Source organism: Nicotiana sylvestris, chromosome 9 (genome assembly GCF_000393655.2).
Source record: "Nicotiana sylvestris chromosome 9, ASM39365v2, whole genome shotgun sequence".
Lineage (NCBI taxonomy): Eukaryota > Viridiplantae > Streptophyta > Magnoliopsida > Solanales > Solanaceae > Nicotiana > Nicotiana sylvestris.
Window position 1 is genome coordinate 162040378 of NC_091065.1, and position 72089 is coordinate 162112466.

Here is a 72089-nt window from a genome sequence, read left to right on the forward strand (position 1 = left end):
TAATTGTAGAATCAAATCCTAAATGCAAATGCGATATATTTTTGTATTTTTTATTAATTTAACAAATAAACATGCACGGACAAATACAAATAATTATCCAAAAATGCCACGAAAATTCTCAAAATTGCACACAAAGGAAAATTGTTTTATTTTGAATTTTTTGGGAGTAATTCTCGTATAGGGCAAAAATCATGTGCTTACACCTTTCATTTCGAATAGTAAATTTTTAGTAATATAACGTAATTTTGCTATTTTTTAATCTGATATATAATCTTACTATGTTTTATGTGGCTTTTCATTAACTTGTAACTTTATTTAATATCATTATCAACTACTGTTCTATAATATAATATAGATACATATATAATTTTTTAATCATAAAATAAATAATTATTTTGATTTAAAAATATTGCTTGAATATTTTAAATTTTTTAAATTTTAATAATATTTTTAAGTATTATATATTTACTTTATTTTATTTTCTAAACTCATGATTTATAAATATCCTCACATTATCTCTAATTTATTTTTATTATTCAATATTTTTAGTTTTTGATTTTGTATATTAGACTTGAATTACGTGGACTTACCCATATTATGACTTTTCTTATCACAATATAAAAGACTTTCTTATCTCAAATTTAAATTAGTTTTACCCCTTTTCTCTGTGATAAAAAATCTGAATTTTTATTTTTTCTCTATTTAGTGTTTATTTTTGATATTCTATTATTAAATTCCTAATATTATTACATTGTCATGTGGATTTTTATTAGCTTGTTCGAATTTAATATATATTTCTATCACACTCATTCTAATATAATATAGATAAAAATTAAATAACTTTCTCATCTCAAATTCAAATATTTCTTTATCATTCTATTTTCTAAATTGGACCGCATTTTCAAAAATTTATGTTATGCTTTCAAACTTAAACTAACTGCACTCAATTCAAATATTAATCATACAAAAATATTTTCTTTATTATCTAAATATTGTAGTAATATTTACATATAAGATATTTGTTTGCCCGATTTACCAATATTAATGTGACTTTATTATTATTGTTATTAAAATATTTTTTTACTGATTCTTTAGTTTTTTTTCTTACCTTATAAATAATTTGTATACTTTAATAAGATCTTATTTTGCTGCTTGAATTTATTAAATTTTTAACTCAATAAATCTTTAATATCTTAAGTAAATTTTAGTTTTATTTATATTTTAACTTACTCCAAAATATAAATAGTCATAGGTTATCTCAATTTACATATCTCTATATTTTTATTTTTTTCTATTATAGTTTTTTTAATTAATTTTTTACCTCCATATTTCTAGCTAATATAGAAGAAAATCTATGAGTTGATCAATATATAGATACATATATATATATATATATATATATATATATATATATATATATATATAGATTAAATTTGTCTAAGATCTATTTAGATTATGTATAACATTCATTAAACTACTTCCACTAATTATGTTTCCATTTATAATTTCTAATTATTAATGTTGTCCTAAAATTGCCAAGTGGCTTCATTTTAGCTTGCCACTTGGCTTAACCACAATGCATACTACTCTCCTTTTAATGTAATACTAGTACTAGTTTTAGTACCCGCGTGGATATATCATATCAAATTATGATTTGGATTATTTGAATTATGTGCAAATAATCTTAAAATTAAACCTTCTATATGAAAATTATAAATAATTATTAGATATTAATTAAGAAGAAGGACATGAAAATATTTCTCAAATCTCATGATGGATAACTTGTTTTCTTTTTTTATACCATAATAACCCAACCCCTCGATGTTGGCACTTGTATTTTGTTTTACGATCAATATTAAAGAATACTCAACATATAACATTGTGATATGTCTTGTTTGAGCATATTAAATAATATTATTTTGGCAAAATTCTTACTACCACTTTATTTTTCATCTCAATTTTAAATAAGTCTTATCCTTCTACATTTTTAGACACAATTTTTCTCTTTTTTTGTTCTTTGCTTATAGTTATTGTATTATTTATTACTTAATATTGTTATATTGTAAGATAAACATTTATTAGCATATAAATAACTTAATGTCTTACTTATTACCCTATTAATAATCATCGATAAATGTAAATTTTATTCTTAAAATTTAATGTATTTGTACTATCATCCTCTTACTCATAACTCTTTCATCATTCAAATCTATCAATAATATTTTTTTCTATTATTTAATAATTTAATTTATATATTTTTTAAATAAATTTATAATATAATTATCATTGCACTATCTCTATTTTCCTCTTTATACATTCTCTTCCCTACTAAGAAATTTTAATTAGTTTTTACACAAATATTTGACCCAAACTCAAAATAATATCACATCTTATTTAAAATATTACTTTGAATTAGTCTAAAAATTAATACATAAGTTCCTTTATAATGTTTCAAATCTATTGAATTTTTTATAACTATTTTTGTATTACGTGCAATTAAATTTTCTTTCTCTTTAAGTTTCGAGGTACACATTTAGCTTTTAATTTTTATTAATAAAATTACCTACATAAGATATTTATTTAATATGTTTAAATATTTAATTTGGTATCAAATTTTTATTTTTCTTTATCTAGCAAGACTTCAATTTTGTGGTCATATCCATATTTTAAGTGTTCTTATCATAACTTTAAGAACTTTCTAATCTCAAATTTAAATAGTTTTCTCTTTTTATTTTTAATATATTTTTTAAATTTTTAATTATTTTCTTATCTCTGCTATAATGTTATCTAATATGTAATATTATCACATTTCATGTAATGTTTTTATTAACTTTACACTTTATTTAATATTCTTATCCACTACTATTTTTAATATAATATAGATATATATGTAAATTTTTATATTAAATTAAATATTTATTTTATTTTTAAACTATTGTTTGAAATTTTTAATTTATTTAAATTTATTAATAATATTTTTGAGTTTGTCTAAGTGCCTTTTTTTTATTTTTTAAAGTAATTCTTAGTATAAATATCCTCACATGATCTCTAATTCATTTATATTATTTATTATTTAAATTTTTTTAATCTATAGACTTTAGTTATGTAGCCTTATCCACATGCATACTATTTCTTATTATACTTAAGCAAAATTTTCTCATCTCAAATTTAAATAATATTCTTTTTCTTTTGTATGATGAAATTTTTGATTTTTTCTCTATTTATTCCACAATTTTTATATTATATTATTCAATACTTGATATTATTATATTGTCACGTGACTCAATTTCTTATCATATTTTTTTATAAGCAAAATCTTATCTCAAATATTTACAACAATGGTTCCCACTATCATTTATATCTACATAATATTTATAAAAAAAAATATGAAATGGAAGAAAAGGGACCATGTTGTTAGTAATTCTAAAATAGAAATTCTTGTTTTTAGAAAGTTTTGGAATCTATTTACAATGAAAATAGAAGTCAATATTAGTTGATTTATACCTTTAAGTTAAATTTGATCAAATTTGTTTTGCCTTAATTCTTATTAGATTTTGTCCGAGTGCTTAATATTTGTTCTTCTTAAGTTAAATTTATTTAATTATATAATACATATTTATTTACGTATAAAATATTCATTTGCCCGATTTGTCAATATTAATATGACTTTATTATTCTTGTTGTTAAAATATACTTTACTGATTATTTAATTTTTTTACATTGTATATAATTTATATATTTTACGTAAGATCTTATTTTGTTGCTTGAATTTTTTTTAATTTTTAAAGTTAATAAATATTTAATATTTTAAATAAATTTTAGTTTTATTTTATATTTTAACTTACTCCAAAGTATAAATAGTCCTATGTTATCTCAATTTACGTCTTTCTATATTTTTTATTTTTTTCTACTATAGTTTTTAAATAAACTTTTTACCTCCATATTTGTAGCTAATATAAAAGAAAATCTATGAGTAGATCATTATATGATCTAAATGTAATAGATATGGATATAAATATACATATAAATATAAATATAGATAATAGATTAAATTTGTCTATGATCTATCTAGATTATGTATAAGATTCATTCAACTACTTCCATTAATTATGTTTCCATTTATACTTTATAATTATAGATATTGTCTTAAAATTGCCAAGTGACTTCATTTTAGCTTGTCACTTGGCTTAACCACAATGCATACTACTCTCATTTTAATATAATATAGATAGATATAGATATAAATATAAATGTAGATATGGATATATAGAAATAAATATAGATGACTTAATGGCTAATTGTTACTAAAAGGTAAGTTTTATAGAGCAGTAGTTAGACCTGCCATGTTGTACGGTACCGAGTGTTGGCCGGTTAAGAACTTACACATCCAGAAGATGCAAGTAGCAGAGATGAGGATGTTGAGGTGGATGTGCGGGCATACAAGGATGGATAAGATTAGGAATGAAGATATTCGAGAGAGGGTGAGCGTGGGCCCCATAGAGGACAAGATGCGGGAATCACGACTTAGATGGTTCGGGCACATTCAGAGGAGGAGCACTGATGCACCTGTGAGGAGGTGTGAGCGATTGGCGATGGTGGGTACGAGAAGAGGTAGAGGGAGACCTAAGAAGTATTGGGGAGAGGTGATCAAGCGGGACATGACGCGACTTAGGATTACTGAGGACATGACCCTAGACAGGGAATTGTAGAGGTCGAACATTAAGATTGAAGGTTAGAGGGAAGTTGTGAATATTTCTACAACGTACTAAAGTGAGCCTAACCAGTTAGGAGTTAGGCTTAGGATGCTACTGGTCAGCTACTGATGCAGGGTTTTATGCGCTGGGTATTAGTTTACCTTCCATCTCGCTCGTATTTACTATATTCTTTTATATTGCTGTTATTTTGCTATTTTAGGTTCCTTTATGTTATGTTATGTATTTTATGTTATTTTATTATGAGTCTATCGATGGTACTTATATATCGTCACTTGGTGCTTTCTTGAGCTGAGGGTCTCCTGGAACCAACCTCTCTACCCCTCGGGGTAGGGGTAAAGTCTGCGTACATACTACCCTCCCCAGACCCCACTTGTGGGATTATACTGGGTTGTTGTTGTTGTTGGTAAGTTCACCTATTTGTGACTTTTCTGGTAGTTTTTCGTTTAAAAAAAGAAAAACAATTATTCTATTGGAGAGTGGAGACCAATCAAAATGCAGGACAAAAAACAGAGAATAGGGGGGCCGCCCAATGATTTTGGTAATTCACCCACCAATCGAAATTAACCTCTAATTAGCCAGTTGGATTGTCCCACACCTACAGCGAAATACATTTAACAATCATAATGGCTGTCCCGTAAATTCATGTTCATTCAGAGGGCAAATCCGTGACTCTCGCTTTATCTTCTATCATAATCATCTGATTCCATCGCCTATGTACAATTCTCATATTTAGTTAGTAATAATGTCCCAAAGGTTCAATTGAACAAAGACAAATCGACAGAAACATTGTTTCTTTTTTGAGAAAGAGAGAGAGAGAGAGAGAGAGAGAGAGAGAGAGATCTCAGCTATATTGACATTTTAACAGATCTCTCTCGCTCTCGTTTTTGACCCCTCGCGTTAGCCATGGGTCTTTGGGAAGCTTTGCTCAATTGGCTTCGAAGGTATATTTCCAATCTAATTCTTCGTTTTTCCTTTTTCATTTGATTGGGTACCGAGTTTAAAAAAGAAATAAAACCTTTTAAAAGTTGTCGTCTAAAACGAACAGCTATAAATCTCATTAAGGTAAAATTGAAAATTTGAAAGTTAAAAAATTGTTTTCAAATATAAAAATGTGTTATTCTTTTTGACAGACTAAAAAGGAGAGTGGAATGAAATGTAAAAGATTCATAATATAGTGAACTTCAACTCAAGTAGTTTAGGATTGAGAGTTAAGTGATTGATGTAATATCTCCAACTCCTTCCTCGCTCTTCATATGCATTTACAATATAAAGGATTTTGGGAGCTCTTTGTTGTTGATTTTAAATCATTTAGAAACGATTCCGCTGAACGGAATGTTTCGTGTTCTGGTAATTCGGAATTTTATCAGTTTTATGAGTTGAATGTTGATTTATGATTGCTGGTGCTTGTATTGTCCATTTTTTCGGGAATTTGATTGAGATGAGGAATATAACTCTTCGTGATTAGCATTAATTGTTATTGACTTTGTTGAGATATAATATGATGGGAGTAATTAAAAGCACGTACTCTCTCTGTCAGCTCAAGCTTTTAGATTAAATGGTCACGCACTTCACAAGACTCATTTTAGGTGGCAAGAGGCATTGATTTACCGAGGTTTTACTATGAATTTTATCTAGAAACCTTGATAACTTTGGCGACCACATGCCCTCATATTTTAGAAATTTATGTTGCTGAATTTAATGACATGCAAAACACAAAGACAGAGCCAAACCTGTGGAAGTGGGGATTAAGAGCAGTATAGTTAGACAACTTCCCATGTATTCTCATTATCCAGAGTCCAGACTCTTCCCCCGTGCACGGAGGACATATAAGAAGTGTCATTTATTTCTATGACAAGATCTTGTGTGAGGCTTCTCTATTTTTTGGCACACTTCATGTATAAGGGTATTTATCCCCTTCACTAACGAAATTTTATTACCTTAAAAAAAAAATTCTATGACAAGAAATTTTGATCCGTGGTTCAACTGAGTACTCTTTAACCTTTCAGACTTAAATAGACTCTAATTCTAGTTGCAATATTCATTCAGATGTCACGTAGTGAACTATTGAAAATTTGTTAATTCGTTGTTCTAATCAAGCTTGGGACTTCCTGTCTTGCACACACCAATTTTTTTTGTAACTTGCCAGTAACATTTTCGTCCGCCTAAGTTCTTGTGTTCTTATTACTTTTAGGCTTTCTTTTTTAAATTCATGTATTTTCATGGAGGTTTATTGCTGTAGACAGATTGGTTGCGTGGTCTTCGAGGCCTCCTCTCTCTCTCACAAGAAGCATAATTTATCTGTGTGACTGAGATGATCTGTCAAGTGTCAGTGTCATCTGATCCCAATGATTGGACACCTGTCCTAGTTTTTCAAAGAACTAGATGACGAAAGGTGAAAATGTGAAATCAATTTATTAAATAAATGGTGGCCCCTTCTCCTTTTATACATTTTTGGCAGTTGAGGGTGCGCTATGTGCTTCTATCTTATTCTTGAACTTTCACTGGAGCTCAAGAGGGCTGGTTTGGGAGATGAACTAGATCAACAGACTAATTATTGGTAGATCTGCAGTATTTTCCATCCTTCCTGTGTTAGTAGTTTCATGCCGTGTTGTGCAACTTGGACCTCTTACTTGCTACATTTGTTTTTGGTCCCTCAACTTAGCCTTTGTGTGTAATTGTTACTTCAGCTTTTGGACCGTGGCTTAAAGTTTGAGTACTGTAAGTTATTGTATCTTTATTTTCAGAGGGCTTTATACACACGTCGGAGTTGCCATTTTGCATATGCACTTGTATTTGATTGCTTTGCCTCTCCTTTTATTATATATGGATTCCTCATATCAGCTCATTAAACTTGTTTTTCCTTCAGCCTCTTCTTTCAGCAGGAAATGGAGCTTTCTTTGATAGGGCTGCAAAATGCAGGAAAAACATCACTTGTAAATGTCATAGCTGTAAGTAGATAAGTAGTGATTGTTCTTCTATGCTTATTTTTCGTATCCTTTTGCTTCCATGTACCCTGATGGAATTTGGTGCCTTATTAATAATTGTTCGACCTGTTACTCTTAGACTGGCGGATACAGTGAAGACATGATACCAACGGTAAGTTATCTCCTAGCTCCTAGTTATAAGCCAATTTCAATGCGTCATATTTATTAGTGATAATACTACAAATTCTACTGGATGTTTAGGTGGGATTTAACATGCGGAAAGTGACTAAAGGAAATGTGACTATAAAATTGTGGGACCTTGGAGGTCAACCCAGATTTCGCAGTATGTGGGAAAGATACTGTCGTGCAGTTTCTGCTATAGTGTATGCATCCATCTTCAGCTTATTTAATTACATTGTGTGGATGTTAATATTCCTTCCTCATTGATCTTTTATATATGGAAGTAAATGAATCCAGTTACATGCTTAGTATTACTTTCACTTATACAAGCATATTCACTGCTACTTGAGTTTTTTGAGTGCTCGTCATTTTGCATAATCATAATACTTTTGGGTTGCATAGTTTTCTCCAACCATGGTTTGTCAAAAGAACAGCCGCTAGTTCAAATTACCTGATCAGGCTTTTGACAGATTCATTTCTAATATACCTCACGGGTGGTAGAATTCCTTTCTTTTAGCCGGTTTTTCTTTTTTCTTTTTTTAAATTATGAAGGAATTTTACTAATGATCCTGGTAGCCATTGTCATATCTTGTTTTTGATTTTTTTCCCCAATGTCCTTCCCTGCAGTTATGTTGTTGATGCTGCTGATCATGATAATGTTAGTATTTCAAGAAGTGAAATTCATGACCTGCTGAGCAAACCATCATTGAATGGTATTCCGTTGCTGGTATTGGGTAATAAGATTGACAAGCCTGAAGCTCTTTCCAAGCAGGCTTTGACTGATCAGATGTAAGCAGATAAAATTCCACGAGCGAAAAATATTGTCTTCTTTCATTTTGGCTAAATGGTTGGAAAAGCTTGTGGTAGGAAGCAAATTCCACTGCATTTCCTTCTGTTCCTGTTTTTTGAACAGGACGAGACTTATCCCTCGTGCTACCCCTCCTTTTTTTTCCTTCCTATTTTTACCTCAATGAAACGTTGCATTACATGTTTTCTTCATTTGGAGTCTTTCTGAATGATCTGTTATATTGCAGGGATTTGAAATCTGTAACTGATAGAGAGGTATGTTGCTATATGATCTCATGCAAGAATTCCACCAATATTGATTCAGTCCTTGATTGGCTTGTTAAGCACTCAAAATCAAAGAGTTGAGCGTAATATTCCTTTCTCGTACTACTGATCAGTTTGTTGAATTTGTGAGGCTATTCCTGCTGCTGCGTTTTCCAGAGTTCTCTTGTATGTAAATTATTTTTCTTTTCCCAATTGAAGGAGTTGGTATTGTATTTTAGTTTGTGTTGTCTCCGCCTGCAGTTGTGTATGCCTCTTCCCTCTTATGGAGATATGATTCGCTAATGTGTTTTGAGAGGTACTTTCACTGATTAATTGAAGGAACTAAATTGATTTGATTTTCCTGCTTATGTACAATAGTCGCAGCAGTTGATGCCAAATTGTATGTATATCCACCTATGAGAGCTTGAAATGATCAGAGTAAATTGCCCTTAGGCCTTTGTAATACAGAAGCATGATGTGTGGATGAAACACACATCATAGTTCGAAAAATTTGGTATTTAAGTGGTAAAGGATAAAGGGGTGAGCACATTATCTCCGGAGTTTTAAACCGTGTATGATTGGCTTTCAAGGATTTTTCAGTCCGGTAATTCCTTGCCCCCTTGGAATGACAGGGGTTCGTTTCTTCTGCTTGAAAAAATGAGCTCTAGAATTATGTGGCAGTAATGAAAGTAAGACAAATAAATATACTTAGCCTGTCCTTTCTTTTGTTAAATCTTCGGTATCTTCTAACAAAAATCACTAATTTTTTTTTCCTCTACAAATTCCAGAGATAGTTGAATGCAAAAGATCACAGTACCGCTTCAAAAACTTTTAAAGAAACAGTTTTGGATTTAGCAATTAATTTAACAGAGTGCACGATTATAAGCTAAAATAAAATATTATTCCACACGTTCCGCCATAAAAGTGTAATCTCTGCCTAGGTAGAAACCTTAACAAATGTGTTAATGTTGAATTAGACAATTAATTTGAAGTATAGTAGCAGTCTTGCTACTTAGGAGTTGGGATGATCAATATACGTGGTTTTGATCGAATTTTGACCTTAAAGAATGGAAAAAACCTCATTTCAGAATTAAAACTCCATGCATATTTGGACTTGAATCAAACAGAGACAAGCATGAATTATAAAGCAGATAATGTTACATACCTGGGAAAGTAAAATTTTATCTTTATAATTATTTTACAGGCACTATTTTACACTTCTTTGCTATGATTCTTAAACTTAAACTGTCACAGAATAACAAGGATCGACCATTAAATCCAGATTATTGCAGCGGCACTACATATACAATCAGAAACCTCTTATGTTCTTATGAAAAAGGGCTATCAAAACGTATACCACTCCTATCAGGTAGCAGCTTCTTCATGTAATACTTTGACCTACGAGAAAGATTGATCTTTTTCCTTCTTTGCGCTGGTATATGGTCGATGGAACATTCAGAAAAGCCACGCCTCACAAACCTGTGGAGAGAAACACATACATGGACATCAAATACAGACCGACTGTCAATAATATTTTTCTTGTTCAAGGACCAAATTCAATCTCAACATTGAACATTTTGTTAATCAAACTTCAATAGAAATGCGTGAGGTTTTTTTGTATAAGTCTATCAAGAATTGGGACTTATCAAAAGTTTTTTTTTTTTTTTTTTAAATTTTAAAAGGTCTACTAAGCACTGGGAATTGTAAAATAGTTTAAAAAATTAGAGGGGTGGTTTTGCTCTTAATCACAAACTGGATGTAAGGTCAATATAATTCAGCAAATTTGCACATATTGACTAAAAATGGACAATAGAAGAAAATTTGATCAATGACATATATGGCAAAAGAGAAGAAAAAGAAAAGAAAAGAAAAGAAAAGCATGCTATTAGATAAGTATTTGTTAGAAGGTAGTACACTAAAGTGCTAACTTTTAACATAGAAGTGTAGCTCATCTGAATACAATACCTCGGTGAGAATTCATCTTATCGCTACTTTGGGTAATTGAGTACTTTCACTTGAGCACAGACGAATAAGATTGAGGGCATTCGGCACCACTTTATAATTAAATAACTTGATAATAACAAGGTAAAGTATTGGCCAATAAAGAATTTATCGTGGATCATCCCTAAGTGATCACCTGCTCTTGACTCTAGAATAATTTTTTTGTTAAAAGAAAGAATCATTTAAAAGAGAATAAACTGTGTGATAGAGTAGATATGTAGTTTCTCTTTTTGGATCAGCCGGAGTGGATGATCATTTTTCATTATTATTTGACTAGTGAAGTGCTATAACTCTACTTAAAACAATACAAACTACACATTCTTTTATCTTCTACAAAAATTCCAACTTCAAATTCTCTTTATAAAATGCATAGTAAATAAATAATGTTTGAGCAGATCATATTAATGCGACTTTGAACCATAATCTAACAGGTATTAAACAAGTGCCCATCAAGGAGCCAACATATCCAATTTTAGTATTTATTTCTGGGCAAGAGTTGCAGGTACTTGACATATACCTAAGACATACATGTTGCTTCTTGAGAGTGTTCATGAATCCTAAATAGTAATAATAACAGTCAATCAAAAGAAGCACTTTTTTTCCTTTTTTGATTCTCTGTACCTAAAATAGCATCTTAGCTTATCTCCTTGTTGAGATGACTAAGGACCTACATTCTCAAATTCAGTTTAATTATCGCTGCCTTTGTCCATTGCATTTTAGTTCAGCAATCAATCTTCACTCGCCCAATAGGACGAACAATGTATATATTGGCCAGGGTACAGGAAAGTGGAAAGGAATGTACCAATCAGCTGTGCGAGTTGTAAGGAGAAACAACATTTGCAATCCAAGGGCAGATGCCTTCTTCTCAATGTAATCTGCAAGTGTTTTTTTTGGAATAGACAGTTATTGGCTATTGCAATAAAAAGCCCAGAATGTTAATTCAGACCAAAAAGTACAAGGACGCCAACTGTGTTTAGGTAGATATCAGAAGTAAACATATAACTACTTGTCTCAACTAGAACTCAAATTCTTCAATAAAAAGCCAGATCAAAAAAGCACGACTATGAGAAATTAGTTCTCAACATGTTTCCGAGTAAATCAATTAATAGGCACAAGCAGACACATTCAGCATATGGATGTTGGTAGTAATACTATGAACATGACCGTATGCAAATTGTTTGTCTTTATCACTAGATTTTTAAGCTCCATCATTATCTTCTTACAATTTGTGGACCAATTTTATAAAAGTTACAAACTTCTAGTTTGAACTTAGACAAAAATAAGGATCATGGGTCGGAAGGGCAGATGGTATCTATCTTTGGACTGACTGCTATGTTTCTTGACAACTCAAAAAAGAAAAATGCTTAGACCCATCATGCTGTTATTTGAAAGTGCTTATTCCGAGCATTAAGCCGCTTGATGGATACATAAACTACCAAAAGTACACAAAACTAAAGTGACTTCTTTTACTACATGCTTATTCAAGTGCCTAGAGGCTTAAACTTCATAAGGACTAAAGCAACTTCGTAAAGACTGAAGCAATTGTTGTAACTTCTCTTGTTAATGCATTTCTAACTTCATAAGGACTAAAGCAAATAATCACAGCGTCCTGAAACTGCTTACATGCATCATATATTGTGAAGAAAAATGGTTTTACAATGAGGAAAGAGTTACTATACCAAGTAACTTGTCTCCCTGTCCTTGGCCACGACAATCAGGAGAAACGGCAATAGCAGCAACCTCTCCACATTTTTCTTCAAAGTGAGGAAAGAGAGCAGCACAAGCTATAACATGGCCTTCTCTCTCCACAACAATGAATGAGCGCAACGACTCCACCAGCTAGAACAGGTTAAAAACACCCAATTATGAAAAAAGAAAAATGATATACAAACATTAACCAAATATAAGCTGATTTAATAACTATTAAAATATAATAGAAAGCATCAACTGTAACCTCTTCTTCACTCCTTCTGATCAATGTTCCAGAGTCTTCTAGAGGTTGTAATAATTGTTTGATCCCGGGAATATCTGACGACCTAGCCATTCGTGTTCCTTCATAAAGATCACTGAGGAAGAGAGATTCATGCACATCTTAGTTGAAGGATAAGTCATAAAAGGTATAGCAAATATCAACTAACTATGTTCCAACATATTTATAAAACTGAGAATACAGCTGTTAATTCTATAGATAGGGCAATCATGAACTTCATTAGTTAGAAATATAATGTCAATTGGGAGGGATCAGAAACATGCAGATTCTCACTGCTCGTGGAGTTCTATACATTAATGTAAAAGGAGGTTCGGTTTATTTTAGCAACATAAGTAGCTGGCTAAACATCTCAAGAAATTCTGGAAATGACTTCTAATGATCATACACCAAATCATGGGGATTGACGGTTCAAAAACTCAAAGAAAAGTGAATCCATTGATCAGCTTAAAGAGGAAACAATGAAAATGTGGAAAATTGAATAAACATGCCTTGACTGAAATTACAATCAATATTCATCAAGATTTGCATACCTAGCTACCATTGTCCCAACTCCATCTCTTTGGAACAATTCCTTTAGTAAAACTCCACCAATAGTACCATCCAGCAGGTGAACTCTTTGAACACCTCCCTGATGGCAAATGGAGTACATAATTGGCAAAAGTTTTAACCAATAAGCCAATATAGATATCATATTGATAAACGAGGTGTCAATTTATAAGATACATCACAATTTCCTCAAGTGAAGAACTGAGATGAAAGATCACAGTGATAGTTGATATCTACTAGATACCACAAACCATATAGCCATAGCATGTAGTGGGGACATGAAACCAGTTAAATATTCTGTAAATATTACATAATCTCAACTGCACAAGCTATTAAATAAGTTTTACAGCAAAGAGAAGATGTCTTCCAAAATCTACCCCTTTTGCCATCAAGGATCAAGTTTAGAGAATATGCAATTTTCTGTTGTATAATTAGGGTTTGGGTAAATAACAAGACAATTATTGTCCAGGTTAGACAATTTTATGAATCTGCAGATATAGTGATTAGACAGCCAGGATCTTACCCTGCACACAAAAGCAGCTGCAGCTAACTCTGAAAGATAACCATTTAATCGGCTTAGCCTCTCTTGTCCTCCAATGGCAAAACCCTGTTCACTAGACCAAAGCCCATTCCCATTGTCAAAACCAACACCGTTCTGAAATGTGACACTGTATTGTTGGCTAAAACCATTCATATTGTAGGAGATTGATCCATTGGAACCATTGTGACCTAAACAATTGAAGTCCTCTTGACTGACAGCTTTTACATAATTAGCTGCTGTCTCACTTTGCTCTGCTCGTTTGCGAACCAGCATGTCAGCATCTTGAAGAGTTAAGAAACGAATAAGACGGCCAGACTCATCCAGAATCGGACCATCTATAATACAAATCAGTTTTTCTGCTCCTAGAGCCAATGCACAAGCTGTAGCAACTTCATATGTGCTTCAATAAAATAGAACACGTTATCAGTCTTAAAACTCGAGGAAAAATAAAGAAGGAAAGAGAAAACATATCGACAAAACATTGGCTCTTGATTGAAGTGTCAGTAATGTTGTATATTGAGAGTTAAGAAACGAATAAGACGGCCAGACTCATCCAGAATCGGACCATCTATAATACAAATCAGTTTTTGTGCTCCTAGAGCCAATGCACAAGCTGTAGCAACTTCATATGTGCTTCAATAAAATAGAACACGTTATCAGTCTTAAAACTCGAGGAAAAATAAAGAAGGAAAGAGAAAACATATCGACAAAACATTGGCTCTTGATTGAAGTGTCAGTAATGTTGTATATTGAGCATCTAAGTTTAATCAATCAGAAATTGCTTATAGAAAAAACATAACTTGTTACACATTACGAACAGTAAGATGAAGTAACTCGGCATGGCATCATGAAACAGATGACCACTGTGTAATACAAGTCGAGTTCCCAAGAATAGTAGATTGATATAAAAGACAGGCATTCACACCGAGGGCTGTGACGCACAAACATATCCACAAAAAGCTGACTCAGGATTGTAGTCCCAGAAAAATGTTGTGTACTGAGCATCTAGCTTAATTGACACTTTATAGAAAAATGCAAAAATAGTACATATTTAAGAACTAAAATGACGTAATCTCTGCAAACAGATGACCACTGTGTAAAACAAGCTAAGTTCCCAAGAATAAAAGATTGATACAAAGAATAGCATTCCAACATAAAATCGTAAAATTATTGGCTTCTATTTGTAATGAGGAATAAAGATGTGTTCATAGTCCAGTGCTAAGCTAATTTTAACTCAACAAGCCCATCCATATCACCCGTCCAACAGAGTGGAGTTTTTTTTGTTCCACATATGTGTGTGCGCACACAATATTATTTATAAGAAAACCGTACTATCTTGTAACCAAAAGAAGGACAAGCATAGAAAGTTGTTGGTGTACTTCCTAATCACTCAGTTGAGAGTCTTTGAACTTCTATCTAAATGTACATGTATCCTGAAAAAGTTGATTGATAGGTAAATAAACATTACTATAAGAAAACACACAATTTGAGTGTAACACTTATTCAATCAAGTAACCAGAAACACAAATGTGTGACCTGAATGAGATCAACCCGAAGTAACATTTCTTTTCCAATACTTAATTTTACACTTCTTTCTGATAACACTTGACGACGTGCACCCTAGGCATATATCACATTCTTGCTTGTTATTTCCCCTTTTTTCGTGTTAAGATATCACTAGAAGACTTTATTTTGATTTTTTGGATTGACTTCTGGATATTGATCCTATCACTGAGATTTAAGTATTGCAATCTTCCAAGTACACGAGTCTCACCAAAAAAAGAGAAAAGGAGCATTTTGTGCCCGTCAAACAGTTGAAGAATGAAAAAGGAGAATGTCACATAAGTTAAAGTAAGCATGAAAATGCCAACTACAAGTTTGATTGAAAGAGAGGGCAGAACAGGGAAATTAACTACACGAAGCTGTAGTCTTATGTATCACCACACTTTAGTATAACTCCGTTTATTCGCTGATTTTAATGACTTAAGTATAATGATGCATAACATCAACAAAGATACATATCAAAAGCCATAAAGCATACTTGCAGTTCAAAACTTCTCCAGAGCTGGAATAACCAAGATTGCTCAATAGCACGATGCTATCCTGATCAAGCCTCTCACGAATTCGAGAAACATCTATCTTCTTTACTTCACCCGTTGCTGCATAATCGATTCCTTCTACAACTCCTCTCTTCTGCATCAAAATTAAAATGAAAATCACAAGTCAATCTCATTGTCATATTTGATGCCAGAAAATTTAAAACCCAAAAAGAATGACAAATGCATTTCATATATTTACGTAATGCAATGAGGTCATATTCTCACCTTTGCTGCTAGAAAATTACCACTGGCAACACTAACACCATCATGCCAGCGACTATTTTCTCCATGTCGGCGGACACCAGTCAATGACGGCCCAGGAGACAATTTTGCCTCTATCATAAGACGAATTCTCCCAGCTGCATCCATTGCAGCCATCAGTGAATCAGGGTCTGTAACTCTGTAGCGGCCTACATACTTGGGCTCACTTCCTGTGAGAAAGAGTTATCAAATCACTTGCCTCTGAGAATATGCTTCATAGAATAGAGACAAATTGTAGTTAAGGGAAAATAAAATTAACATAATAGTGATAACTAAAAAGAGAAAAAGTAGAAGATTTGAATAGTAAGTAGCATACGCTGTTAAACTCCTTTGCATGCAACGATTGGTTATTTTGAAATGCATAAGGTGGTTGTTTTCTCTTTCTTCTATGAAAGAAAAGGAATAACCGTAGCTTTGGATTTCTCCATGTTAATTGTAGCAATATTTGGGAATGTATTATAGTCAATGTAATTGAAAATAGGATCTTGCATCTAAGCTATTTACTAGATTATGTGCTCCAGCTCATCATTAGCTAGCTGATCAAGCTTTAACCTGAATTCTTCACTGTTTAGAGCAAAACAAAAGCAGTTTCCCCCAAGCAACAGTCGAGCCAAATTGGACGGAAAATACCATTTTAGACTTTCCTGAGTTTCATTGGCTTAATGTCTTCGGAGTTTGTTATATAACATATTTAGATACTTCTCCTCATTTAATAGGAAAATAGATGTACCAATGCAGGAACACCATCTATAGGATGATAACACTAAGACAAGGAAAACCAACATTCTTCTGCAAAATAAACATTTGAGGTAAAGGGCAGCCTGTGCACGAAGCATCCCGCGTTTACGTAGGAACTGTGGAAGGGCTGCAACCCAAGGGAATGTGATATAGGCAGCCTAATCTAATGCAACCGTTAGTGGCTGATTCCACGGCTCGAATCCATGACCTATAGGTAACATGGAAAGATCTTTACCGTTGCTCCAAGGCTCCCGGCGAAGAAAAGATAGGTAGCAGCAAAAAATTAGCAATATGAAAATAAACAAGAAAAGAAAATAACAGCATTTTTCTGACCCCTTTCAGCCAGAAAGCTATCAATCTGGACATGAGTTCCAGGTACAAGAACAAACTTGATTCCCAATCCATGAAGTAGAGAAATATCCTGCAAGTTTTATGAGTAAATAGCATAAGCCCAGCTGTTCACCACACATTACTGAAAGTAAGGTAAAATCAATGAAATAAAGAACTTGCTATTACTAAATCACTACTCCATCTTAAACTAGTTCAAATAGACTATATGAATCTTCTACATCCATTCCGCTTTATTTTGAAAATCTTAAAATTTGTGTGAATTATAGTTCTTTTAAAATTAAAATTTCTCTATATCACACATTAAAAGAGGAAAAAAAAATCTTCATCCTCAATTTATGTGATGTGTTTGACTTGGCAAGAAGTTATAAACAATCTCATTGTTAAAATACTAAGTTTAATTTAAACTATTTCCAAATATAGAAAGTCATCATTTTTGTACAAAAGAAAGAATATTACTTAAATTAGGATAGATGGAGTAGAATAAAAGATTAGGAATAATAATAAAGTTTTAAGTTATATACATTGTAAGCATTGAAAAATTACACTATCCGATCACATTTACCTAATTACAAATTTCACTTAAATTTACTTTAGTAAGTGACCTAATAGTGCAAAACTCTTTTTTACAATATAACTTAAAACTCTAGGAATATAGATAAATGGAAAGACAAAGTTAAATTTAGGAACGTGCCATGAGAAGAGGATCCAAATGAGGGCTGCTATCAACAATTTCAGCTGAGATTAGAACAACAAAAGTGCTGCCCCTGTGCGCAAGAAAATAAGGCCAAGCTTCTCGAAAAAACCCCACGAATATATCATCCTTAATCGCATTACTCACGTCAAATAAACCGGCACTCTCCGTTTCACCAAAAACGTTGCACCTTATTGAAAATCTCTTTGACAAATTAACTCCAAATGATAACAGCTTTCGTCTCGATTGGAAATTATTACGAATTCGAGGTATCAAAATTGGTTGGTGGCATTGTTTTATTGAAACTGGAGAACAAGGGCTTGAAGCTGACATTGGGAATTTTGTGGTTTTAGCAAGAAAATGAAAATGCCCCTCCGATAAGTAATACTGCTGCTGATATTTTGCGGCTACTGAATGGATGGAGAATTGAAGGAGAAATGTTGTGGAAAGTCGGGAACGGACATGAACCGGCAACTGGTTAACCGTCGACCGGGTCTGTCCAGTCCGACCGGTCTTCTTCTTAATTAGAGGGAACTAAACGGTGCTGCAAAAATCATCTAATTTTATACACTATACATATTAGAAGTCTAAAATCGGATTACAAATATAATTTTCGAACATATTTAATAAATTTATAAATATAAAGTTTGGATTATAATTACTAAGCTGTACGCATATCTCGCCTTCTAGCTCCGCTCGATATATATTGATATGAGTGAAATATTTCCATAAAAAATATTTTTTGAAAAATAGGTAATTTTTTCCTTATTTTTCAATGTGTAGTAAATAGATCAAAAGATAGTTTTTTCCAAAGATACTTATTGTTTTTCGAGCAATAAGTCAAATAAGAGAAAATTAAAATATTTTCCTCACCTACCAATTACTAATCTAAATTGTTTTTGTTTGATTCTCCCTCTTTTTCAATTTAATCTCCTAATGAAGGGCCACGTTTAATTTGTGATCATTAACGACAAAGCTGACACACCAAGTGGTGCTATTAATTGGAAGCGAGCTCTTACGAGAATCTTATTTTGTTTTCAGACACGTGAATCACATGCACGCACATATTGGTCTAGCTGATTTATTCTATTGCCACTTTTCACATGGAAGTCCATGCCTTCTTGGAAAAATTAACTATGGTTAGAATAGTCAATTTAATAAGTATTCTGTTACTATTATTAATTGAGGTACTCATAAGCTAGTCCGGTACTATAATTATATTTAAAAAATTAGAGTTACTCACAACAGACCTTCACCCACTTATTCTTGGCTAATAAGTAGATTACCGTAATTGATTAAGAAAATCAATGACTGTATTTGATAACCCAGTGTTAACACTCCAAAATTTAGAAATTCTAACCATAAGTTTAATGATAACGGGTGGCGAAAGCAAACAAAAATAGTGGAGTTTCTATCGCTTAAATTTAGGGCGATAGAGCACACCACATACACGTTAAAGAAGTACGCCCTGATCGATGAAAAGAGAGAAATACTCCTTACCATTTTATATGATGGAAAAGATCACTACACGAGTTAATTTGAGAAAGAATAAGTAGGTTCTACATCAATCTATTGAAAATATGAAATTACGTATATAACTTCCGAGGAGATTGCCCTGATATATAGAATTTAATTTGAGCGTGGAATATTTACTGTTTTTACGTCAAACTCAAAATATATGTATACATAGTTTTAAAATTGCTATATTTATACTAAATTTACAGTCAAATAGTGGTTAACTAACTATTCAGCTATTCCATAAGAAAAAAGATTTGGTGTCCAAAATCTTCTTAATTCGAACTAGAATTCAAAAGATCAATTAGAGAAGCTAACACACCTGGAGTATAGAAGACAAATAAGGACTTTCAATGATCTCAGCAGATAGAACAAGGACAAATGTGCTACCCCTGTGTGCTAGAAAATATGGCTGGATTTCTCTCATCATCTTCACAAATTCCTCTCCCTCATCTTCTTCAACTTCAGCTGCTGCCATTGGCAAACCATAATAATTATCATTCAGAGTAATAACTCCGCCACTTTTTGTTATGCCACTGCAGCAGCTCAAACGAGTCCTCTGTTTTTCATTTGTTCTCTTCCCTTCAATTCTCAATAATTTGTCTCCTCCCCTTATGAAAAGATCAGATTTTTTCCCCATCCCCAAATTCCATCCATAATTTAGTTTTAACATTGCCATGATCTTGAAAAAAAATACCAAATAAGCGGCGAAAAGGCGGTGTTTATGATCAATTGAAGACCAAAAAAAGTAGTACTAAACGGTGGAAGTAAAGAGAAGACAACTTAGTTGGCAAATCTTGACGACGTGTTTATGTTTCCGAACTGCAGCTAGCTCCATTGCTTAACACTAATGAAAAAATTCAGAATGGAAAAATATAATTACGTAAAGAAGATGAAGTAGGGGTGGCGTGCTAAAGAGACATATTCTTTATTCGTGTATGTAATAATCATGTGTCCTTGGATAATAGCATGGAGATCAAATCAATGGCTTACAACCATGAATTTAGCAAGAAAGAAAGAGAGAATTAAGGATATGTGGTAAAAACACAAAGGGGAGACATAGACTTTAATTTGTGGGACTCTCTATATGGAGTGCAAGCATCAAGTCACAGAAACTAGCTAGATTCGTTTAGGGAAAGTATTCGAACATTTTTCACGTCATGTGTTTGTTGGGAATTGATTATTAAATGTTGTACAACTATGATAGTACTATACATTTTTGATTTTTCACACTACATACAACAAAACTCCAAGGTAGTGTAGGTCCATTGATTATTAAAGAGGTAATCAAAGAAACAAGGGAACTACCGGTTTTGTCCGCCCATAAGCAACTAATCACGGTCAATTCATAAAATATTTATCTGTTCCAGTTTATGTGAACCTATTTCCTTTTTGGTCCGTTCTAAAAAGAATGAATCATTTCTAAATTTGGTAACAATTTAGCTTAAAGTTACAACTTTACCCTTAATGAGAACGTTTATAACCCACAAATACTCTGGGCCCCATTTGAACTTGTTTAGGACCACAAATTCCAAAAGTCTTCATTTTTTTTCTTAAACTCTGTGCCCAGTCAAACAGATTCACATAAATTGGAACGGAGGGAGTATTAATATTAGTCAAATGCTACCACTATTAGTCAATTAGCAATTTCTAGCAAAAAAATATTAAAATTTTTGCTTTCTTTCGCGTGGTATTGTTGGAATAGAATGTGTACATCTTAACATGAACATGAAAAAAGATGATCAATATGCGTATCACACTCTGTATTATTTGTATATCACATATGTATCATATGTGTATCACATGCATATACATGTATATCTGTGTGTGAAATATATGTTTCACAAAAGAATTTTTTAAGCTCGATTTTAACTACGAATTTTGACACCAAACCATTCCAAATCACTTACAATCTTGCTCAAATTTTGTATATTGCCTCAACTATATGTTTTTAACGAATTTCAACCATACCCATTGAAAAAAAAATTGCCTACTTTTTTAAAATATTGTATATTATTGGGAATGAATTTTGACTCCAAACTAGTCTAATTTACCTTCAAACTTTCGCCAAAATTTGTATATTGCCTCATATATGTGTCTTCAACGAATCGCAACAATACCCATTGAATTTGTTTTTGTCTATATTTTTCGATAGGTGTATATCATTGATAATCTTTTTGGTTATTTTTTTAGCATGACTAAGATGACTAGTTATCGGTAAATAGTCTTTTTTGATACATTCCCATAAAATTCCCAAGAAATAATAGTGTACCTTATGTTATGTAACCGTTTGACCGTTTGATTAAAATAGACACACAATTAGACATTGTATCAAAATGGGCAGGATCAGCTTGGTCACACAACTCAACATCGGCAAAATTGTGGGTTCAAATCTCACTTGATCTCTGATCTATTATGAGAAAATGCATAACCACATGCTTAGGACCATGAAAAAAAATCAGATTGCACGTGAAGGGCGTATTGAAAACATAATTAATAGCTAAAAATGTACTTCTTTAACACTTTAAACGTTTAAATGAGATGATCATACAATTAAAAAAATATTTTTCGTTAATTAGTTATGAGGGTATTTGAGTAAATATTAGACAACTTCTCTGAAGAAACAGTCACGGTAGATATTGGACAACTTACGAGGGTTTGCATAGTTGTAGGTTTTTGAAAATTTTGTAAGTGTCCTGTCTTTTGCGATTGATAAAAGAGCTTTTCTTCGAAAAACACCTCCTAACTACTTCTTCATAAAACAGTGTTTTTTAAAAATATCTTGCAAATATTTTTGAAAAAAATACTTCTAACAACTTTTGCAAGATTTCAAAAACGATACACAAGCAATACAATAATAAATTCTTAAAAATTATATATACGAGGTGGTGCTAACAAATTTGAAACGTTTCAAGAAGGAAAAGGGTGCTATAATTTAAAAGGAGAAGAATATATTTAATGTAGTATCACACACGTTGTCTTTTTTAGTCTGAATCACACACATTATCAACACCACTTCCCATTCATTTATTCAGTAGGACGAATCAAATTAATGGTGGTCCCAGCTGTGTTATGTATGTCTATTCTCTAGCATTATTAAAATTTTAAGGCATCTTCAACCCTTGCACTATTTTTTTACACCAAAATGATATAAATGTCAAAATGCTGCAAAGTAACTCCAATCCATTGCACTATTTTTTACACTAAAAAAGAATATTCCTTTTATATTCTTCTCTCTTTTCTTCTTTTTTTCTTTTTACATATTTATCCCATATAATTCATATTTCTTTCTAATATAATCATTTATTATAAAATTATTTTATACCTTTAATTTTTAAATAATATAAGTTATAAGCAAATATTATATATTATACATATTAATGTATAATTCAAATAAAAATAAAATCATTGATAAGATATAATTAAATAAATATTACGTTATGGTAAAATTTAGTTTAATTTTTACATAAATATTCATCTTACAAGATTAGTATGTTGCTCCCATAAATGCTCTATTAATGCATTACGAAGTGCAAAATAAACATCTTTGTCCTTAATTTTTTTGTGTGTCTGTCACGACCTCGAGAGTCGTGATGGCGCCTGCTAGTATGAGCTAGGCAAGCCAATTATCGAACAAGTAACCTTTTGACCCTTTTTATACTCTTTAATAGTTATAAAGCAATAACGTGTAAACAACGAAAATTTATAATGAGCGAAAGAAAAGCAATAAAATATCTGAACATGTAACCAATACAACTGTTTAAGCCTTAATCACCCAGAACTGGTGTCATAATGTCATAGACGATCTAAGATTTACTACATACAAAGTCCGAAAAATAAACGATACACTGTTTCTGAATGAAAGAAATGAAACATGGATAAAGTGATAGAGGGAGACACCAGGGTTTGCGGACGCCTGTACGTCTACCTTGGATCACCGCGTGGACTGAAGGTAGCCACCCAATCTACGGTCCAAAAGCTGCTCTAGGATCTACACATAGTGCAGAGTGTAGTATCAGCACAACCGACCCCATGTGCTGGTAAGTGCGTAGCCTAACCTCGACGAAGTAGTGACGAGGCTAGGACCAGACTACCACATAAACCTGTGCAATTCAACTATATACAATGAAAAAGAAGAACATAAATAAACAGTCAAATATGGGAGGGGTAGCATGCTGCAGGGGAGATATCAATTCGGAATAGAAAGACAATAGGTAATTGAAGGAAACAGTAAATCTCGGATATCAACAAAGTACCAAAAATCAATGAGTGCACGACATCACCCTTCGTGATTTTACTCTCGTCCGCACCAAAGCAATCAAGTAATGAAAATGTGAACGACATCACCCTTCGTGCTTTTACTCTCGTCCTCACCATATAATCAATATAATCAGCACGGAATGGTACATCGTGCGGCACAGCTTCACCGTTCGTACTTTACACTCTTTCCTCATAAATCATACACGACATCACCCTTCGTGCTTTAACACTCTCTCACGAAAATAATACACGGCATCACCCTTCGTGCTTTAACACTCTTCCTCACCCAAACAACAATCACAAATAATAGGTCAAGGGAATAAATGAAATTACGATAAGAATCCCGATAAGGGAACAATAGTCCAACAATCAAGTCCCGACAAGGGAATAACATCAAAAGAAACCTCAACATCCCGACAAGGGAGATAACATGAAAAGCAACAATATCCCGGCAAGGGAGATAACATGAAAAGCAACAATATCCTAACAAGAGAGTTAATATAATGATTCTCGTCTCTTTACCACTTTTACTCTATAACTCACTTCACAACTTTGAGACAATGCTCTAAAAGATTCAATTTCCACTTATACTTTCACATTTCATTGTACAACTCGAGCCAGCGCTCCTCAATGTTCAAATGTCACAATTACTTCCATAAACTTTGCCCAACAATAGAAATCATCATCAAAGTATGAATAATACAACCAAGCCATAATAATCACAATATAAGACCCACATGCATGCTTGACACTAACATATAGATACTCGTCACCATGCCTATACGTCGTACTCGACAAATACCACAGAGGAAATAGGACTCGACTCTTAATCCCTCAAGCTAAGGTTAGACCAAACACTTACCTCAATGCCACGAACACAATTCAAGCCTTTACTATCGCTTTACCTCTTGATTCCACCACCAATTCGCTCGTATCTAGCCACAAGTCACTTATTTACATCAATAAATGCTAACTGAATCAATTCTAATGCATGATAATGAGTTTTCTAAGGTTTTACCCAAAAAATCAAAAATTGCCCCCGGTCCCACATGGTCAAAACCCGAGGTTCGAACCAAAACCCGAATACTCATTCCCACACGAACCCAAATATATAATTTGTTTTGAAATCAGAACTCAAATCGAGGTCCAAATCCCCAATTTTTGAAAAACCTAAGTTCTACCCAAAACACCCAATTTTCCCCATGAAAATCATTGATTTTGAGTTGAAATCATGTGAAAAGATGTTAATGATTGAAGAAAACGAGTTAAAATTGACTTACAATCGATTTGGAAGAAGAGTTGTCTTTGAAAAATCGCCCAAGAGTGTTTTGGTTTTGAAAGAATGTGAAAAATGGGAGATTTTCGGCTAAGTATAAAAATTGCAGGTTGCAGATATGTGAATTGCGACCAGGGTTCGCAATTGCGAACCCCGACATCTGCTATGTTCGCATTTGCGAGCTGGGAATTGCGATCCACATGTCGCATTTGCGACGACTGGCCACAAGCTAGGGATCGCATTTGCGATCAAAATCCTCGCAATTGCGAGATAGGCTGGCCTAGGCTACTTTCGCAATTGTGACATAGCCCTCGCATTTGCGAACCAGGCCTGCATAGAAATAGCTGAAGCCTGCAATTCCTTAAGTCCAAAAATTCACCCCGTGGCCTATCCAAAACTCACCCGAGCCCTCGGGGCTCCAAACCAAACATGTACACAACCTAAAAACATCATATGGACTCGCTCATGCATTCAAATCACTAAAATAACATCAACAACTATGAATTTAGTATCAAAATCATGAAATTTTCTTAAGAACTTCAAATTTCCAATTTTTCTCAAAAACGATCCGATTCACGCCGTTTCAAGTCCGTTTCTTACCAAATTTCACAGACTTATCTTAAATCACATATAAGACCTGTAGCGGACGCCGGAACCAAAATATGGGCCAGATACCATCAAGTTTTAATCACAATTCACTTCCAAATCTCATAAATAATTTCAGAAAATAATTTTCTTTAAAAATTTATTTCTCGGGTTTGGGACCTCGGAATTCGATTCCGGGGATCTAAGTCCCATATTTTTCTACGGACCCTCCGGGACCATCAAATCACGGGTCCGGGTCCGTTTACCCAAAATATTGACCGAAGTCAATTAATTCATTTTATAGTCAAAATTTATCATTTTTCACTAATTTTCACATAATGGCTTTCCGGCTACGTGCCCGGATTACGCACGAAAATCGAGGTGATGCTGAAAAGAGGGTTTTAGGGCCTTGAAACACAGAATTTACTTTTTAAAACAAGTGATGACCTTTTCGGTAATCACAGCGTCGAGCTAAAAATTATTCAAATCATTAATTTTCCTCTACTACTATTTTTATTGTTGGAGTTAGACCTTTACAAGCTTCTTGAATATGCACTTTTCATTTTTTTATGGTTATATATTTTTATACAATTATAACTTATAATAAAATTAACTTACAACTTTATATAAAAATAAAATATACGAAAGTTAATTTATAAAAATTATACACCAAAATTTAAATATAAAATTAATACTATAAAGATATTATATAAAAACTATAAGTAATTAAAAAATTATAATATGTTAAAATTAAAAGTGTTATATAATAAAAGATAATATTAAAATAATGACGAATAGTAATGGTGTTGATGAATAGTGTTACACCAAATTTGGTGTAACAATATTCACACACCAAAATGGTGTAAAAAATGGTGTTGGGTTGGAGCAAAAAAATATCAAATCTTACCCTAGAATGGTGTTTGGTGTCAAAATTGGTGTTGGGTTGGAGATGGTCTAACGTGAGGGGCGTTGAGTTCTCTTCTCGCATTTAATATTTATATTAAAAAAATACTAATAATATACAATATGTATTTAAATGTATATTTTTATCACTATTTATAATTAATTAATATATACTATTATCTCATTATAAACTTAATTATAATAAATCGATATAACTTTGTGCAAACCTGAAATCCAGAGTAATTATTTTACGTTCCACTATTGTAAATGGCAGGGGAGGAGGAAGGGTAGACATAGACACTCAATCATTTGTTATCACGAGATTCCAAGAATTATGCTCAATATAAGCAGGGCGAAGCTAGAGTATCGGAAGCGATTCGGCCGAATTCAATAGCGTTGATTTAAATTTTGTATTTGTCTTTAAAAATTTATCGAATATGTACAAATTATTAATTTAGAACCCTTAAAATAATTAAAATCCCGAACTCATAAAATTAAAATCTCAGCTCCGCCTATATAAGTTTCCCAATGGCTATATGACCTTAGTATATAAAAAATATAAGATCTGGTGATGTTGCTAACCTCCCTTTTGTTTTATCCGTCCGATTTATCTCTAATCATCACCTATACAATAAACTATCATTGTTATTATTCAAATATTCTGTTATTTTAATGGTAAAATTCATCCGGTAAAATTCTTATTAAATACGAATGATTTGCAATGGTCCCAAATCTCTGTGTTTGTGGCTCAAGACAATAGAATAGAGGGGAGAGAAACTTATCAAAACCCAGTAGTAAAATGACTTTTATATATGTAGACAAACTTGATAACCTTTTAAATACAAATTGAAAAAGGATGTTCCAAGATTTCTTTCTCCCAATATTCATTAGTATTGCTCAGTAAGACCATTAATTTTGTCTGCATATCAGATTATTTATTAGTGCTTGTTTATGGAACTTTTCCAATTTGATGTAAATCCCAGGTCTTCTATGTTAGCAGATTCAACATTCAACAATGCACATGTTATTGATTTATTTTATGTGCTATTTGTTTAGCTTTTCTCTGCTATACATTAAGCCGGAGTCTTGGTACCATTGTCAAAGTTGTTATCATGTGATCAAAATGATATAGAATTTTATATTCTAAAAAGATTTTTTTTATAAAAATGCAAGGTAAAACAATATTTTAACCGACTCAATTATGCTTGACATTGAAGAGGAACCTATCACTTATTATACTACTTTGATGATGGCATCGTCGATCTCATTCATATTCCATTAGTTATATATAGCTTACAACGTCTGACTGCATATGAAACATGGTGATAAAAGAAGACAAAAGGTTTGGTACATAGCCTTAAGGGTCAGGTCAACTGACCACCCTTTGTCGAAAAATTATACTATATATATATAAGTAAAAATTACCCTTTATCGAATTTTTTTTTTACTTATTTCAAATTTAAACTACTCTAAATGAAATTCTTGGCTTCGCTACTCTATACTGTACAACCAAGGGATTCAATCATGGTTTCTGCACATGGCTAGAGGAATGATATGGTGAATAATAGTATGAAAATTCCATTGGCTATCACATTCATACGAGAAGTATCAGATTAAGATGTTATTAGTTTGGACTTGTTTTCTCTAACATATTTTTATATACATACAAAGCACAACACATTTGCTTTGTTTATATCACCACCTATAGAATAATTTATCTTCATCCTTTATTTTATATTGTAAACTTACCTTGTAATTTGTCCAAGCTTTGACACTATGTATAAAAATCGTTTTCAAAGACAAATGATTTGCAAATGTCCAAACGAATGTATTGGGCTAAGAGAATTAGAATAGAGTGAGAGACTGATCAAACTTCTCAAATGCAAGCGCATAACATTTTTCAGGATTTTTTCATTCAGTATTGCTGTTATAGGACCATTAACTTTGTCATTCTCTGATCCTTAATTATAGCGGCTTCCTTTTGGAACTTATCATATCATTTGATGTAAAAATCCTGAACTTCTTCTCCACCTCCATTAGTAGAATGATTAATAATGGCAAAATACATAGACAATCCTTGATTTTGCAATTTTTTTTCATTTATATTTCAACTAAAAGTGTGACCAGTTAGAACACTTAATGTATATACAAAATGTGTCATCCTTTTTCTTTTGTTGAGCTCAATCAGCCCAAGAGATAATCTTACCATAATATGATATTGTTCAATTTATGCCAAATTGATACGGCTTTCCCTAAAAGGCATCACCCCATTAATAGTATCTCTAACCTTGTATGTAGCTTCTTTTCGTTTCAGCTACCAATATAGTATTCTCTCGAACTAAGTTTCACGTGGACCACTATCAAGATCAATGAGTCTCCCTATCGAATTAAGTTCCACATGACTCCCTTAGCACAATTCATGGGTCAATTTCTAACTTTTCGTTTCAGCTACTTATGTAGGACTTTGTTTGCATACCCAACAATTCTCTACTCGAACTAAGTTTCGTGTGGATCACTACCAAGATCGATGAGTCTTCCTCTCGAACTAAGTTTCATGTGACCCTGTTGGCCCAAGTAAAGGTGAAGTTTTGAAGACTGACAAATGAACTCAGACATGGACCAGGTCCATCTTGTGAAGCACACTTATGATCAACTCAAACATGTGAGATGCACATGAAGGAGATAAACCTAACTTATCAGAAGTGATATCTCCTAATCATGATCAAAAAGGTTGCATATTGGATAAGGAGAAAGACTCCTTACACAAAGAGAACACGATTTAGGAAAATAATAGAGTTAAAGTATGAGATCAACTAGAACTCTTCCACCATGGAAGAGTAGCATCTGTATCCTAGTCAATCTCTAATTACTAACTCCTTAAATATTAGTGTTGTTATCTTTTACAGGTAATGCACATAAGCAGAAGTTAAACGTGAATTGAGAGCAAAATAGCAAGGCAATTTTGCAAGCAATTTATGTGTGATTCAAGACGTGTGATGATATGCTATAATTACGTATTTTATTCGATTATTACACTCTAATTTACTGCACTTTAGTTGAGTTTGCGCTTTAATCGCTAGTGTTTTGCACTAATGGTGTGTTTTATGCCTTGTAGGAGTGATTCCGAGCTATATAGATGTTATGGAATGAATTTAAGTGGTTTAGAGCTTTGAAGTATGAGTAAGAGCTCAAGGAATTAAGCCGGGATCGCGTTCGGGGATCAACGGATGATAAAACAACAAAACGAAAACTCGAAGAGGCATATTGCGCACTGTCTAGTAAAATAGACATAACTCTTTTCTCAGAACTCCATTTGGGCTCCATTATATATGGTTTGAAATATAACTCAAAGGGCTACAACTTTTATGTTTTATGTTTTTCCAAATTCAAAATGTAACAGGGTGAGAAACCGTGGTTACGGTAGGACCGCGGCAGAAGGCAGTCACGGTCAAATGAAGAATCTGAGAGGGTGTTTGGCCGCGGTTCCAGCATAACCGCGGTGGAACCGCGGCAGGATGCATAAATTTTAGGTACCAAAGTGCAAAACACGGGATTTTAAGCCCTAAACCCTATATTAAACCAAGGAAGCCGGCCAAGAAAAGGAATTGGACATATTTTTGACATAGATTTGACCTAATGAGGCAGAGACACAATAGGAGCAAGGCTTGGGAATTCTTCTACAAGTTTTTTCTTTCCTCTTCCTATTTTTCATTGTTGGTTATGACTTTTAGTATTGTAGTTTTACATACTATTATGAATAGCTAATTTGTTATCTAGAGTTTTGATAGAACCTTTTGTAGGATAAATTCTTGTTATGTTTTTATATAATTGAGCCGTAGTATAATCTCTATTTGTTCAACTACGTTCTTATTGTAGTTAATTGAAGAGCTCTCAATTAGCTGTGCCTATTTAGTATGCATAACTCGGGAGAGAGTGCATATTTAGGTAATTGTTGAACAACACCACTCCCAGAGTATATGAGGGATCAATAACCGAGGGTTTAAAGGCGGGATTAGGGATAACGAAGCCTTGGGTGCGATCTGAAGTGAGCTGTATCAAAAGCCAGCTAGCGTAGCTCGGGAGAGTGCGTCTAGTAAATTGTCATAATTACTCGGGAGAGATTTACGGTAATAAGAGTGCTCATGATCGGTAGAGAATACTTAGGCAAAATTATAGAAGACATAGCGAGAAGGATTCCGACAATTGGGGAAATCATAACTCTAGACCTCCTTAATCTTGTCTCTAACCTTAGTATATTTAGTTGTTAATTGAGTATTTTAATTTGTTAGTTAATTAGTTAAACACAAGAATCTAAATATCTATAAGTTAGGAATTGTTCAAGCTTGTCTTCTTGGTGATAGTGAACAGTTGTAGCTAAACCTTAGTTCTCTATGGGATTCGACTCCGGACTTGTAAACCGGATTATATTTGCAATGACCGCATTGTCCTTTTTATAAGGCATAGTTGGGCGTGATCAAATTTTGGCGCCGTTGCCGGGGAACTAACGGTGTAGCTGTAGGTGTACATATTGCTAGGTTTCAAGTTTGAACTTTTATTTTTATTTTTTTTGTATTTGATTTTTTTTCTTTTCTTTTTTTGTTTTACTTGTTGATTTAAAAAAAAACATGGCATCATGGAATTATGAAAGTTTTGATGTTGGTAATTCTACTTTTAGTCCTCCTTATGTATATTGTGATGAAAACCACCCTTGGCAAAATTATCAAAATATTTCCGAGAGTGAGTTATGTGCACCAACTCAATCTTATGTGTGGAATGTGTGTGATATGAGTGGTGGTCAAGATGGTCACTTTCGTGGTTGTGCTTATATTTCTTATCTTCCCCCAATCCCTTATTATGATGATTCTATGTTTTCTTGTGAGGATAATAGGAACAAAGAACCTCGGGAAGCTGACCTAAAGAAGATTGAAGATATGTTAATGTGTCTTATAGAACAACAAAGTAAAATACTGCTACAGATAGAAAGGCAAGATGAAACTATTTACAACTTAGAGGCTCAAGTGAGTCAATTAGTTGAAGCTTTTAATGCTCAATATGTCAATATTATGGATAGTAGCCAGGAGCAGTTTGCATTAGAGACGGAAATTGAGGTGCCAATGGAGGGGTCCAAAGTAGAACCCCAACACTCTAACCATCTAGAATTTGAGGATGTCGATGTTGAAGAAGTAATACTAGAGTCAACCAGGGACGTTGAAGATACAAATTTAGTTGACTCTAGTGTTTTGGGTGTTGAGGAGGTCGAAAATCTTGAAGTTCATGTATTGGAACGTGTTGGACCTCATTCCAAACACTTCTCTACATTATGTTCGGACGGTGAAATGAGAACGGATCTTTACGAGCATAAAAAGGAGTCCAAGGAAGAGATAGATGGGCCTTATATTTTGAAATTCTCAAGGCCGTCTAGGCAAGGTGACACTCCTCGGTCAAGAGCCAAAAAGTGCATAAGACTCTATCTAATTTTTGGCTCGCAAGAATTTGTACCGCCCCAAGAGCATAATCATAAGCTTGAAGAAAAACTTGTGGTGCGATTCATAAGTTCGAAGTGGAGGCAGAAAGTGATTCACGTCATGCCGTGACGTTAAATCAAGCGCTTCTTGGGAGGCAACCCAACTTTACTGCTTTCTTTTATTTTTTGTATTAATTTTTTTTTTAATTTTATTATTTTTGTAGTGTCAATTTTTTTATTTTCTAAGAGTATGGAAAGCAAAGGTATTGTAAGGATGCAATAATAAACCAAATGGATGGAACTAAGTGTGAGGTACCCGCACGAAGGACCAAGCTTGGGAGAAGTCTGAGTATCCCATGAGCTGTTAGTGCTTCGGCCTTTGGCCTACCAGGGAGTTTCTTTTACCCTTTTTATTAGTTATGGTGTGCATTGGGGACAATGCCCAATTTTAAGTGTGGGGTGAGGAGATTTACCGGGTGACTTTCTATGCTATTTTAGTTGTGTTAGTTTAATTGAATAATTTTTTTTTTAAAATAGAAAAGATTGGACTTTTCCCAACGATGGATCTATTAGACAATTTTCTTGAGGGATTTAAGTCTAAAGAAAAAGTACAAAAAGATTTTCTTTTATTAGGTAGTGTAATAATTACCCCTTGGTTTTTCTTTAAACCATGGTTCTTTTCCAAGGGTTTTATTTGAACTAGGTGTAGTTAGTTTTTTTTGGGAGTAAGAGCCATTGTGTTGTGTTTTGAATTGAAGCAATATCTCTTGATTTTGTTATGCCTTGAGAATAGTGAGTACTTTGGTTGTGACGGTTAAGCTCAGTTTTTGACTCTTGTAGAAGTACCTTAAATTGTATGATCTTAAAATTGCTTAACTGCTTTGACTAGAGTGTCCATGAATCCAATCCTGAGTGAGTTATGCCATGTGCGTGTGAGGTTTGTTGTATTCTGTGCATTGCATTTGATGCCTAGAACTTGCGCCGTGTGTTTGCAAAGCGAAATAGTAGTTTTATTCAGTCTAGGAAGTGATATAGACATTTCTTTGTTGAGCCAGATATGTATACTTTACCCGCCTAATTGTTATGTATCGTAGTTAACCTCTTTGAGCCTATAATCTTGTTTCTTTGGCAACCACATTACAAGCCTTACCCATTTGTTTGAATTAACCATCTATTTGAACCATTGTAACCTCTCATGAGCACTTGAATTATTTATGAACTTTGTAAAAGTTAAAGTGTGGGGTGGTTGGTTTGGCTTTTGAGTGGAACTAATGAAATAAGGAGAAAGGGTACACTGATTTGAAAAGCAAGAGCCACTTGAATTGAAAAAGAAAAAAAAAGTTGTATTGCTGTAAAAAAAAAAAATCTTTGATAGTGGTGACTCTTGATATAATTGGGCTTAAGTAATTTGGGAGTTGATGTATATTGATGCGAAGGTGGAGTTTGGCTTGACATAAGTATGGGGTTTGAATGTTAAAGTATATGTATTAAAGTGCTAAGGGAGGTGTAGTCACTCTTATATCTAAATGTATCCTACCTGTCCCGTAGCCTACAATCAAATAAAGTCCTAATTGATCCTAGATTGGCATATGAATGTCATTTCTGAGAGTGAGTGAATTCTTTCTATCTTGAGTTCCTAAGTGTTCTTAAATTTTATTATGTGAAACTACTCTCTTTTGTTGTGTGAGGACACTTGATTCATGAAGGAAAGGTAATGTCAGTGACCTCTATGTTAGAGTAAGTAGGTGAGTTGTGAATAATGCATGGTACTTGTGAGTCAAATCTTGAGGTGAAGATGTTACGTTTTTGTGCTTAGTCTATTTTAAATACTCTTGGTGTGATGAGTTAGGAGAATTGTTTAAAAAGGCAGTGTCTATTATAAAAAAGTGTAGTTTGATTGCTCAAGGGAGAACAATGGTTTAAATATGGGGTGTTGATGATATGCTATAATTACGTATTTTAGTCGATTATTACACTCTAATTTACTGCACTTTAGTTGAGTTTGCGCTTTAATCGCTAGTGTTTTGCACTAACGGTGTGTTTTATGCCTTGTAGGAGTGATTCCGAGCTATATAGATGTTATGAAATGAATTTAAGTGGTTTGGAGCTTTGAAGTCTGAGTAAGAGCTCAAGAAATTAAGCCGGGATCGCGTTCGGGGATCAACGGATGATAAAACAACAAAACGAAAACTCGAAAAGGCATATTGCGCACTATCTAGTAAAATAGACATAACTCTTTTCTAAGAACTCCATTTGGGCTTCATTATATATGGTTGGAAATATAACTCAAAGGGCTACAACTTTTATGTTTTACATTTTTCTATATTCCAAACGGAATAGGGTGAAACACCGCAGTTACGGTAGGACCGCGGCAGAAGGTAGTCGCGGTCAAATGAAGAATCTGAGAGGGTGTTTGGCCGCGTTCCGGCGTAACCGCGGTGGAACCGCGACAGGATACGTAAATTTCAGTTACCAAAGTGCAAAACACAGGATTTTAAGCCCTAAACCCTATTTTAAACCAAGGAAGCCAGCCAAGAAAAGGAATTGGACATATTTTTGACATAGATTTGACCTAAGGAGGCAGAGACACAATAGGAGCAAGGCTTGGGAATTCTTCTACAAGTTTTTTCTTTCCTCTTCCTATTTTTCATTGTTGGTTATGACTTTTAGTATTGTAGTTTTACATACTATTATGAATAGCTAATTTGTTATCTAGGGTTTTGATGGAACCTTTTGTAGGATAAATTCTTGTTATATTTTTATATAATTGAGCCGTAGTATAATCTCTATTTGTTCAACTACGTTCTTATTGTAGTTAATTGAAGAGCTCTCAATTAGCTGTGCCTATTTAGTATGCATAACTCAAGAGAGAGTGCATATTTAGGTAATTGTTGAACAACACCACTCCCAAAGTATATGAGGGATCAATAACCGAGGGTTTAAAGGTGGGATTAGGGATAACGAAGCCTTGGGTGCGATCTGAAGTGAGCTGTATTAAAAGTCAGCTAGCGTAGCTCGGGAGAGTGCGTCTAGTAAATTGTCATAATTACTTAGGAGAGATTTACAGTAATAAGAGTACTCATTATCGGTAGAGAATACTTAGGCAAAATTATAGAAGACATAGCGAGAAGGATTCCGACAATTGGGGAAATCATAACTCTAGACCTCCTTAATCTTGTCTCTAACCCTTAGTATATTTAGTTGTTAATTGAGTATTTTAATTTTTTAGTTAATTAGTTAAACACATGAATCTAAATATCTATAAGTTAGGAATTGTTCAAGCTTGTCTTCTCGGTGATAGTGAACAACTGTAGCTAAACCTTAGTTCTCTGTGGGATTCGACTCCGGACTTGTAAACCAGATTATATTTGCAACGACCGCATTGTCCTTTTTATAAGACATAGTTGGGCGTGATAAACGTGCAATCCCGAAGCTACTTGAACCAGATAGAAAAACCAGTTCCAAGTGTCTATCTTTTATTCTAGTTCAATTATAGTAGGTGATTTTACAGTGTACCTTTCAGTTTATATAAAAGCAGTTGTATTAGGTACTTAGAGTTTTCAAGTTAGAGTTAACTTGACGTTGTCGCAATAGTTGAGGTTGTGTGCCATAATGAAATTAGAGTTAATCCTAGGTTTACAAAAGAGTTTTTATAAATGCAGTTTTTGGCTCAGTGATTTTAGTGGAGAGTTTGGGAAAATCTTACTAGAAGGTAGGTCGTGATTTTTTCACCTTTTGAGCCAGGTGTTTTCCACATAAAATCTATGTGTTCTTTATTTTCTATATTTATAATTCCGCAACAGTAGTAGTTGGAACACATAGAAGAACCGGGTCCTTCTATAATGAAGCTAAGCGGAAATTGGGTACCACAAAAATCACCCCCTCTTGTGTGGTATTGAAGCATAAAACATCAATTGGTATCATAGAAGGTTATCCTTGAAGAGGCTAACACCTTAGGAACAAATCAATATGAGTGCACCACTTCGAAACTGGGAAGGACAATCCACTGCTAGGCTTCCACTCCTTAAAGGCCAATACTATTCCTGGTGGAAGAATATGATGAGAGACCACATCATAGGAGAAGACTATGAATTTTGGGACATTGTTACTAATAGTCCCCTGGTTACTACAAAGAATAATGCTGAAGGAGTGGACGTGCCAAAGACGAGAGCTGACTGCACTGCTGAAGATCTGAAGAAATGGGAAAAGAATGCGAAGGCCAAAAAATGGCTTGTGTGTGGACTAGGTCCAGATAAGTACAACATAATTCAAAGTTGTACTACTACTAAGGAAATCTGGGACACTCTACGAGCGGCCCATGAAGGAACTCCTCAAGTAAAGAGAGTAAAGGAACACTGTTGTATTCTCAATATGAGAATTTCACCATGAAGGAAGGTGAAACCATCCAAGAGATGTACATAAGGTTCACAACACTAACAAATGAACTTAAGTCTCTTGGAAGAATTATCCTTGAAGAAGACAAGGTTGAGAAAATCTTGACAAGGGTCTTGCCAGTAACTTGGCAAAGCAAAATCACTGCTATTCAGGAATCTAAGAACATTGCTACTCTCAAGTTAGATGAGCTGATTGGAAACCTCACTGCCTATGAACTAAGAAGGAAAACCATGAAGATGGATGCACCCAAGAAGGAAAGAAGCCTGGCTCTAAGAATAGCTGAAGGTGCAGACTTAGAGGATGATGAAATGGCTATGATCACAAGGGATTTCAAGAAGTACCTAATGATAGGACAGGGTTCTTCAAGAGGTGCAACCTTCAACAAACCAAGGGCCCCTAAAAAACAAACCAACGAGGGCTGCTACAATTGTGGCAAAACTGACCATATGATCAAGAACTGTCCTAAGTAGGAAATTGAATGGAAGAAAGAAAAGGGTTGAATGAAGAAACAGGAAGAAGGAACAGGTTCAACCCAAGAAGAACAAATGATCAATAAAGGCTATGGTTGCTTCTTGGGGAGAAAGCTCAGATGAAGATTCAGAAGATGAAGCTGGAGATGAACAAGCACTTATGGACATTGGAGAATCAGACGATGAACAAGAGGTAAGTGTGATTCATCTCAAAGACAAGATTAAATTTTTGTCTAAAGAAAAGCTATCTGAATTATCGCTAGACTTCATTGATGAGTCTGAAGTCATAAACAATGAGAAGGAACAACTGTCTAGGAAATGTGTGATCTTAAAAGCCAAATGCAAAAATCTGGAACTCAAGGCTAGTGAAAGTGACAGTAAAAATACTTAGTTGAAGAACCAGGTTGCTGAACTTGACGCCAGTGTCTTAGAACTTAGATCTAAAAATCTAAAATTGAAATTAGGAACAGGTAAAAATAAAGATGATCACACATATCTCACCTTAGAAGAAAATCTAGGAAAAATGAAGGATGAGTTGTACAAGAGAGATAAGCAGATAAGAGTCCTGAAAGAAGATCTAGGCAAGGTGAAACATGAACTAGACAGAACATGCAAATGGAATAAGTCCTCTGGTGCACTATCCTGGATACAAGAGCACCACAGTAGCAATAAGAGAGGACTTGGCTATGGGACCCCAGCACCTAAGTGGGATCCCAAAAGCAAGTACATCACACTTCCTGAGAATAAAATCTGCACATACTGTGGCAAGACTGGTCATTACAAAAGTGAATGTAATGCAAAATAAAAGGCCAGTCAAAAGAATAAAATCTTTGTTCAAGAGAAAAATAGACTGCCTGGATGGGCTAAAAGGAATTTAATTCACCCATATTCCTATAGAAAGGGACCCAACTAGTTTGGGTTCCTAAGACTAACCTTTGATTGCGTTTTGCAGGTCCAAGTGAAGGGAAGTAGCCAAATATGGTACATGGATAGTGGCTGCTCAAAGCATATGACTGGAAGTAAGAACCAGCTCCTTTCACTTGAGGACCTAAAAGGAGGTAATGTCTCCTTTGGAAATGGAAAGAAAGGCGAGATCATTGAGGTTGGAAAGGTAGGTAAGACAGACTCACATTCCATTGAGAATGTCTACTTGATAGATGACTTAAAATATAGCCTAATCAGTGTATCACAACTATGTGACAGAGGTAACCTGGTAGCATTCACCTCGACCAAATGTTTTGCGATTAATCTTACACTGACAAGATTGTTATGCAGGGAAAAAAAGTTAACAATATTTACATTGTAGATTTGTCCACTCTTTTAGAAAATGAACTTACTTGCTTAAGTGTGTTGGACAATGATCCCCTTCTATGGCACAAATGACTTGGTCATGCAAGTCTAAATCAACTCAACAAATTAGTCTTCAAGGACCTAGTGATAGGGTTACCTAACATCAAGTTCAAGGAAGACAAAGTTTGTGAGGCTTGTGCAAGGGGGAAGCAGGTATGATCCTCTTTTAAAAGCAAGAAAGTGGTAAGCACGACCAGGTCGATGGAACTGGTTCATATGGATCTTTGTGATCCAATGAGAACATCAAGCAGTGTGGCAACTTCTATGATCTCGTTATTGGGTTGGATTTCTAGGAGGGAAGGTAGATTTTCCAAATATTTTCGGACGAGAGTTTGATCACTAGAGTAAAGATCTTTCCACCAGCTTAGCAGTCATGGGTGGATGTTGGTGACCATGCCGAATCTAGGGACCTCGTGCCTTATATTTCTGCAAGACAAATAAGGTTAGGCCCTTACCCCCACCAGACTCGACTATTTAATACCAACAATTAGCATGAAGCATTTAGTTCTCCAAATAAATGCAGAGAACGTGGTGGTGTCTGTTTGGGTTTAAGGAAACCCATTGGACTTTGGACAAGGCTATCTTAAAGGATCATTATGCGGACAACATAACTGACTCGACTAGGTTTGACCATGATGCATGCACAATTCGAATGGCGTAAGGTTTCTGTGGGGTTTTAGACTGGTGCCCTTGAGCGTACAACTCAAGGGGGAAGGCATAGAATAGTCGACTGCATCGCTGATTGACTGGTTTTATCGCAAATATGCCTTTCCGAATTTACGGGGGTAATAATATAGGAAGAGCGCAACCACTCATTATAAGTGTTGTTATGCTATTTGTTTGGCACGAGTGGAGTATGATGTTGAGCATGATTATGCAATAATTAAAACATTTTGGCACGTATTTGCACGTTAAGAAAGCGATAAATACAACAGTTTCATAATTTAAAGCGGCAATAAAGGAAAGAAACAAGAAGACATGTCAGTTTTACAATTGAAAATGATATTAAATGCTTAAAGGAATTATACAAGTAATTGCACATAAAGAGGTACAAATTCACAAGACAATCTGAAGTGGTAAAATCCTAATATCCCCAGCAGAGTCGCCATGCTGTTGCGCCCCCATTTTCCCTGTTTGCATCCAAAAATCGGGTTTATGACATTTTGGGTATAGGACAACTCATTCCTTTTGGGAATTAGGTTTTGCGTTTGAAGAGTCGCCACCTAATGATTTAAGGTGCATTAGGACACCTATAAGGTTCACTTCTACATTTGTTTGATAACCAGAGATAGGGTAAGGGCTTGAAATTATCCTAAGGGGAAGGTGTTAGGCACCCCTCAAGATCCACTTAGTGTGGTTCCCGGCCAGATAGTTTTTGTGAATTTATGTAATTTAGCAATGTGTTCCGCTTTGAGACATTGAAATGACACCCTTGCTAGAGGAGATAGGAGGATTGGCCGGTCTAGTATGGGAAACTCCGGGTCTGCTGATGCCTGAGAACCATAAAGGCAGGGGTTTCCTCAAAATGATTGGTTTAAAGAAGAAGAATTGACATGCCTGAAGGAGTCATACATCCCTTTTGACTATTTGTATGAAAGGTACGGTCATAACAAATCCTACTGTACCTACCCTGACGAGTTTGCCATCACATCCTTGGGGCACATCCATCGAAGGGTTTTTATCTTCATGTTTTGTTTCCTGGGGCTGATCGTGTTTCTGATGAAGAAAGGGAGAATCCATACTAGGCTGGCTATGGTAACTAAGACCCTAATGGAGGGGATTGGTGGGAAGCCATTCAGCATCGTGCCCATGATCATTGCAGACATATATCGAGCCTTGGAGAAGTGTCAACGAGGAGCAAAACACTTCGAAGGCTGCAATTTATTACTCTAACTCTGGCTCATGGAATATCTACAAAAGTGCGAATACCGACAAGTGATTCAGTGAAGGGACTAGGATGATCACATTGCTTTCCATCATCCAAAGCGAATGAATTACATCCCCAATATGTTCGCTCAGCTGGAGGATGCCAAAGGATGGGTTGAACTATTTGATAATCTGACTGAAGAACAGGTTCAATGGATGTTCGAGTGGTTTCCGACTGAGGAATTCATCGACCAATCCAGAGATGCACCTTTACTGATACTGATTGGTCTGAGAGGGACATACCTTTACGACCCTCTCTGAGTTATGAGGCAAGCTGGTAGAAAGCAAGTTATACCCAGGGTCGACAAGATGAGTCATTTCCGGGCTAACTTCTAGAATGATGATAACCCTTACAAGTGCCAAGCTCCACATATGTGGCACTACAAGATCATAATGGGGAGAGATACCATCGAGCCAGATAGGTATCATGTTGGTTGCGCTCCTTTCTACTCAGGTTGGTTGGAAGACAATCATGATGGTCTGGGCTAGCTAGGGTTTGTTCGAGGCCATAGGATTATAGACGAAAGGGCCGAGGAACAAGTCAAATACAACCAACTGCGCAAAAGGATCCGTGAGTATGAAAGCGAACACCGCGAGACACAAGAGTCCAACCAGAAACTAATCGAGGAATGGAAGGATATGTTTGTCAGTGCCAACAAGCGACTAGGATACTTGGAGCAAGGCATAGTAGAATTTGGAAGGAAAGTTTCTCAAAAGGGTCGCAGACTACCAAAATACTGAAGGAACCGAAGGCGAATATCTAGCCAGGGCCTACCTATTGCTGGGATTTCGCGAGTTGGGAAAGTTGTTTGACGGAGCCAAGGATGCCAGATCTGGGGAAGGTCTTTCTGGGACCAAGTTAATAAGAGTTTTTCTTTTCGCTTTATAAAATGTAATAATGCCAATGACCATTAGTGATTTTCATTTCCTGTGTTAATTTGAGATTCGTCTATTTTTATCAATAAAATGAGGCATTTAGCATCCTAAGTTCTCCAAATCAATTTGTCGCTAGGCCTACCTCGGGCATAAAGAGGTCCCTAAATTAAGACATGATTTACATTCTCGCACTATGTGTTTAAATATTGCAATGCTTTTTATGACCCTCGCTAACTTTGTTACCTTTTTGTTTTTACTTTTTATTTTTTTTATTATCCCCCTCCCCAAAGGTTAGTTCGTGCACTCTGGTAACATTATCCTATTCCACGAGATCCAGAGGCCCTCTACCCACTCCTCCTATTAGTCCAACCAAAAACAAGAACAAGGGAAATATGGAAGATTTGAACAACGTCAGAAAGGAGAATTCAACTGAACGGGTAGAGGCCACCAATGGTCATGGTACTCAGGTTCCTAAAGGAAAATGTATCCCAACTTGAATAGAAATTGCTGAAATTCCAGGAAGAGCTCGATCAGTTTCAAAATCTGGCAAGCTTGTCATTTACCCTCAGCACACCGGATATCACCTTTCCTAATACTCAAAACCCTACACCACCTCAGAACGCCCCAAAGCAACAGAATCATCCCACTCCTCACACTATTCCATCGAAGACCCAATGCAACACCTGCCATACCCCAAATAACACTCCACTACTCATCCCAGAACTCCAAAACTCCACAAACGACCACTTTCACACCCACCATAACACCCCCATCTACATGGAGACCATGCCACACTCCACCCAACATATCTCAAGCACATCCAAGTTTGACGAAAAAGACCTGCTCATTAGGAATCTGGCTGAGAAACTTAAGAAATTGACTAGCCGGATTCAAGGCGTTGAAGAAAGCAAGGGAATTGAGGGGCTGAACTATGAAGATCTTTGCATACAACCCGATGTCGAACTACCTGAGGGGTACAAACCTCCAAAGTTCAAAATGTTTGATGGTACATGGGATCCAAGGGTCCATTTGAGAACATACTGTGACAAGCTGGTTGGAGTAGGGAAAGACGAGAGAATCCGCATGAAGCTGTTCATGAGGAGTCTGAAAGGAGATGCGTTGTCCTAGTACATCAGCCAAGACCCGAAGAAATGGTCAAGCTGGGTAGGCATAGCATCCGACTTTATGGACAGGTTCAGGTTTAATACAGAAAATGCACCGGATGTGTTCTATATTCAGAATCTGAAGAAGAAACCTACAAAAACGATTCGCAAGTATGCTACTCGCTAGAGGCCCAAAGCTGCTAAGGTCAGACCCGCCTTAAAAGAGGAACAGATAAACAAATTCTTTGTCAGGGCTTAGGACCCGCAGTATTATGAACGACTAATGATGATTGAAAGCCATAAATTTTCCGACATTATCCAACTGGGTGAAAGAATTGAAAAGGGTATCAAAAACGATATGGTTACAAACTTCGAGGCCTTGTAAGCTACAAATAAGGTTTTACAGTCCAGTGGTGTGTCTAAGAAAAGGGACGTATGAGCCGTGATAGTTGCACAAAGGACAAAATCTCCTATCAAATACCAAACTTACCCAACACCTCCATTCACATATCAGCCTACTCCAAACTACCATGCACCCTCACCCTCTTACCAAGCTCCATTGTCACTTTATCAATCACCTCCACCACCCACATATCAGCCTACTTCGCCCAGATATTCCCAACCTGCAGATGTCTACCAAACTTACAATGCTCAACCATCCTACCATCAGTCACCTCCCGCGTATTGAAACTTCCCTAGACCCCGACCTAATTTTGATCGCAGATCTCCAAAACAATATACAACCATCGCTGAACCCATTGAACAACTGTATGAAAGACTCAAAGTTGCTAGTTATGTCACCCTCATCCCTGCTGCAACCCTTGAGAATCCTACTTAGTGGGTTAACCCTAACAAATCCTATGCATACCACTCCGACATGAAGGGGTACACCATTGATGAGTGTCGTTCCTTGAAAGACAAGATACAATCTTTAATTGATAACAAGATTATTGTGGCAAAAGAACCTGCTCCAAACGTCTGCAATAACCCTCTACAGGCATTCATATGATTGAAATAGAGGATGATTGGGACCTCGAGGGATCAATCAAGTTAATCGCAGAAGGTGATGACCCAAAGAAGCCAATAGTTACTCTTAATCCAATCATAGTCCAGATTCAGCCATCTGGGGACGCTGAGGTAAATATGTCTGTGCCACTTGAGTTTGAAGCAACGTCATCTACAAAGACACCAGCGACAATTGAGGTCGAATTCATGTCTCCGGAAAATGCACCCGCACCGTTTGAAGTTGCAGATTTACCACCCAAGGCACGTGCTCCGTTCAGAGTAAGAATAGCTACGCCGATCCCAGTGGCAATGTCGACCATGACACCATTCCATACAAAGGCTGTACCGTGGGACTATATAGCCGAGGCAAGAAGGAAAGGTAAGGTTAGGTTCGAAGAGACTGTTTCCGCACAGGGTATGATGAGAACTGCTAGAGTCTATACACAGAACATCTAGCCGAGTCAAGAAAGCAGGCCTCCAACCGGCCACCCATCATTGAGATTTAGGTCCAGACGATCTTTGGAGAAAGATACAGGCCAAAGAATACTCGGTCATCGACCAGTAGAACAAAACACCGGCGCAAATCTCCATTCTTGCTTTGCTACAAAATTCCGAGGCGCACAAGAACGCTCTACTGAAGGTGCTGAGTGAAGCATACGTACCAAGCAACATCACTGGCAGAGAAATGGCTAAAATGGTAGGACAAGTGTTGGAGATCCACAAGATCACTTTTCATGAAGACGAGCTGCCACCTGAAGGGCTGGGGCACAATAAGGCACATCACATCACCGTGCAATGCGAGGATTATTTTATCTACAGAATCCTGATCGATGGAGGATCCAGCCTCAACATCTGTCCACTGGTAACACTCAAGAAGTTGGGTAAAAGACTACACGATATAAAAGACAGAGCTATCAATGTGAAAGCTTTCGATGGTTCTCAAAGGTCCACTATTGGTGAGATTGTCCTATGCTTACAAAATGGGACCAACATGGTTCGATATCGATTTCCAGGTGATAGACGTGCCGACATCTTACAACCTGCTGTTGGGGCGGCCATGGATTCATGCTGCTGGGTCCGTAGCATCAACACTACATCAGGCAGTAAAATTTGAATGGAACCACTAAGAGGTGATCATTCACGGTGATGTCAGCAACCCTATATACAATTGCCAGACCATTCCGTCAATCGAAGGAAGAAAGAAGCTAGGTGGAGAGACTTACCACCACATTGAACGGGTAAATGCTATTGAAAAAGATAAATAGTAGGATAACAAGATCGAGAGTATACTGAATTGGAGTGGGTACGAACCTGGCAAGGGGCTCGGAAAGAACCTCCAAGGAATCGTTAAGACCATAAAGCTCAAGAAACATGGCATTACTTTCGGGTTGGGATATGAGTACACCTGGGAAGAATTCAACAACTGGTCACCACCATGGCGTGGTCCTTACTATCTACTGGAGCAGCCAATACCGCATCTAGAGCAAACTTTCCAATAGGCCGACATTGTTTATAGGTCAGACGAAGAAGAAGCACTGGCAGCGGTGAAGAACTTGTTCTTAGAAGACAATGACATGGACTTCTGTGTTGTTCTCGAGAAAGAGGGGAAGAAAGACTCTTCCATATGTGAGCACGTGATTTTTGCTTCACGCGACAATCGCTCCAAAAGAAATAAAAAATAATAACAATTGATCCTGTTGTACAATTTTTGGATTTTCTGTGCGGCACTTTGTTGATTTATTTGTGACTTTTGCCCATTTTTTTTCTTCTTATTTATTTATTTATTTAAAACAAAATACAAAATGCGTGTCATGCATAATCTGAACCGTAACGTGGTTGTTTAAATAGAAAGGCATAAAACGGGCATCTTTGTCCGTGATTTTGTTTTGTTTGATTTTACTTGCTTTAAAATATTTTAGTGTGTGTGCAAATAATTGTAGTGAGTGTGTATTTAATTTTTATTTTTGATTTTTTGCTTAGTTTTGTTTTTAAAATAAATAAGGAAAAGAAATAAAAATAATAATAAAAAAAAATAATAAAAGAAAGAAAAGAAAAGACCCCTTCCGGACTTGGTCCAATTTGTTAAAATTGGCCCAACAAACTCAGCCCAAGACCCAGGCCTGCCCGGTCCAGACCACCTGATACCCAGGGTGTCCAAACGACGCCGTTTCAATCCAATGTGATCTGGGCCGTTGATCTCAGATTGATCAACGGCCAAGATCACATTTCCATAACCCACTGATGGCCCCGACCCGTTTACACCCGGACCAACCCAAACCCTTTACCCTCGAAACGACACCGTTCCACTTAAGCCATCAGATCCAGACCGTAGATCTTGATTGATCTAACGGTTGAGATCCACCTACCCACTAACTATATAAGCCCATAATCCTACCCTGCCCCCCTATCCGAACCCCAGCCTTCGTCTCCACAAACCCTTCCCCTCAAACCCTAGCCGCCCCTGCACACCTTCACCAGAAACCCGGCGGCATGAACGCCGGTGACCTCCACCTGAACACCATAGAACCCCCATGCCATCCTGAACCCAAATCTACCAACCACACACCTCGAATCCTATCCCACCTTCTCGAATCTTCATTTGAAGATTCGAGTCGGAACCTGATCTACACCGATCTGCCCTAAATTCATACCAGACACTCCCCAGACCCCCTCGTGACCAAACCATACTTGGTTTGGTCCGAATCTGACCAGGGAAGCATGAATCCCGGATCTAGTTTTTGAACTTTAAAGGTCTTCGTCGATGGTCCGTGTTTTGTTCAAACCAAAGGATTAAGGTCTAATGGACCTTAATCGAAGTGTTTCTCATCTGAGAAACACTTCGATTAAAGTCCGTTCAGCCTTAAGAAAGGTCTGTCCGAATCCGAGTTAAGGTTTTGATTTTTCGAGATTTGAGGTGAGTCTTGCTTTTTCTTTTCTTATTTCTGTTTAGTCTGTGTGATTGACTAAAAGTCCGTTCATGTTTGTTTTAATTTTTACCAACTTCTGTTTGACCACTTTGCCTGAACCACTGTGTTTGTTTGAATCCCTCCTTTATTCTGATAATGCGTGTGTATATGCTGTGCGAATAATTGGGCTCCAAATGTTTGACTGATCAATTGGCTCCTCGAGTACCACTTTGTTTATCCAGTACAATTCAAATCATGTGTCCTATACTTTGAATGTCTGATTTTTGGCTACGATTGTGTATGTTAATGCTAATATAGTCGAGCCGACATATGTCGTCAATTAGTTTCAACTGTCTGAACAAAGTAAATCGATTTGCTTCTGTTGAACATTTGCCTGAATCAATTAAGAACCAGTTTTGCTTACTTATAGCTGTTGATTTGGATCAGTAATGTAAAAGGGATGTTTGGTTTAAACTCTGAATTGAAGGGCATGTGCACTCGTGCACAGCATGTGCATTGGTGCACCTCATGTGCTTTGTGCACAGCCTGTTTTCCTGCATAAAAGTGATTTTGAGTTAAAAATGGTTTGACAGCATATGCTGTCAGATATATTCTACTGCCCATACTTGCTTTTAGTTAATAAAATAGGAAAGATAAGTCTGCCAGGGAATATTGATGGGTTTAATACTTAATTAGCTAAGGTGGAACTGAAAATGGAAGGCACATGGGAGGGGTATGGTGATAGTCTAAACAGGCTGTTAAAAGGGGTAAGGAATGCATATAAAAGGGGCAGACATCTGACTGAAAAAAAAGGGGAAGAGACTGGACCTTGAGAGGAAAAAAGATAGGATATACAGAGATCAGAGGAGGGAGGGCACATAGAGAGGACATCTGATAGACTGGGGGAGAGAAGAGAAGAGAGAGCAAAAATACATACATATACACACATAGACATACACACAGATAGACATTGATAATAAAGGAGAGGGGAATACACTGATAAGGGGCATTGATAAGAAAATAGGAAAAGGGAGTTGTCTGAAAACACACGGGCAGAAAAAGATAAAGAGAGGCCTAACACAGAAAAAAAGGAAGTGCATTTTTTCATCTTTGTCTTGATTCTCAACTAGTCTGGATTTGCTTGTTCTATATTGATCTATCCTGAGTTTTGTTTGAGATTACTAGTTGTGTGTAGTATCAGTTCAGTTCTGGATCCATTCTGGTTAAATTCTGATTCCATATTGCTGGGAATTTGCTACATTCTGCCATCTTTCATTGGCTCTAAATTGCATTTTTGCACTGGGAATTTGTCCTGCTGTTGTTCATCTGTTACTGCTGTTCCGCTTGCACTGTTGCTCAACTGACTCCCCTACTTTCTTCATTGTAAGCATTTCCTCAGGTACACATTTCGAATCTGTCTGATGTTGCAATGAAAGTTGAATCGAAAGATCTGAAGAATGTTATAATCATCTGTTGCATTGCTTACGAATTTTTTATATAAATGTTGTTAAGATATGTAAGTTTCTAGTCTGTTAGCCTAATAGAGATACATTAGTAAGGTTGTACTTAATTAAAGTCTATGCCAATCTGAAACTGCGACATTTTATTCGTTTAAGTAGTATACAAGATGTAAATACAATTCATGAAATGTGCAGCTATTTAATACGATTGTTAACTTAAACTCGCTCTTTCAACATGCTTTAAATATGTAAGGGCAAATGGCTGTTTTAAATCTAGCTAAAGATAATACAGTTTCAGATTCTTGAGTTTCAGTTTCATTAGGCAGTTTATAGGATAAGTTTCAAATATCATTAGTCGCATTTTCTAATAAGTAGTTTTAATTAATCTTGTCTAAATAAGTTAGAGTTAGGGAGCTCTTGCAGCAGTTGTAGCATTTCATCAATCTTGTATATAATTCTTCTATCAAGTTAAAAGCATGTTTCATGAGGTACAACGTTTCTTCACTCTGTAAATAATTAATCAGACGATTAACTAAAATCTGGATTTGGCCAAAGCATATAATTGAATTAGCATGCATCTTTTCTTCTATTTTTAGAGACAAACACATTAGAAATGTAGTCGCTTTAGGATGTTCCTTCTAAAATAATGAGACGAGCCTCGCCAAATAAAAATGCAAAATCGCGGGGCCCTCGATAAATAATCATAATAAATATTTAGAATTCAGGCTAGGCTATTTAGTGAATCTCATGGCCTTCTCAAAAAAAAATAATAACGCGTTAGGCTCTTTAGGCGCGGTTTAATTAAATCATATTCTTAAATTCGGGTGCACATTGATATGACCCAAATCCAAATCTCAACGGAGTCGAAATGTGTTAACAACTACGGGTGCATTGATTGTGACGTGGTTCGAGATGCATTTTCACGACGTTGCAATTCTATAAAAATAAATGATAATAATAAAAGCGGTTTAAACTTAATAAAAGCACATAAGTCACAACATGTATTTAAATCAGATATTTAGCCATTATAACAATTTAAGCGACCGTGCTAGAACCACGGGATTCGAGGGTGCCTAACACCTTCCCTCGGGTCAACAGAATTCCTTACTTAGAATTTCTGGTTCGCAGACTTCATTTGGAAAAGTCGAAAATTTCCTCGATTTGGGATTCAAGATAAACCGGTGACTTGGGACACCAAAAGCCAAACCTTTCCCAAGTGGCGACTCTGAATTAAATAAATAATCCCATTTCGAATATTGTCACTTAAATTGGAAAAACTCCCCTCGCGCATTTACCCTTCGGGGCGGGCGCGCAAAAAGGAGGTGTGACAGCTCTGGCGACTCTGCTGGGGATGCTTAACCCAGAACCACTGGTTCAGGGTTCAAGAATTCGAGCTTAGAATAATTGTTATATTTGGCTTTATTATCTGATCTTTATTACATGTTTTTGCATAACGTGCTAAATGTTGTCTTTTACCGCTTTGATATTATCTGAACTGTATATAAACTGTGCCGAAACCCTTCTCTTCTTACCTCCGGGGAGAAGCTCGCTGGTCGAGACTCCCTATTCTGTTAGTGTCAATACCTGAAATAAGAAAGAGGCCGGACAAGTTACAAAGCCGGACGATCTCGCGGGTCCCCGGTACGTAGCCCCCTCCTCGACTCGAGTTGTCCGCTCGGGTACACAGTCTAGAACAAATACCCAGGTTACGAACCTAGAATAACTTGACTTCATGCCGGATCCCTAGTAGGAACGCTTATTTGCATCATGTTGCATTTGACTTAGGGGACTCAACACAGGGGTTGGGTCCGTCTAGGACTAGCGACCTGAAATGAAAAGACCATTTTGTTGCATCCTATTTGTTTCCGCGCATTTATTTGTCTCGGACATGCATGCTGCCTGACTTTGGAGTATTTGAAAATATATATATATAAAAAATATATCAGTGTATAGGACTAATTTTCTACTTTGAAAAATAGCAATGCCCAATTACTGTCAAAACTCTGCCGAAATTTTGCGATAATAAAAAGGGAAAATGTTTTTTCTTCAATAATTTGCTTTACTAAGAAAAAGAAAAAAACAAAAAGATAGAAAAAATAGTCTTTATTTTTGGAAAGTTGTTCGTTGAAAAGGAAAGAATTTTGTTCTAAAATAATTCGGTTAATTTGCCCGAACTACGCGGGTCTGATTCTCACCGGATGTGAGATACGTAGGCAAACCTCATCGGTTCCGGCCCCAATTTTCAAAAATCCAAAAAAATAAATAAATATTTTTCTTTAGTTCTTTCTTTATAAATGCTTCTTTAGAAAATACAAAAAAAAAATAATAAAATAGAAGTTTTCTTTAAACTCAAATAAAATAAATAAATAAATAGTCTCCTTCTTTCTGAAGTCTTTCATATGAAAAAATGAAATAAGAATTAAAAAGCAGCAACAAAAATAAAAAAAAATACTCTTTGCTTTTTAGTCTCCTTTTTGTAAAATGTTCAAAAAAAAAATTATTTGAAAAATTGAATTTCAAAATATTAGGATTTTTCTTTAGAAATGCTTTTGTAAATAAATAAAACTCAGAATTCCACATCATTTTCTTAAAAGTCCCTCTTTCAAAATTTAAGAGGCAACATCATATACATTCTTTCTTCCGTAGAAAAGGTAAAACAAACAAAAAAAATCAACCAAACACATTTTCTTTTTGTTTAAAAAAATATATATATAATAAAGAAAAAAAAGAAAAAAAAAACATTTCCAAAGTTCGAGACAAAAGCAAATAAATTTTTAGAAGTCTTTCTTTAAAAAAAAATAATAATAAAACAAAAATAAAAAAAAAACAAAATTTTCTTTCTTCTTTTAAAGTATTCCTTTCAAAAATTCCAAAATAAACAAAGAATAGCCAAATCTTTTGAGCCCTATGCTAAATGAGCACTTGCTTCTTTATTTTTGTTAGTTTCGAACTACGTAATGATCTGATTCACGTAGGCATCATGATACGTAGGCAATCCTCATCGGATCCGGTCGCATTTCTTTTACTGCAAAATAAAAAAAAAACAAAAAAAAAGAAAAAAAAAAGAAGGGGAAAAACTAATAAGAGGAAAAATGCCGGAATGACGCATGCTCTCGTAGCAAACATATAGTAATCCACTTAACTGTATAGGTGCATCATGCCCAACGTGAGATTAACTATCTGTTATTTGCTGCAAATTAACCGTGCGCTTGTCGATGAGTATATCCAGGGTTTTTGGAAAGACGGTTGGTTTGGTGAAAGTCTGGCCTCGCACTCATACTTCACGAGGTCAAGGAGAAGTGTTCAACTACCTGTTGTTAGGACCAGAAGCAGTACTCACACTTACTTCACCAGGTCAAAAGGAAGTGTGGAAATGTCTTCAGAAATTCCATTGCAAACAATCCCTGTTTCCGAGGAAAGCTCGATCTCAGCCGTCCTCACACCTGAATCCGCAACTGCGGAGGAAAATAGAATCCTACGGCTCCGCATGCTGGAAATGCTGGACGACTGGAATAATGGGAAAGAGCCGCCAAGTGTCGTCCCCGGATTCCCTGAATTATTCTCCAGGTCAAGTGGGACTTCAAATGTTCCCATAAATTATCCTGCTACCCCATTCGGGTACCCAGCCACCTCAGCCTTCTCTGCTGGATCGCCTTCTGACCCTCATCCCCGAATGTCAGCCACCGATGCAAGCATGAACATCTTTACTGCATCGCCTTGCCCGATTACGGCACAGCCTGCCACGTACAAGCCAAGCTTTGACTCATCCTCTTTTACATTCCAAGCACCATCGTTCTCAATGGAACCAACTAGATTCGCTACCAGCACTAATCCTCTACCGCCTCAGTGCGAGCTTGCACCCAGGCAGGATCAGAGCCCCAGGATTGCAGAACAAAATGAGATTGCCAAGAGAATGAGAAGCCTTGAACAAAGTTTGAAAAATATGCAAGGATTGAGCGGACAGAAGAGCGTCTCTTACGCCGACCTATGCATGTTCCCTCACGTGCACCTGCCAGCGGGTTTCAAGACCCCAAAGTTCGAGAAATACGATGGGCACGGTGACCCCATTGCACATCTTAAAAAATACTGCAATCAATTGCGGGGAGCCGGCGGAAAAGAAGAACTGCTAATGGCATATTTTGGAGAAAGTTTGGTGGGAGTCGCTTCGGAATGGTATATGGACCAGGACATATCTCGCTGGCATATATGGGATGATCTTGCCAGAGACTTCGTAGGGCAGTTTCAATATAATATTGACATCGCACCAGACAGAAATGCTTTGTCAAACTTAAAGAAGAAACCCTCGGAAAGTTTCAGAGAATACGCCATCAAATGGCGTGAGCAAGCGTCAAGGGTAAAACCTTCCATGGACGAGATAGAGATGGTCACTACTTTTCTCCAGGCTCAAGAGTCCGACTATTTCCAAAACATGATGTCGGCCATGGGAAAGCCTTTCGCAGAAGCGATTAAGATTGGAGAGATGGTGGAGAACGGTTTGAAAACGGGAAGAATTTTGAGTCAGGCAGCCATAAGGGCAACCTCCCAAGCCGTCCAAAGCGGGTCTGGAGGAATGGCAAGAGGGAAGAAAAAAGAGGAAACGTCCATGGCAGTGTCAGAGGTGGGAGAGTATCATAATCTCGGGCTTTGTCCTTCGGAAAGAACCTCACAACATTATTTCCCCCACCAAAATGCGACCTATGCTCCTCAGCCCTACATGGTCATGAGCGCCCAGCCTTATATCCAGCGGACACAACCAGTCAATCGGGGGCAGGCCCCACATCCTAGGAATCAGCCTCCTCACCGAAACCACTACAATCCTCGACCTCCTCAAAATAATTTCCGTCCTCGGGAACCACCCAGGAGACCCAACTACACACCAATCGGTGAACCCTATTCCACCCTATTCCCTAAGCTTGTCCAAATGAATTTGTTGCAGCCCATACCACCGAACGGGCAGAACCCGGGATCACCATCATATCAGCGGGTGTCAGATGTGCATACCATTCAGGGGTAGAAGGGCACGACACCAACGACTGTTGGACATTGAAACAAGCCGTGGAGAATCTGTTAGACCAAGGGAAGATTGTGTTGAGAGACGAGGATATCCCAAATGTGACCAATAATCCGTTGCCCGCCCACAACAACGGGCCGATAGTTGGGATGATTTGTGAAGACGAGGAAGTTGATCCGGCACTTAAAGCCATAATTGCTATTGCTGATACAGAAAAAGGACCCAGGGTAACTCCGGAGCAAGAAAAGGGAATAAGTGATGTATTCAAGCAGGCCTCCATAGTATGGGGGACGATCAAACAACCTCGGCCGAACGAGCCAGTGTTTGTCGGACGCATACCACAGGAACCAAAATACAACAAAGAGGGAGATGATAAGGTGTCCCCGCTCGACGAGAGCGAGGAAATATGTGAGGCGACAAGGGAGAAGCTATGCGAAATACACATGGTCCAGCCAGGAGAGGGCACTAGCACCGTTGAAGTATCGTACATGGGACCAAGCACCTAGTTTCAAAACTAGAAGGCTACGCCATTCTTGATCAAACGGAAGTCCTAATGAACCTGTCTCGCCACTTTCTCTGCATCACGAGTAACCCCAGAGGGTGACTCAGATGTTTTTCTTCAGTTTCATGTTTTTAATTTCCTGAATGTCAACCTTTTTCCTTATCTTCCCCAAAATGCCAAGAAATGAAATCATGCTTGATTACTCACTTTCTTCTTCTATGTTTTCTTTTGTGTTCTCTTCAATTCTGATAAATGCAGCTTTAAATAACATGACATGTTTGCGGACTTCATGCCCGGATCACGAGAACTCCGATCAGACTTCAAATAATGAGTCAAAATTTGAGATATAAAGAATTTGAAAGTAGGAACAACTAAAGAAAATTGGTTCATGGTTTGGAAAATGTCCGTCACTAAAGCAGAATTTGAGAGCAGTAAATGGGTTTAGACCCGTACAGAATGATAACCTTAATAACTGCGGTTTGTCACGGGCAATTATACCCAGAAAGAATGGTCCATACGTCATTGAAAAACGTTACCAAATGGAGCATTTGTATCTGGGCGACGTCGAAAGGAACGGCGTCAGCCTTGCTTGGAAAGCAGGTGCAGTGATATGTCTAAGTCACTCTGGCGATATCTTTGCATAGTTTGAGATGACGAAGGCTTTCATTCTCGCTACCCAAACACTATTAACCCTTTGCAAACCCATTTGAGCTGGTTACTTTTCTTGGATTACCCTCTTTGGAACCTGAAAATATTATTGAAAAAAAAATGATGAAAAAAAAAGAATTGGAAAAATAAGAAAATATATAAAAAAATAAATAAACAAAATCAAAAAAAAAAAAAAAAAAATCCTCACAGAGTTCGCATTGGACAAATCCACACGGAGTTTCCCTTGTACAAATCCCCACAGAGTCTCCCTGATAAAGTCCCCACCAGAATCCCCAAGCAGAACGGGGCGGAAAAACCAAAGCCTTATAAGGCAAATCATCACAAAATCTGGAAACGCAAGTCTGAGTAGTCCAAAGGTTTTCGCATGTGAATCCAATCAATAGCAGAGTTTCTCAACAAGAATTAGGCCAAGACAAAGCAATTGGAACAGTCAAGGCCCCCAAACCAACCGCCGTTTTCAAACTAATAATTTTTCTTTGTTTAGGAAAATTGAGACAGGTGCGACACAAAGCAGCTGTGCAAGAAGCAGGTGTAGCCCAAAAGAGATAAAGTGCGCAAGCATTGAAACAACCTTGCAGCAGAAAACGACCAAAGGTAAGTTTCCCATAATATTTTCATGCATTTTGATTAAAAAAAAATGCTTCGATGGTAGCGTAGGACCTCATTCCTCGACTATCCCCGGTATAAACCATGGATCTCCCTGGCATAACCCAAGGAGCTTTATCTACCCAAATTCCCAGCATAACCCGATGAATCTTCCCGGCATAACCCGATGAATCCTCCCGGCATAACCCGACGAATCTTTTCGGCATAACCCGATGAATTTTTCGGCATAACCCGATAAACCTTCCCGGCATGATCCGATGAATTTTTTCGGCATAATCCGATAAATCTTCCCGGCATAACCCGATGAATCTTCCCGGCATAACCCGATGAATCCTCCCGGCATAACCCGATGAATCTTCCCGGCATAACCCGATGAATCCTCCCGGCATAACCCGATGAATCTTTTCGGCATAACCCGATGAATGTTTTCGGCATAATCCGATAAATCTTCCCGGCATAACCCGATGAATCTTCCCGGCATAACCCGATGAATCCTCCCGGCATAACCCGATGAATCTTTTCGGCATAACCCGATGAATGTTTTTCAGCATAACCCGATAAACCTTCCCGGCATAACCCGATGAATCTTTTCGGCATAATCCGATAAATATTCACGGCATAACCCAACGAATTTTTTCGGCATAACCCGAATCCTCCCGGGATAACCCGATGAATCCTCCCGGCATAACCCGATGAATCCTCCCGGCATAACCCGATGAATCCTCCTGGCATAACCCGATGAATCTCCCGGCATAACCCGATGAATCCTCCCGGCATAACCCGATGAATCTCCCGGCATAACCCGATGAATCCCCTCGGCATGGCCCGATGAATCTTTTCGGCATAATCCGATAAATCTTCCCGGCATAACCCGATGAATCTTTTCGGCATAACCCGATGAATCTTCCCGGCATAACCCGACGAATCCACCTGGCATTAACCCGATGAATTTCCCGGCATAACCCGATGAATCCCCTCGGCATAACCCGATGAATCCCTTCCGGCATAACCCGATGAATCTTTCGGCATAACCCGATAAATCTTTCGGCATAACCCGATGAATCTCTCGACATAACCCGATGAATCTCCCCGGCATGATCCGATGAATCCTCCCGGCATGATCCGATGAATCCCCCGGCATAACCCGATGAATCCCCTCGGCATAACCCGACGAATCTTTTCGGCATAACCCGAATCTTTTCGGCATAACCCGAATCCCCTCGACATAACCCGATGAATCCTTTCGGCATAATCCGATAAATCTTCCCGGCATAACCCGATGAATCCTCCCGGCATAACTCGATGAATCTTTTCGGCATAACCCGAGAACTCTTTCCAATCAGTCAGCATTAGGGTTTTAAACCCTAAACTGAGTTTTTCCATGCAATCAGCATTAGGGTTTTAAACCCTAAACTGAATTTTTCCTTTAATCAGCATTAGGGTTTTAAAACCCTAAACTGAATTTTTCCTTCGTTCGGCGATAGGGTTTTAAAAAACCCTAAACTGAACCTTCCCCAGCTAGTCGGTATTGGGGCTCCAACCCTGAACTGAGCATGCCTACCCTCTTTCATCAATTTTATGAACTTCCTCGCGAATAATTAACGAAATTTTCCTAGTGAAACTGGGGCAGAAAATTTCGTTCGTTTGTTTTCCCCCGCAGGTCTGGCCTCGAGCCACATGGATCGAAATGACCCACGAGATGAGTCCCAGTTCGGAATCAAAGAAAAAAAAAAGAGAAGATGTCCCGAGATATCGGAGTAAATGGAAGGCGGATTGACTCCAACATTTGATTAAGGTCCTGAACCCTGCCAATCGCGTCTCACTCAGTATCCCAGAGATTAAACAAGTCGCCGCAACTCGCAAGCATCAAGATTCAGATCGGAGTCTACAAGCAGAATCAGCTAAGACCCAAGATCAAGTCGTAAAAGAATCATAGATAGGAATCTTGTAACTAGCAGTTGACATGCATATAAGTAGTTAGTTCAGTTTCCAATTTTCGTTTGGTTGTAATAAGGCGGTCAGTGACGCAGCAGTGACAACAGCAACAGCAGTAGCAGCAAGCATTGCAATCCCATGGTAGTCCCAGCTACCAAAACTTCCCGAACTACATTGACCTGATTCCTGTTTAGCCCAGGATATGTAGGAAATCTTTGAAGCAAAGATTCGGTCAGATCTTTCAAAACATGCTTCACACGGAGTAGTCCATAGGCAAAAATCGCTCATACACGCTCACTTTATCTTTGCACGAAAACTCTTCGTGTTTCCGAACAAAGAGGGGCAGCTGTGAGCACGTGATTTTTGCTTCACGCGACAATCGCTCCAAAAGAAATAAAAAATAATAACAATTGATCCTGTTGTACAATTTTTGGATTTTCTGTGCGGCACTTTGTTGATTTATTTGTGACTTTTGCCCATTTTTTTTCTTCTTATTTATTTATTTATTTATTTAAAACAAAATACAAAATGCGTGTCATGCATAATCTGAACCGTAACGTGGTTGTTTAAATAGAAAGGCATAAAACAGGCATCTTTGTCCGTGATTTTGTTTTGTTTGATTTTACTTGCTTTAAAATATTTTAGTGTGTGTGCAAATAATTGTAGTGAGTGTGTATTTAATTTTTATTTTTGATTTTTTGCTTAGTTTTGTTTTTAAAACAAATAAGGAAAAGAAATAAAAATAATAATAAAAAATAATAATAAAAGAAAGAAAAGAAAAGACCCCTTCCGGACTTGGGCCAATTTGTTAAAATTGGCCCAACAAACTCAGCCCAAGACCCAGGCCTGCCCGGTCCAGACCACCTGATACCCAGGGTGTCCAAACGACGCCGTTTCAATCCAATGTGATCTGGGCCGTTGATCTCAGATTGATCAACGGCCAAGATCACATTTCCATAACCCATTGATGGCCCCGACCCGTTTACACCCGGACCAACCCAAACCCTTTACCCTCGAAACGACACCGTTCCACTTAAGCCATCAGATCCAGACCGTAGATCTTGATTGATCTAACGGTTGAGATCCACCTACCCACTAACTATATAAGCCCATAATCCTACCCTGCCCCCCTATCCGAACCCCAGCCTTCGTCTCCACAAACCCTTCCCCTCAAACCCTAGCCGCCCCTGCACACCTTCACCAGAAACCCGGCGGCATGAACGCCGGTGACCTCCACCTGAACACCATAGAACCCCCATGCCATCCTGAACCCAAATCTACCAACCACACACATCGAATCCTATCCCACCTTCTCGAATCTTCATTTGAAGATTCGAGTCGGAACCTGATCTACACCGATCTGCCCTAAATTCATACCAGACACTCCCCAGACCCCCCTCGTGACCAAACCATACTTGGTTTGGTCCGAATCTGACCAGGGAAGCATGAATCCCGGATCTAGTTTTTGAACTTTAAAGGTCTTCGTCGATGGTCCGTGTTTTGTTCAAACCAAAGGATTAAGGTCTAATGGACCTTAATCGAAATGTTTCTCATCTGAGAAACACTTCGATTAAAGTCCGTTCAGCCTTAAGAAAGGTCTGTCCGAATCCGAGTTAAGGTTTTGATTTTTCGAGATTTGAGGTGAGTCTTGCTTTTTCTTTTCTTATTTCTGTTTAGTCTGTGTGATTGACTAAAAGTCCGTTCATGTTTGTTTTAATTTTTACCAACTTCTGTTTGACCACTTTGCCTGAACCACTGTGTTTGTTTGAATCCCTCCTTTATTCTGATAATGCGTGTGTATATGTTGTGCGAATAATTGGGCTCCAAATGTTTGACTGATCAATTGGCTCCTCGAGTACCACTTTGTTTAGCCAGTACAATTCAAATCATGTGTCCTATACTTTGAATGTCTGATTTTTGGCTACGATTGTGTATGTTAATGCTAATATAGTCGAGCCGACATATGTCGTCAATTAGTTTCAACTGTCTGAACAAAGTAAATCGATTTGCTTCTGTTGAACATTTGCCTGAATCAATTAAGAACCAGTTTTGCTTACTTATAGCTGTTGATTTGGATCAGTAATGTAAAAGGGATGTTTGGTTTAAACTCTGAATTGAAGGGCATGTGCACTCGTGCACAGCATGTGCATTGGTGCACCTCATGTGCTTTGTGCACAGCCTGTTTTCCTGCATAAAAGTGATTTTGAGTTAAAAATGGTTTGACAGCATATGCTGTCAGATATATTCTACTGCCCATACTTGCTTTTAGTTAATAAAATAGGAAAGATAAGTCTGCCAGGGAATATTGATGGGTTTAATACTTAATTAGCTAAGGTGGAACTGAAAATGGAAGGCACATGGGAGGGGTATGGTGATAGTCTAAACAGGCTGTTAAAAGGGGTAAGGAAGGCATATAAAAGGGGCAGACATCTGACTGAAAAAAAGGGGAAGAGACTGGACCTTGAGAGGAAAAAAGATAGGATATACAGAGATCAGAGGAGGGAGGGCACATAGAGAGGACATCTGATAGACTGGGGGAGAGAAGAGAAGAGAGAGCAAAAATACATACATATACACACATAGACATACACACAGATAGACATTGATAATAAAGGAGAGGGTAATACACTGATAAGGGGCATTGATAAGAAAATAGGAAAAGGGAGTTGTCTGAAAACACACGGGCAGAAAAAGATAAAGAGAGGCCTAATACAGAAAAAAAGGAAGTGCATTTTTTCATCTTTGTCTTGATTCTCAACTAGTCTGGATTTGCTTGTTCTATATTGATCTATCCTGAGTTTTGTTTGAGATTACTAGTTGTGTGTAGTATCAGTTCAGTTCTGGATCCATTCTGGTTAAATTCTGATTCCATATTGCTGGGAATTTGCTACATTCTGCCATCTTTCATTGGCTCTAAATTGCATTTTTGCACTGGGAATTTGTCCTGCTGTTGTTCATCTGTTACTGCTGTTCCGCTTGCACTGTTGCTCAACTGACTCCCCTACTTTCTTCATTGTAAGCATTTCCTCAGGTACACATTTCGAATCTGTCTGATGTTGCAATGAAAGTTGAATCGAAAGATCTGAAGAATGTTATAATCATCTGTTGCATTGCTTACGAATTTTTTATATAAATGTTGTTAAGATATGTAAGTTTCTAGTCTGTTAGCCTAATAGAGATACATTAGTAAGGTTGTACTTAATTAAAGTCTATGCCAATCTGAAACTGCGACATTTTATTCGTTTAAGTAGTATACAAGATGTAAATACAATTCATGAAATGTGCAGCTATTTAATACGATTGTTAACTTAAACTCGCTCTTTCAGCATGCTTTGAATATGTAAGGGCAAATGGCTGTTTTAAATCTAGCTAAAGATAATACAGTTTCAGATTCTTGAGTTTCAGTTTCATTAGGCAATTTATAGGATAAGTTTCAAATATCATTAGTCGCATTTTCTAATAAGTAGTTTTAATTAATCTTGTCTAAATAAGTTAGAGTTAGGGAGCTCTTGCAGCAGTTGTAGCATTTCATCAATCTTGTATATAATTCTTCTATCAAGTTAAAAGCATGTTTCATGAGGTACAACGTTTCTTCACTCTGTAAATAATTAATCAGACGATTAACTAAAATCTGGATTTGGCCAAAGCATATAATTGAATTAGCATGAATCTTTTCTTCTATTTTTAGAGACAAACACATTAGAAATGTAGTCGCTTTAGGATGTTCCTTCTAAAATAATGAGACGAGCCTCGCCAAATAAAAATGCAAAATCGCGGGGCCCTCGATAAATAATCATAATAAATATTTAGAATTCAGGCTAGGCCATTTAGTGAATCTCATGGCCTTCTCAAAAAAAATAATAACGCGTTAGGCTCTTTAGGCGCGGTTTAATTAAATCATATTCTTAAATTCGGGTGCACATTGATATGACCCAAATCCAAATCTCAACGAAGTCAAAATGTGTCAACAACTACGGGTGCATTGATTGTGACGTGGTTTGAGATGCATTTTTACGACGTTGCAATTCTATAAAATAAATGATAATAATAAAAGCGGTTTAAACTTAATAAAAGCACATAAGTCACAACATGTATTTAAATCAGATATTTAGCCATTGTAACAATTTAAGCGACCGTGCTAGAACCACGGGATTCGAGGGTGCCTAACACCTTCCCTCGGGTCAACAGAATTCCTTACTTAGAATTTCTGGTTCGCAGACTTCATTTGGAAAAGTCGAAAATTTCCTCGATTTGGGATTCAAGATAAACCGGTGACTTGGGACACCAAAAGCCAAACCTTTCCCAAGTGGCGACTCTGAATTAAATAAATAATCCCCTTTCGAATATTGTCACTTAAATTGGAAAAACTCCCCTCGCGCATCTTACCCTTCGGGGCGGGCGCGCAAAAAGGAGGTGTGACACCATACAGGCTGTAAGTAGAGGGGAACGCTTCAATAACTGGACCATCAGGACAACCAGAGCCCGACGAGCCTCGGGGTAGCAAGGCTAAAACAAGCATCATGCACTGTTTTTATTTACTAAATGATTTTTTTTTGCATTTTAATTCCCGCAACACGATCTTCAATGTTCAAAATAGTTATAAAATTCATCAAAGCATTTCGGCTTTTCTTATGAATCAACACTCATTATTATTTTTCTCTCATTACTTTACTTATACAATATTACTATTACTTATCTTGATGAACCAATGACTGTGACATGCAATGAGACAACACAACAAATGGACATTGATTCAGAGGAAGATGACATACCAGAGGAGATTGTCAAAGAAGTTGAGAACTTTGAGAACAGACCTAAGTCCAACCTGGACGAAACAGAAATTGTTAACCCGGGAGATGCAGAAAACGTCAAGGAAACACGCATCAGCGTTCACCTATTGCCATCAAAAAAGAAAAAATACACAGAATTTCTAAAGGAATATGAGGACATATTCGCTTGGTCGTATGATGACATGACTGGTCTAAGTACGTCTATTATGGGTCACAAACTGCCAACCGATCCAATATGTTCGCCGGTAAAGCAAAAGCTCAGAAAATTCAAGGAAGAAAGCCTGATATGAGTTTGAAAATCAAGGAAGAAGTCACTAAGAAAGTCAAAGCTAAGGTTCTCAGGGTAGTAGAATACCCGACATGGTTAGCCAACATCATGCCGGTACCAAAGAAGGACGGGAAGGTCAGAATTTGTGTCGACTACCGGGATCTCAACCGGGCCAACCCGAAAGATGACTTCCCTTTGCCGAACATACACATCCTGATTGACAATTGTTCCAAGCATGAGCTACAATTATTTGTAGATTGTTTCGCTGGTTATCAACAGATCTGGATGGATGAAGAGGATGCCGAGAAAACAACTTTCATTACGCCGTGAGGAATGTACTGTTACAAAATGATGTCGTTCGGCCTGAAGAATGCAGGGGCCACCTACATGAGGGCCATGACCATCATCTTCCATGATATGATACACAAAGAGATAGAGGTATATGTGGATGATGTTATCGTCAAGTACACGAAGGCCACTGATCACATGGAGGATTTGAGGAAGTTCTTCAATAGATTGCGGAGGTACAACCTGAAATTGAATCCCACGAAGTGCGCATTTAGGGTTCCTGCTGAAAAGTTGCTTGGATTTATTTTGAGTCGCCGAGGAATAGAACTGGATCCATCAAAAAATAAAGCTATTCAAGAATTGCCACCGCCAAGGAACAAGAAGGACGTGATGAGTTTCTTGGGAAGACTCAACTACATAAACCGGTTCATAGCACAATCTACTGTTATCTGTGAGCCAATCTTTAAGATGTTGAAGAAGGACGCCGATACCAAATGGACCGATGGCTTCCAAAAGGCCTTTGATATAATCAAGGAGTACTTGTCAACACCACCACTCTTGGTCCCGCCTGAGCCAGGTAGACCCTTATTACTCTACCTTGCAGTCTTGGATGGACCCTTCGGTTGCGTTCTGGGGCAGCATGATGAAACGAGGAAGAAGGAGCAGGCCATCTATTATCTCAGTAAGAAGTTCACCTTGTACGAGTCTCAGTATTCTCTGTTAGAGAGCACCTGTTGTGCTTTGACTTGGGTAGCCCAGAAGCTGAGACATTACTTCTGTGCCTATACTACATATGTCATATCAAGGATGGATCCTTTGAAGTACATCTTTCAGAAGCCCATGCCCACTGGCAAATTGGCCAAGTGGCAAATCCTGTTAAGTGAATTTGACATTGTCTATGTAACCCAGAAAGCAATCAAGGGACAGGCACTAGCAGATTACCTTGATGAAAATCCCGTGGATAGAGAATACGAACCCCTAAAAATGTATTTTCCTGATGAAGAGGTATAATTCGTTGGAGAAGACATTGCAGAATCCTATGATGGTTGGAGAATGTTTTTTGATGGAGCGGCAAACTTCATAGGAGTTGGCAGAGGAGCATTCCTAGTATCAGAAACCGGTCAGCATTATCTGGTGTCCTTCAAACTCAGGTTCTCATGCACCAATAATATGGCCGAATACGAAGCCTATATCTTAGGACTCAAGATGGCCATTGACATGAACATTCAAGAGCTTCTAGTAATTAGAGACTCGGACCTACTCATACATCAAGTGCGAGAAGAATGGGCAACCAAGAATTACAATATACTTCCGTATCTGTATCACGTACAGGAATTGAGGAAAAGGTTCACGAAGACGGAGTTCCAACATGTTCCCAGAATTTAGAATGAGTTCGCCGATGCATTGGCTACCCTGTCATCTATGATACAACATCCAGACAAGAATTTCATTGATCCCATTCCAGTAAGGATCCATGATCAGCCAGCTTATTGTGCCCATATAGAAGAGGAAGCAGATGGAAAGCCCTGGTTTCATGATATTAAGGAATGTGTGAGTCTTTCAAAATCAGACACAAGAATTCCACAGCTTACCGGTCTCAAATGAATGGAGTTGTAAAAGCCGCCAATAAGAATATCAAGAAGATATTGAGGAAAATGATGAGAAGCATATATAGTAGCACGAGAAGTTATCATTTTTCTATATTGGGATACCGCACCACAATCCGCACATCAACTGGGGCAACCCTCTATATGCCAGTTTATGGTACAGAGGCAGTCATTCCTGCCGAGGTAGAAATCTCTTCCTTAAGGATCATACAAGAAGTCGAGCTCGACAACGCAGAATGGGTAAAAAGTCGTTATGAACAACTAGCCCTTATAGACAGAAAGAGAATGCATGCAGTTTTCCATGGTCAACTCTATCAGAACAGAATGTCCAAAGCCTTCAACAAGAGAGTCAAGTTGAGACAGTTCACACCGGGGCAGTTGGTGCAAGAAAATTTTTTCGCAACAGGATGAAGCCAAAGGGAAATTCTCTCCCAACTGGCAGGGTCCATACATGGTTCGCCGGGTTCTGAAATGAGGAGTGATCACAGCAGACTCAACCTAAGGATGAGTGGGCACTAATACCTTTACCCAATAGCGATATCGGGGTCGATTTTCCACTGGGAACTTCAAATTGGAGTCGAGTATTTGTATGGTCTAGGATAGTGTTTTAGCTCATAATTGATCTTATAACATTTTTGGTTTTCTTTTGTTTAAGAGCTACAATTTATCAACTACAGTTGTAAAACTAGGTTATGCTAAAATTACGATTCTAAATTGTATGCAAGATAGATAAAAGCACTATGGATGCAACATTTACCTAGGTGGTCCACTAACGGGTAGAAATTCCTAATGCCAGAATGACACATATGGGGCTTATGCTATAACCGTTGCACCTTTTACATCCACTCTCACACCTCTCGGTAGAGAGAGTGATTTTGCCCAATTGACTCTCTCGAGACCAATCGGGTAGGCTAATTTGGCCAAGCAACTTATGGTTCAAGTTGGTAATTACTCTCTCGAGGTCTAACCCGTTAATTGGGACTACCATTCTCATGGGTCCATCCCGATTCCTTGTTGGAGTTAATCTTGAGGTCATAGACTCTCTTTCTCAAGGAGAGTCAAGACCCACTAAGCTAGACTTAGTGTTTGCAACCACCAAATCTTAGTGAAAACTTAAGATTAATCCAAATAGCAAACACCCACATCATTCATGCACTAAACAATCACACCCATCAATTTCCCACACTAGGGTTGAGCCACAACCCTAGCTAATGGGTTTAGCTAGACATAGTAGTAACAAAAATCAAAGAAATAATAGATGAAATTGACATAATAGTTAACTACAATGTTAATCTACTTGATTCCCCTTTAAAACTAGAAGAAATGGCCCAAAATAGGCTGATAATAGGGTAACACGAGTTCAGCTACTCTCTACTCTCGAACCGCCTTCCTCAAAAACTCCGTGCTAAAAAGTAAAATGTTCTATTTATACTTCACAGGAAAAAATGGACAAAAATACCCCTGAGGGTCTGGCGCGGACCGCAAACAAATGACGCGCGGCCGCGTAGGGCTCTGGGTCTTCATTACTTGCATCTGGTACTGGGGGGCGCAGACCGCACAAAAGTGACGTGCGGCCGCATGAACTTCATCCATGCGGACCGCACTGATTAGGTGTGCGGTCACATGAGCTTTTGTCTCGAGTGATTGCTTCTCTGATTCTCTTAGGTGCTGACCGCACAAAAAGGGACGCGGACCGCGTTGGAACTGGGTACGGACCGCGCAGCTTATCTTAAAAATATCATGGCCTCTGAACTTTCCTGCACGGCCGCGTGGCAAAACAGTGCGGTCTGCGCAGGTTGAACTTGGATATGCCCAGCTTCTGAACTCTCCTGCGCGGCCGCGTGACAAAACAGTGCGGACCGCGCAGGGCCTTTTGATCCCCCCTTTCAGTTGGCTCTTGACACTCGGCAGATTTCACTCCTTTTTTGAGCTGATCTTTAGTATTTGTCATCTTGTCGCTCAAACCTGCAATCAAATGTCATTTGTAAGCATTTTGGGACTATTATATGGCAATAAATGCACAAAGCTCAGGTAAGAATGGGTATAAAAAACATGCAGAAATCGCAGTTATCAAGGAGCCCTCATACTTGCAGAAATGGACGGAGAAGTCTGGCCAAAGTCGATTAATTCAGATGCAGTCAAGCGTTACTATGTATAATTTTCATGCTTCCGTTATATATTGTAATTGAACTACGCCTGACCTGATTCCCGTTTAAGAGGGGATATGTAGGCAGCTCTATGGGTTCGGTCACAATTCAATAAAATTTTCATTTCCCCCTGCAATTGGAAACTGGGGCAGAATTTTGAGGAGGACCCTCAAATTTCCGAAGTAATTTAAGTCGATCGTCCCAAGCAACAGTCAGGAGCGTCAAACCATAAACTGGGGCAGAATTTTGAGGGGGCCCTCAAAATTTCATAGCAAGAGAGGTTACAATGGCCCGAACACATCACAGTCGTCGGTTCATCTAAAGCCTTTTATTATACGCTTATGTCATACTTTTACATATCATGCATGTTTATTATCGAAACTGCTTTGTTTAGCAACACTACCCCAATGATACATACAGTATCACTAGATCAAAGCCGAGCAGGGCAAGCAAAGCCAGCGGGGATACGAACTAACCTTCCCATTTACAAAACTCACGATTTTTCTTTGGATGCAGGCACTTGGACTGCGAAATCATCAAACATACTATACACCCATGGGACAAACATTATTCATGAATACAACCCTCAGAACCGTTGCACTTACTTAGGAATACAACCCTCAGAACCGTTGCACTTACCAGCATTTGCTATCCGCACACACCAGTGATATTCTGTATGTCATAATGTCCCCAACGATCACAATGTCGCAATCTGCTATCAGCTAAGAAAGCTCTACTACCATTTGCCATTTTATTCTTGCATAAGGCTACTATTCTGCCTTCCGAGACTAAACGTTGTCTCCATCTGCATTTTGCATTGCATAAGGCTACCATTCTGCCTTCCGAGACTAAACGTTGTCTCCATCTGCATTTTACATTGCATAAGGCTACCATTCTGCCTTACGACACTAAACGCTATCTCCATCTACATTTGCATTTGAATAAGGCTATCGTTCTGCCTTCCGAGACTAAACACTATCTCCATCTGCATTTCTGCATTGTATAAGGCTACCATTCTGCCTTCCGAGACTAAACGCTATCTCCATCTGCATTTCTGCATTGCATAAGGCTACCATTTTGCCTTCCGAGGTTAAACTCTACCTCCATCTGCATTTGCATTGCATAAGGCTAACCATTGCCTTCATCCTTGCATAAGGCTAAATACTACCCCACTACATCTTATGGTTGAAAGATCGCCACATACTACATCTACATAGCTGAAAGAATGCCACATACTGCATCGGCATGGTTGAAAGATTGCTACATACTGCATCTGCATGGCTGAAAGATTGCCTCATACTGCATCTGTATGGGCTGAAAGATCGCTTCATACTGCATCGCATGGCTGAAAGATCACCACATACTGCATCTCATGGGCTGAAAGATTGCCACATACTGCACCTCATGGACTGAAAGATTGCTATATTATCCGAAGGCATCATCATTCGGAGGCACCATCTTCATAGCCTAAGAACACCATGTCATGGCCTGAGGACCCCTTTTAATCTTTTGCATATAATTATTCAAAGACATCATGGTTCGGAGGCACCATCCTCATAGCCCGAGAGATGAATTTCATGGACTGTGAATCCTTTATTGTACGCTTCATGGCCCATGACGTCATGGTCTAAAGGACGTCATCCTAACCATCCAAAGACAACATTCATGGTCCGACGGGAATTTGCATCATGTTTAAATTTATGTACAATATACACTTGTATTATTTCTAATTGCAGGTACACCGGCGAGCAATGGCCATCCCGGCAGGAGAGATCCCTCTCCAGTTCACGCAACCACATCAAACCTGACCATTCTCGTAACCTTTCACTTACACGACCCTAGATATTGTGTCCGTTCTCGAAAAGCCTCCATCGACATGCTCCGCCGACGGATTCTGAACTACATATGGCCTAATTCCTGTAAAACCAGGGATATGTAGGTAGATCAAAAGCCAGGGCATGGCCTAAACCTCTTCGAACCATTTTGCTCGTTCAAAATTGGCCATCATATCTTTACCCGATAACTTTCTTCCTTTCCGGGTAAAGAGGGGCAGTTGTTGATACCCAATTTTTTCCTATATATTTTTTAGTATGCAAAATACCTTCAAAATAGCATGTATATGCATATATAAGTATGTCCAAGTGTTTTATTATTTTTTCTTAATTTTTAAAGGTTTTTAAACTAATTTATTTCTCTTTTTTTATCCATAAAAACCCAATAATAATTTCCATAATTATTATTTTTGGTAATTTATTTATTGGACTCTCATATTTATACCAAAATATAGCTAATATAATTTTTTCATATTTTTATTTTTAAAGTTGAATTGCATATAATTGCAACATTGGCCTCTTTTAGGATTTAATTGCGTTTATATTTATAAAAATTAAGTCCTGTATTTTTAAATTGTTAATTGTATGTTATGAATCATTTTAGTGCTTTCAATATATTTCCAAAAATTAATTTGCTATTTTTTATAAAATAAATAGGAAAAAGTGGCTATTTAAAGTCTAGCCAGATTTCATTTCAATTACAGCCTAAAATTGACCCCAATTTGAACCCAATTTTTTGGCCCAATTCCCCACTCAAACCCAACCCCCTAACCCAATTTGCACGACCCAACCCGCTCTCCTACCTAACCCTTTTAATCCCAGTTGTTGATCATTTAGATCAACGACTCCCGTTCCCCCTTACCTTTTTTAACCCTGAACGACCCCTAAACCTCAATTATTTTCCACCTACCGCCGTCCTTGAATTCCCCTTCTCTCTCAACTTTCTCTAGAACTCTTACAAACCCTAACCGCCGCCATCAAACTACACCCTAATTCACCTTAATCCACCCTAAGCCCTGCCTGATCCATGGCCCATTGTGGTCAGTTGAGACATGTACCAACCTCTCATGGCTCTTGGGTGTTTATTTCTGAGGTTTCATAGCCAGTCCTCGAGGAAATCTGGTCCAGTACCTGCTTGACCTTCGTTCATGGCTCTTCTCCGGCCATCCACGACCTTTCTCCGGCCACTCATAGCCTTTCAAGGCAGATCCTTGACTTTCCTGGTTAGATCGGAAACTTTCAAGGCCTTTCTCACCTTTTTTGGGTTTTTCGAAACCCTAATCTTTAAGATTTTGCAACTTCCTTTCAGATTTGCTTTAGATCTGTACTTACTATGATTTTCTTAAGTGTTTCTCGAAGGTTTTTTAACTTTGCTTTCAAAACGACTTTTCATTTTTTTCCGATTAGGGTTTCCTTTAAGTTATTTAAAAAATCTCTTCTCTGACTTTGACGTGTTTGTGATTTTGCTATGTTTTGCTCATGTTGTTCTTCTATCTGAGTTAGCATGTTGAAAACCCTAATTTCTTTTGGGTCTCATTCGAATCCTGAAGTTGTTTGTTTAAAGGTGTACTTGTTTAATTAAGTTCCTCGTTCTTGTTTGACTTATTTGTGTTACCATCTTTTAAACTCGATTGTTGTTGAAAAGCCCTAGGTCTTTGGGTCTGAAATTGTTTGTTTAAGTACTTGACTTGATTGAAAGCTTTTGTTTTAGACTCTCTTTTCTTTATGTGACTTATCTTTCAACTCGACTATGGCTGAAACCCTAACTTTTCAAAAGATTTCCTCACCTGTTACTGTGAGACCTTTACTTGTTTTGACTCTCTTCTTCACTTTGGCTATACGTGTGAGCCCTGAATATCTAGCTTTGTTCCCTACTGAATCCTACGCTTATTTCTGCTACTATTATATATTGTTTCTTTTGCCAACGTGCTTGACCTCGCATGTCTGATGTTCTGTTCACCCTGTTTATATACTGAAGTGAAGAAGCATGTTTCTTCCTTTATTGATCTTAATCTTGTGACTGATTTCAAGAACTTTTCCTTTATGAACTCTAATTTCACTCGCATGTGTAATGTTAATTGATTCCTTTCCTTTACTATGATAGTTTGCCTTACTGAATCTTTTTCCCAAATAAGCATATTTTTGTACTCAGACTCGATTGTTCACTGCATGCTTTTACTACCCCTTATATGGCAATAATCAGTTTGCTTCCAAATTGATTTTCTTTCCTTATTTGAATTTGTTACTACCCATTAAACAATGATTCCTTAATTAAAGGGAATCACTTGTGTAATTAATTCTGACTTGTGATTGTTTCCATGTTTGTATCTTATTACTTCTTCTTCATTTGTTTTCAAAAAACTATAAATACCTTGCACCCCTCTTCTTTCAAAAACACACACGAACCATTTTGAGTTCAGAACACACACTTTACTCAAAACACTCTACTCTCTCTCTCTCTCTCTCTCTCTCTCTCTCTCTCTTTTCTCTGTTACTATTTGTGTTGCTGCTTTGTCTAGCCGGCTGAAAGCCAAGGCTAGGCCGTGAAAATTTTCTTACTTTTCTTTCTGCATTTGCTTCTTACTGGTATGTTCTAATTAATCTTCGAGCATCAAAAATAACATGTTTTCTTTAGCTGTTTCCTTCACTCTTGCATGTTCCTACTTATACTTATGCAATCAGTTTCATTAACAAGCATGCTGTAATCTTCTCCCTCCCCTTCTAAATTTATGTTTTCTTTTTTGTATAAATTGTGTCAGTCACTTATTATGACTTATGAATCCCAAACCCCATATCCCCTACGTGCTTGTGTTCTCTAGCTGGTTTGAGGGTATGTCAGCATTAGATATTGTTGCGCATGACCCAAACCTAACTCCTCTCAGGGTCGTATGCTCTATGCGATGTATTCCCAAACCCCTGACCCCTTTGTGCAACTATTGATTCTGTGTAGTTTTAGATTTACTACTACTGTTTTCAAATCACCCTTATCCTTTACTATTCTCAACCCAGTTTTAAATAAATATTTGTTTTTGCACTTCCATTATACTCTTAGAATTTAGGATCTGCCCCTCTTGTGTGAGCCTTGCCTTGGGACCCATGATCTCCCTCTGAAATTGGACACATAAGGGCTGGCCCTTCCACACTGTACTCATCTCTATCTGGTTATGCAAACCTGGGTGTAAGCATTGCCCGAGGTCCCTTGAGACCCTTAGGGAACTTTGATACACCCAGGTCCGAAAAAGGCTTTGAAACAAATGGCATTTGAGGTTGTTTATTCCATAACTCAGAGAGGAAGTCAAGAATCAGGCTTCTTCTGGTTGTAACTTCTTCTTTTACACTTTTTTGATGTAATTCATTATTTGGTCTGTAATAATTTGTAATGAATATCGGGGTTGGCTAGTGAAAAGGGGATGGGTAATTATGCATGTTTAGCTATTAGAAGGGTAGAAAACATGCCTATAGGGCCTGTTTTAAATTCTGCATGTTTAACTCTGCATTTAGATATCATGATTGTAAGATCTATTTTCTTTAAATTCTACATGTTTTAATTCTATATCTAGAGATCATGCCTATAGGACCTGTTTCAAATCTTGCATGTTGTATTACCACACTTAGATACCATGATTAGGACTTAAACGACCATAATCAGACATCACGTCCATAAGGTTTAAAATCAGTATTTTCCATAGAAATCATACCTATAGGAATTTCAAGTAAATTCTGCCTGCTTCATTTCATGCTCAATCAGATATCATGTCAATAGGAATTAAATCAGCAATAATAGATATCATGCCTACAGGATCTGAAACCAATCTGGTTTAAAATCAGCCTAACTCATACTGTTCTGAACTAGTCTTAAACAACCTTACTCCTTTATTTAACACAGTTTAGAAAGAATGCCTATAGGATCCCTAAATCGTTCGTTTAAAACTGTTACTACTTTGCTACATTTTGAATCAGTAATAGATATCATGTTTATAAGATATCACCAACACACTTAGGCAAGCCTTAGGTGACAACAATGAAAATTGAATCCGCTTTGTTAATTAGTAACTGCTACAACCAGCATGCAGACCTGATTCCGACTTCTTATCTGAGTTATGTAATAAACTGGTCTGGCTCAATAACCAAAATTCCCCTTGCCTTAGTACTTTAAATTCAGGCCTTGATTGTGTTTAAGTCATGCTATTTATGTGCTTTGCTTGAGGAGGTATACATGAGCCTCTTAGTTGCTTACATGTTTCTCCTAATGTGCAGTCCTATGTGTTTTGTATGTCGCCTTAGCTTTTTCACCTTTTGAAACCTAAAAGTCAGCTAATATCCCTCCCTTTTGGGAATAGTAGTCCTAAGTTCCTCCGGGACTGATAGAAATGGGATGGGTAATAGCATGCAATAGTGGTCGAGACCAATCCGCGCTTTAATACCTTAAGGGGTGAGAAGGGTAGATATGGATATGATGATTGGTGCGCTGATACCACGTGTATCCCCTCTTTTGAGGAGTATCATATTGGGTATCGCATTAATGTGATCCATATTACAAATAAACCTAGGACCCCCCCTTTCCTTTTTTAGTATTTATAGAATTGTAGCTTCTCTTCAAAATTTACCTTCTAATTGTTTTCAAACCCTTATGTGTTTAAACATAAGTCCCCTACTATTTGAGCCTATACTTGTATATTTACTAAATTGTACAAATTCACAAAAACTATCTGGCCGGGAACCACACTAAGTGGATGTTGAGGGGTGCCTAACACCTTCCCCTTAGGATAATTTCAAGACATTACCCTATCTCTGGTTATCAAACAAACGTAGAAGTGAACCTTATAGGTGTCCTAATGCACCTTAAATCATTA

The 72089-nt window shown here is 37.0% G+C and overlaps 3 protein-coding genes across 4 annotated transcripts; 2 read left to right on the forward strand and 1 right to left on the reverse strand.

The window, feature by feature from the left end:
* The first annotated feature begins 5317 nt into the window (after nt 1-5317).
* LOC104246913 (ADP-ribosylation factor-like protein 8b) lies at nt 5318-9225 on the forward strand. The gene is made up of 6 exons (XM_009802821.2): nt 5318-5656; nt 7582-7663; nt 7779-7811; nt 7901-8022; nt 8447-8608; nt 8854-9225. The coding sequence occupies exons 1-6, from the start codon at nt 5619-5621 to the stop codon at nt 8969-8971; spliced, it is 555 nt and encodes a 184-aa protein (XP_009801123.1). The 5' UTR covers nt 5318-5618; the 3' UTR covers nt 8972-9225.
* A 763-nt stretch (nt 9226-9988) lies between these two features.
* On the reverse strand, nt 9989-20448 carry LOC104246911 (probable amino-acid acetyltransferase NAGS1, chloroplastic). Of its 2 annotated transcripts, none has more exons than XM_009802819.2 (10): nt 19925-20448; nt 17379-17466; nt 16272-16477; nt 15989-16140; nt 13930-14347; nt 13391-13488; nt 12825-12936; nt 12550-12709; nt 11673-11745; nt 9989-10348 (listed from the first exon to the last, which is right to left on the reverse strand). In XM_009802819.2, exons 1-10 carry the CDS (start codon nt 20279-20281, stop codon nt 10198-10200), a joined length of 1815 nt encoding a protein of 604 aa, XP_009801121.1. In that variant the 5' UTR covers nt 20282-20448; the 3' UTR covers nt 9989-10197. The 2 variants fall into 2 exon arrangements, with proteins under 2 accessions (XP_009801121.1, XP_009801122.1); XM_009802820.2 differs by lacking the exon at nt 19925-20448 and adding an exon at nt 18088-18616.
* Nucleotides 20449-36059: 15611 nt separating this feature from the next.
* LOC138878524 (uncharacterized) lies at nt 36060-38338 on the forward strand. The gene is made up of 6 exons (XM_070158211.1): nt 36060-36425; nt 36542-36854; nt 37135-37332; nt 37420-37541; nt 37908-38066; nt 38231-38338. The coding sequence occupies exons 1-6, from the start codon at nt 36060-36062 to the stop codon at nt 38336-38338; spliced, it is 1266 nt and encodes a 421-aa protein (XP_070014312.1).
* Nucleotides 38339-72089: the final 33751 nt, after the last annotated feature.

Bases quoted from the DNA above. Each gene is read 5' to 3' on its own strand.
- LOC104246913 (XM_009802821.2), top strand. From the start codon at position 5,619: ATGGGTCTTTGGGAAGCTTTGCTCAATTGGCTTCGAAG. The intron at 8,023-8,446 runs GTATGCATCCAT...CCTTCCCTGCAG, and splicing joins CGTGCAGTTTCTGCTATAGT to TTATGTTGTTGATGCTGCTG. The intron at 8,609-8,853 runs GTAAGCAGATAA...GTTATATTGCAG, and splicing joins CAGGCTTTGACTGATCAGAT to GGATTTGAAATCTGTAACTG.
- LOC104246911 (XM_009802819.2), bottom strand. From the start codon at position 20,281: ATGGCAATGTTAAAACTAAATTATGGATGGAATTTGGGGATGGGGAAA. The intron at 14,348-15,988 runs GTATGCTTTATG...ATTTTATTGAAG, and splicing joins GGAGAAGTTTTGAACTGCAA to CACATATGAAGTTGCTACAG. The intron at 11,746-12,549 runs GTATAGTAACTC...AAACACTTGCAG, and splicing joins ACAGGGAGACAAGTTACTTG to ATTACATTGAGAAGAAGGCA.
- LOC138878524 (XM_070158211.1), top strand. From the start codon at position 36,060: ATGAGTGCACCACTTCGAAACTGGGAAGGACAATCCACTGCTAGGCTT. The intron at 36,855-37,134 runs GTGCAACCTTCA...TTGGAGAATCAG, and splicing joins AGGACAGGGTTCTTCAAGAG to ACGATGAACAAGAGGTAAGT. The intron at 38,067-38,230 runs GTAGGTAAGACA...ATTGTTATGCAG, and splicing joins AGATCATTGAGGTTGGAAAG to GGAAAAAAAGTTAACAATAT.